Source organism: Antechinus flavipes, chromosome 2 (assembly GCF_016432865.1).
Source record: "Antechinus flavipes isolate AdamAnt ecotype Samford, QLD, Australia chromosome 2, AdamAnt_v2, whole genome shotgun sequence".
In the NCBI taxonomy this organism is placed as follows: domain Eukaryota; kingdom Metazoa; phylum Chordata; class Mammalia; order Dasyuromorphia; family Dasyuridae; genus Antechinus; species Antechinus flavipes.
In genome coordinates this window covers 427032354-427104442 of record NC_067399.1, presented here as the reverse complement: position 1 = coordinate 427104442, position 72089 = coordinate 427032354, and the positions used below count along the sequence as shown (strand labels likewise).

At 36.3% G+C, this 72089-nt stretch overlaps 1 protein-coding gene across 1 annotated transcript; it reads left to right on the top strand.

The window, feature by feature from the left end:
* The first annotated feature begins 19569 nt into the window (after window positions 1–19569).
* Window positions 19570–39899, top strand: BOD1 (biorientation of chromosomes in cell division 1). The gene is made up of 4 exons (XM_051978919.1): window positions 19570–19818; window positions 27959–28083; window positions 37795–37994; window positions 39481–39899. The coding sequence occupies exons 1-3, from the start codon at window positions 19570–19572 to the stop codon at window positions 37991–37993; spliced, it is 573 nt and encodes a 190-aa protein (XP_051834879.1). The 3' UTR covers window position 37994; window positions 39481–39899.
* The last annotated feature ends 32190 nt before the right edge of the window (window positions 39900–72089 follow it).

Here is a 72089-nt window from a genome sequence, read left to right as displayed (position 1 = left end):
TAACATTGCTTTTCCACCTAAATTTCTGTTGTATTCAATCTATAAATAATCAATTATATCCTATTGTATATCAACTCTTTTGACTTTTCTGAGATCGTGATGGCCATGATTTGGGGCCAACTTTCATTGCCAGGAAAAAAAAATAATTGGAAAAGTCAAATCTTGCAATTTCATTAATGGATTCAGCTTCTGATATGGAAACTTCCAGAATGGAATGGCAACTCTTCTGTGTGATTTTTAAAAATTGCCTGGGATCACTGACAAGTCAACGCCAGGAGGCTCTGAAAACAAATTCTTGTCTTCCTGACTCCAAAGCTGGTTATCTATCCACTACTCCATGTATCACCAAAAAAAAAAAAAAAAAAGAGCTTGTGATATAGGAAGCAGATTATGATCATAAAATGAGCTGGGTGATTTCCCAAGTGCAATCTACCCCCATTATCCTTTTTTACAATTGCCAGTAACTCCAATGAGTAATGACAAGATACATGGTGGAATATAGGAGGATTACAGCATATTATCAGTGATAAATAACATCAGAGATACCATCAAAGACATGAAGGATAAGAAAAAGGAAGCTGACCAATCATGGCAATAATAGCTAACATTTATATATAATTTTAAGGTTTGCAAAACACTTTAAATTTTATTTAATTTTCCCCCATAATAATCTTGTAAGATAGAGATTATTATTGTTGCTATTCTACCAATAAATAAAATGAAGCTGTAAAAGGGCAGCTAGGTGGTACAGTGGTTAGAATGCAGATACTGGAATCAGGAAGACCTGAATTCAAATCCAGATTTAGACACCTCTCGCAAGTCACTTAATTCTATTTACCTCAGTTTCCTCATTGGTAAAAATGAGCTGAGAAAGGAAATGGCAAAGCACTCTAGCATCCTTGCCAGGAAAATATTAATGGGGTCACAAAGAGTTAGGCATGATTTTAAAAATGACTGAATGACAAAACTGAGTCTGAGAGATAAATGATCAATTAAGGGTTACTAATAAATAACTGAGGTAACATTTAAAGTCAGGTCTTCCTAATTCCAGTTGAGGATTCAAATCACTCTGCTCCCAGTTATGCAGCAAGAGTAGGAGATTGCAAATTGGACAGCACCCTTCATGTTGCTACAGTACCCATGAAATTTTGAAAGACTGTAATCAAGCACTCAGAACAATGGCTTTTCCAGGGACAATTTATGGAAAACACATGGACAAGCACTGCACAGGATGGACTGGCATGGATGGGCTGCAATTTTCACCATTAGAGGGAGTGCTTACATTGATAAGATCATGGATTCATGAGAGTACAAATATTCATATTTGTTAACTTAATGCTTGTTAGCAGTAAATGCTTGTAACGTAAAAATATGCTTTGCAAGACTATGTATATAATCAATAACATATTTTTTGCTTTCTCAAATAGTGAGAGAGGAATTTCAACTTCAAAATTTCAAAAAATGAGCATTAATTTTTAAAGCAAGTGGTAAATATTTAATGAAATAAATAAAAATACATTTTAAATGGCTATTATATGCCAATTACTAGAAATACAGGGCTAAAATTAAAATTGCCAACTCTCAAAGAATTTACATTTTCCTGAGGAAAAATAACACATACCTAGATAAGCACATACCAAAAAACATTAAAATTCCCAACTGATATTAGAGTTGAGAAGGGAAGGGGAAAGCATTAACCCTTAGGGTTTCAGAGAAGATATCCTTGAGGAGAACCTTGAAAGGAATTGGGGATTTTCTGAATTAGAAATGAGAATGAAGAAGACTCTAGGGATGGAGAATAGTTTGGTTAGAGACATAAAAATGAGAGATGAAATGATGTATACCAAGAAGAGTGAGTGCATATGAAATTAACCTAAAACAGATTGGAGTCAGATTCTATTATTTGCTTTCTGTTTTTCCTATCTCCCCTAAATTCTTTGAAAGTAAAAACTCTGTCCTTATGCCTTTGTATCCCCCAAACCACCTAGGAGGCACTTGTGCTTTGATTTTTGCTACTCAACTCTGCCTTCAAGAATATGAAGCGAGTTCAAGAAAGAAGAGTGGCCAGTTTTCCCTCTTCAGTGAGAATAGCATAAAAGCTATCAGGCAGAATCTAATGCAAAGAATTGCTAATATATGATCCTTGGCAAATTGTCTCCTCCATTAGACCCCTTGAGGAACTTTAGAAATTATGTAATCTAGTTATTCATTTTACAAAGAGGGAAACGTGGGCCCAAAATGGTTCTCTGAAGGCTTAACAGCCTCCCTCTAAAGTATTTCAGATAAACATTGGCTTAACCTTTTTGTAAGGGGTGCCAGGGCAAGGATTCTTGACTATGATTATTGACCTCTGTTCTACTAGACCCTCCCTTTGTAGAACTTATATGTAGTTTAAGTACTTGATTTAAGATTTAGAATCAGAAAGGATTTTATATATCATCTCACAAAACTCTATCATTTTGTAAATAAGGAAGGCCAGAGTGGTCAACTAGACTACCTGAATTCACGCTGATATGTGTGTTGTGCTGATAGCCATGTGAGTAGAGAAAAAAGACCATGTTCAAAAGATGTGGATGTAGAATCCACAACTTGCTTGATATGTGGGGTGACCAAGAGCACATAGGAGTTGTTAGGGAGTTGTGGGACATAGTGCTGAGATGAAAGAGACATTAAAGGTCATCTAGTCCAACTCCTTTTGCTTTATAGATGAAGTGAAGTGAATTGCCTGAGGTTGCCCAAGTAGAACTGCAAGTGGCAAGGTCAGGATTCAGGTTTTTTTGTTTTTGTTTTTGTTTTTGTTTGCCAAAACAGACATTCATTTAGAAGAAGTTGCAGACAAAATGAAGAAGTAAAAAAAGGCACCAGAAGTGGCAGATGTGAAATAGATTTGGGAGAGCAATAAATAGAATTACCAAGGAAAGGAGTTTAGAGGAATCCATTTAAGGAATATGCCATTGCCTAGCAGGTTAAATCCATAGAGGAGTTTAGGAAACTAAGCAAAGTTAGCTATAGTAAGGAGGAAGATGCAGTTAAAAGCAAAGATGCTATGGGGAGGGAGAGAGCACCTCAGGCAGGGTTATCCTAAAAAGGATTTAGCCCAATCTTAATCCCTGTAACTCCAAACTCCCTACTCCTACTTAGTGCTATGCTAAATCTTCCAGCTGAGTAGCATTTTCCAGACCTTAGGCTCCCCTGGCATAGTCAATAAGAGTCTTTTTCATGGCAATGAAGCAATGGAGGAAGGTTTTCAAGCTCTTTCCACAATAACCCAGTTATTATAAATTTTATTATCCTACTTTTACATGCTGAGGGGTACTAACGAGAGCCATGAATAAGAAGCATGGCCTGGAGTGAGGATGGTTCCTGTTTCTTAATTCATATCTGGCCTCAAATATTTACTAGCTAGGTGACCTGGGCAAGTCACTTCACTTTATTGCCTCAGTTTCCTCATCTGTGAAATAAGCTGGAAAAGGAAATAGCAAAGTGCTCTCTTCATTATCTTTGCTAAGAAAACCCCAAATAGGGACATGAAGAATCTGACAGGACTAAAATGACTAAATAACAAAAATTTGACAAATAATGAGACAAACCTTATTCCTAAACTAGTATTATGCCTCATGCTATCTTCCTACTCAAATCCATAACTAATTCTCACCCAGTTCTTTAGTTGAAGGAGCTGTCAGAGCATCTTTATACCACTGAGTTACTGAGAGACCCACACTTCATAGGCCTTACGTGCTACAGAGTGTGTGAGTTATTCTTTCTCTAGCCTCTCCTATAATGCAGAATCCTCCAAGAGCTTTGTAAACAGCTCACGGAAATGATTTCCCTTACCCCTGCAAAAGCTGGCTGATGTTTTACAGTTACAGCCTCACTGAGGAATAGCTTAAGTCCAAGGGATTGTGCACAGCAGAAACCACTAGGGAAATATTGGAGATGCAGACCATAATGATCTACATCAGGACCCCTAGTGTCCTCCCCATCTCTCCTGGAAAGCACTGCCAGCATCTTTAATGCCCATCAGCCTTCAAAGTCACTGTCCTGTCTCTCTGGAAAGATAGGCCCTTCTCTCCAGCCCTGGGACTCCCTCAGGAAATAAGGCTCTCTGCTTGCGTCTGTCTGGCTGACTGACAGAAGGAGGTGGAATAACATGTCACTGGAGGCCTCCTGGGATCACAATCCATTTCAGCAGCAAAGAGAGGAGGGGAGGGAGGAAGCAAGCCATGGGAAAGCCAAAGACTTTCCTTCATAAAGAACAAAGGCTCCAGGGGAGGGGGGCCAAGCACTGTGGAGATGTCTCACATCAATGCTTTGCACAGCATCAGGCCAGCCCCCTGCCTGCTCACACTTGCCCAGGGCACAGAGAAGTGATACCTTCAATGATAAGGAGGCTCATCCTTCCTTGGTCTCCTCAGCTGCTGATCCCCTCCCTTCTCAGTTCATCTTCAGCTTTCCTACATATCTTTTCTGTGAACCTAGTTATTGCTATGGTGTCTCATTTGAATGTGAGCTTCTTGAAGACAGGGAAATCTAGTTTGTCTTCATTTTTCTTGCATATCTCTTCTACATAGCTAGTTATTAGTATGGTGTCTCATTAGAATGTGAGCTTCTTGAAGGCAGGGAAATATATAAATATAGATACACACACATGTATGAATGCGCATGTATATTTTATGATTGTTGCATCGTTTCAGTTATGAAGATTTTTTGCAATGCCTTTTGGAGTTCATGACAAAGATACCTGCAGTGGTAGGACATTTTCTTCTCCAGTTCCCTTTATAGATGAGGAAACTGAGGAAAATAGGGCTAAGTGACTTGGCCAGCTAGTAAGTGTCTGAGGCTGGATTTGAACTCAGGAAGATGAGTCTTCCTGACTTCAGCCCTGGCATTACTCTATCCACTGTGCCACCTAGCAGTCTCTCTCTGTCTCTGTATGAATGTATCTATCTATCTATCTATCTATCTATCTATACATATGTATATATATGCATATGTATATGTATGTTTGTATATGTATATGCATGTATATACAGGAAAATAAATTCACAAATATATATGTGCATATATGTGTGCATTGTGTATATGTTTAAATATGTGTGTGTGTGTGTGTGTGTGTGTGTGTGTGTGTGTATTTTGCCTTTCTATGCCCCATACCTAGCACAGTGCCTGGCATATAGGAAGTCCTTAATAAAGGCTTGTGGATTGATTGATTATCCAAACCTTCATCCTCTTGGTCAGGAGGAAAGATTAATTAAATGTTGATCTATAACCAGTCCTGCAGTAGCCCTTATCTTCTTCACTTTAGAAAAAAAATAAAAATAGTTTGCATTTTTAGTACTTTAAGGTCTACAAAATACTTTCCTCCCTAACTGTAATATACACATTGAGAGTATTATTTTCCCCTTTTTGCAGATAGGGAAACTGAGACTTAGAGATAATGAGTAAATTCTCCCTTTGTCACATGGCTAGTAAGGATCTGAATCCTATCACCTGATTCCAAATCTTCTGCTTTTCCTCATTGCCCCAAAGATAAGAATAGCACTGTGTTATTTTTAGTAGTGTGGTGTGGTATGGCATGTTATGTGGTAAAAGATTTTATCATATGATGGGAGAGAAAAGGACTGGAATGAGAGTCAGCAGACCCATGTCAACTCTTTGGGCAATCACTTTATCTATTAGGGTTTGATTTCCCCAAGTGTTAAGTGGGGATAATAATTCCTGCTTACTTTAAAAGAATCAAGTGAGATGATGTACTTTCAAAAATTTACTGAAAAATAGGAGATAGTTTCCTATCCCTTCTTGCACAGATAAAGAGCTATAAGTGTAGAATATTGTATACCCATAGAAAAATATTGCAAATGCATTGAGATATCGCATTGATTATTATCTGATTGTTATCCATTTTCTCATATGTAAAGTGGGGATAATAAGTAGGATAGGAAAAAAAGTGCTGAGTTTGCAGGCTGTTTCACTTAACGGATATGTAACCTTGGACAAGTCATAGAACTATAAATTTTGAGAGTTAGAGTGGGCCCCAATGGCCATATAGTCTAGTTTATACATACGAGGAATTGCTTCTACAACATAGGTATATGGGGTGTTAGGGAGGAGGAATAGCTCCAATGTGAGGGCATGTCAAAGCCTTTTCAGGGCTACTCACCCACCTTTGGTGTTCAACTGATTCATCCAATTCTTATCTTTAGCTCTAAGAAGATACACCCCCAGTAATGAACCTTGGTAAATAAGGGGGGGAGGTGTCTACTTGAACCATGTGAAGATGTCCTCCAGCAGAATGGATACATGAAAACAATTTATTCCAATGGCTATGAAGGCAGCTAATACAGGTATTGTGGAGTAAGAGTGTGGTCAGGTCATCCACTGCATTCTGGACCATCAGCAGTCATCTTGACTTGACTTGTCACTGAATTTCAGTGATTCAGGAAGAGAGACTGAGATTGATGACTTTGTGTAACTCTTCCTCACTTAAATCCAGTCCATACATAAATCAAGACATCAATGTCATTGGTCCTCTTCGAAAACAAAGAATAAAAGACAGCAATTAGAGTATATCTTACAAGTTATTATCTGACCTCTGCCTAAGGGCTCCAAAGAAGAGAAACCCGTCACCTCTGGAGACAGCATCTTCAGCTGGAAGATAGCTCAAATTATCAGGGACTTTTTCCTGACAAACTGAGATTTACTTCTTTGCAGTTTCTTTCCAATTTTGCTCTCTGGAGACAAGCCTCATCCTTCCTCTATGTTATTGTTGCCATTTTAATTGTGCCTGACTCTTGATGACCCCATTTTGTGTTTTCTTGGCAGAAATGCTGGGCTGGTCATTTTACAGATGAAGAAAGTGATGGAAAACAGGGTTGTGACTTGTCTAAGATCAGACAGCAAGTGTCTAAGGTTAGATTTGAATTCAGGTCCTTCCTGACTCCAAGACAGGTCCTCTATTCACTGCATCACTGAGGTTTTCTTGGCAGAAATACTGGGATGATTATTTTACAAATGAAGAAACTGATGAAAAACAGAATTAAGTGACTTGTCTAGTATCACACAGATTGTAAGTATCTAAGGTTAGATTTGAATTCATTTTCTTCCTGACTCCAGAACTGGTCCACTATCCACTGAATCATTTATAATATCTATCATGTTCCCCTTAAGTCTTTTTACAATTCCAATTCCTTCAACCAATACTTTTACGTTATGAACTCAAAGCCTTTTAGCAATCTGGTTGGCCTTCTTGGGACAATCCTTTGCTTTTCAATGTCCTTCAGTGCTTTTCAATGGCCTCCAGAATTGAATAGAATTTTTCAGATATGGAGTTTAAGTCACTTAGTATCTCTCCACTCTCCTTGAGATAGATCTCTCCACTTGGCAATGAGGCAATATACGATGACTTTCAGTTTTTCCTGTGAATCAGTTAATATTATTATTATCAGTCTCCTCCTATGTAAAGAGGATAATAACAGCATCTTCTCTACAGGGTTATTGTGAGGATCCACTGAAATAATAGATGTAAAGTGATTTACAAATCTTAAAAATATATATAAATGTTACCAGTCTATTATATTGTCAGATACAGTTGATATGTTAATTTTGCTAAAAAAAATGCTTTCTTTTTTTATTCTTTAATGAATAACTTTCTGTGTAGGAGGTAAAGGAGAGATAAATTCTGTCTCTCTGTGTCCCTGTGTCTCTTTAAATCTTTTTGTCTGTCTCTTTCTTTCTGTCCCTTTGTCTCTCTGACTCTATTTCTGTCTGTTTCTCTTTCTCCCCCTCTGTCCTCTGTCTCTTTCTGTTTCTCTCTGTCCCTCTGTTTCTCCATCTCTTTTTCTGTCTCTCTATCTCTATCTTTCTGTCTCTGTCTGTTTCTTTCTATCTCTCTGGCTCTCTGTTGCTTTCTCTCTCTCTCTCTCTCTCTCTCTCTCTCTCTCTCTCTCTCTCTCTCTCTCTCTCTCTCTCTCTCTCTCAACTTGTCTACTAGTGACCAGCAATACACATAGACAAGGTGGCTGGTATAAAAAAGGAACATCTTCTATAGGCACAGAACAGCACAAAACTATCTAAGTCATCTAGGGATCCAAGGAAACAAAAGATGAGGTCTCTGCTCTACAAAAGCCATGATGACAACCTATGTCCTGAGCTAGATAGAGCAGCACTCTTCCAGAAACATGACAAGAGAGCATATTCATCCTGGATGTTCCATGCATTAGAAGCAAAATAAATGGAGGATGAGGCTAGGAGTCAGGACTACTTCAGACACAACTTGGTTCAATGACAAAAGAACTGGATTACCAATTACTGGATTACCTGGATTTAAATTCCATTTCTGCTATTTGTTTGGCCTTAAGCAAATGACAATCTCTCCCAGCCTTAGTTTCCTCATCTTTAAAATGAGAGAAACTGGACTAAATAGCCCCTAAGGTGTCTTCCAGGCCTAAATCTATGACCATAAGTCTTATCTCTGGTACTTACTAGCTGTATGATGATGGAGAAGTGATTCGGTTTTTACATGCATCCAGTGAGTTTGATCTGCATCCATGGAAGGAGTTTCTATGCTGGAAGTTCCTTATACAAGCAAATCACAGGTTTGGCTGGACTCCTCCCCCAAGTCAAATATAAATTCCATTCAAGCTCCCACTGGCTTTTTTACAGAACTCTGTCCCAACAGCCACTCTTTTCCCTCTAAAGCCCACTTTCATATTCATTTGGCCACAAAAATCCTAAATTGCCATCTAAAGCCCACATAGACAGTTGAATAGAGTGGTAAAGGCACCATATTTGGAGTTAAAAGGTCCAGGGTCAAGTTGTGGCTTTGCCAACCATAACCATTACTTACTTTCTGTGGCCCTCATCTGTAGAAGGAGGAGAAAAAGATAGGAAGAATAGAATCAGCCAGATAATTTCTACAGGCCCTCCCAACCCTAATAATCTTTAACTCTAAAATACAAAAAGGAGGCTAGAAAATGGGGGGTAGAGTGAGGGTAGGGAGCAGAGAGGGGTGATTCAGCTCTGGGCCCATCAGGGCAATTTACCTTATTTGTTCTAGGAGCAAAGAGGGTAAGATGGTAGGTATTCTCAGCCATGTAGGCTGGTTTCCAGAAAGCGTGTTCAGGAAGGTAGCTCCTTTGACCTCATTCTTCCCTAAGACCTCTCATTAACTTCAATTCAACCACCCTTGTTGACACCTCTTCATGCACCATAAGAGAGAACAGTGTGACTCTGCTGGCACAGAGAGGAGCTGAGTCAAGGATGGGATCAGGTCTAAAGATGGAAATAGATTTCTCATCCAGCCTTGCAGACCATGGCAATGACACTTGTCCTTTTTCTTAATAAGGACAAGTTCTCTCTGTCCCACTGAGCTGTCTCTGACCCAGGTTCTGAGCTTCTGGAAATAGAGATGATTTATTTAATCAATCAATTTCAAAGAGTCTTACCTTTTCCTGGGTCATGGACCCCAATAGTAGTTTGATAGATTCATACTATGGACACCTTTTCAGAATAATGGATTTAAAAAAATAAACAATTGATATTTTGTTTTTACTCTACAAACATTTCCAGATTACCTCTATCCTAGGAGAGCTGTCCTATAATAAAGTAAAAACGTATAACAAAGCAATTCAACAAAATGAATATTACAGTGTCCTTATCTGAAAGTACATATAATATAAGCATCTGGGGCCACTTATAGTCATCCTATTCTATATATGGCCACTGGACCCAGAAGGTTCTGGAGGGGAAAGTGAGGCAGGTGACCTTGGGCAGCTCTCCCTCACTTAAATCCAATTCATTTGCATGTCATGGCATCACCTCCCTAATATTACGGTTCTGTTCCAGAACAAAAGATAAACAACAACAATAATAATATTTACACCTGTGGATTCACTTCCCAATCTTTATAATGTTTTTAAATGTGTAAAATGTACAGTGCCTGGAACATAGTAGGTGCTTAATAAACATTTACTAGTACAAATTATTATAAAGGAAACCAATTATATTGAAATATAGTTATCAAAACATTTTTTAAACAAGTTACTCCAGGTTAAAAGCCTCTACTTATATTTTTAGGGTCACTAAGTGGCACAATGGACAGAGTGCCAGACCTGGAGTCAGAGAAACTCATCTTCCTAAGATCAAATCATTCTGAGCTCAGACACCTATAGCCTTGTGACCTTGGGCCAGTCACTTAACTCTGTCTCCATTTCCTCAACCATAAAATAAGCTGGAGCAGGAAATGGCAAACCACTCTAGTATCTTTACCCAATAGTGTCATGTGGAGTCAGACATGATTAAAATTATTAAACAAAAACAATCTACATTATTGAAAAATGATCAGATTATCTCAATGATATAATGGTGTAATATTAGTTTGTATATTTGGTCTCTCTTTTCTCCTGGAAGGGGGATTGGAGTGGGATAGCAACAAGGGAGAGAAGGGATAAACACATGTAAAAAGAAAAAAAAAAAACAAAAAACTAGCCTAAGCCATCCACTTTGTCATACATATTTACCACACTTGATATGACGACATTTGCCCCAGGGGAATGACTGGTTGGTCTGGGAGTCTGGAACACCAAATCAGGGTAATAAAATAGACCACAGCCAGACAAAATGATCCAGGTCAAAGGGCAAATGATTTAAAGGGTGTGTCTCTCTAGCAAGTCCTGCCAAACTGAATTAGCTGCCCTGACTTATGTCACTATTTATATACAGAGCAAACTGCAAAGAAGCTCAGAGCCCCCCTAATCCAATCTGTACGGAAGCATGGGGGGTATTGTGGCAAAGGGAAAAAGTACTGGTCTGAAATTAGAATCAGGGTTCAAATGATTCAAATCCTGGCCTCGCCCCTCATTTTCTGGATAATATTGGAAAGTTCACTTAATTTCCATTGTCTCCCTTTCCTCTAAGTCTCCTTTTCCTCAATTGTGAAATCAGGCTAGGAATTCGACTCAATGGCTTCTAAGACACCTTCTTGTTCTAAATATATAACTATAAGACCATCTCCTTCAAGTGATCACCCATTTTTTTTTTTTTTTTGAAGATCCACAATGATGGAGAATTCACTGTCACTCCAAACAGCACATGTCACTTTTGAATTGATCTGCTGCTCAGAAAAATGCAGCTAGGTGATGCCAGAGTGCACAGAACCCTAGGCCTGGACTCAGAAAGACTCATCTTCTGAGTTCAAATATGACCTTGGATTTACTAGCTGTGTGACCCTGGACAAGTCCCTTAACCCAGTTTGCCTCAGTTTCCTCATCTGTAAAATGAACTGGAGAGGAAATGGTGAACAGTGTCTTTGCCAAAAAAAAAAAAAAAAAAAGAGGTTGGATTAATTTGGACAAAATTGAAACAAATACCAAGACAAGATGCTTTGAAAATTTTGGACAAAGTTAGACAGTTAAGTGGTAAAATGAATAGAACACTGAGTCTGGTGTCAGGAAAACCTGAGTTAAAAATCAGCCTCTTCAGATACTTACTAGCTGTGTGTGTGTGTGTGTGTGTGTATGTGTGTGTGTGTGTGTGTTATTGGCTTATATTTTCTCAATCATAAAATGTGAAAAATAAGTGTTGTATTGTATTATTGCTATTATATGTTGTTTATTGTGTTATATTTGTATTGATTTGAGCAAGAGTGTCTCTGTGCAACTTGCCCCCCACTCTCCATCTACAGCCTAGCAGAAGTCTCTCCATATAATTATAAACAGTAATCATATCCTCCCCTGTGAGTCCTCTCATGTTCAAGCCAAGCAACCCAGGTTTTCTCAATTAATCCTCACTGAATATGTTTTCCCATACTCTCCATAAGTTGGTTCCATTCTTTGGGATTTGCTCTGTTCTTGTTCAAAAGGTGGTGGCCAGAATGGAACACAATACTGAAGATGGGGTCGGACCAGGACAGAAAACAGCAGGACGCTTTTTCTGGACAAATACTTCTATTCATCAAACTAGTCTTGCATTAACTTCTCTGGATGCCATCTCACATGACTGACTGATTTGGTTGGGCTTACAGTCCACCACCCCCACCTTTAAAAAAAAAAAAAAATTCTGCTCTTCAGATACCTCTTCCATTCTGTATTTGTAAATTTGATTTTTTTTTAAATACAAGTTCAGCATCATATATTTGTCCCTATTAAAATCTTGTCTTGTATCCATTATATTTAGAGATGAAGTGACCAGAGCTGAGGAAAAGATTAAAATGTTTTAATTCATACCAAAGGATCTAAATTTAAATCCCAATTTAATCAAGTGGATCAAGTCATTTCTAAATCTCAGTTGACGGCATAATGAATATTAAATTTAGATTCAGAGTAACTGGGTTTGAATTCAGCTCTATTGCTGACTATTTGTGTGACTACATTATTGAACATCTATCAGTTCCTTATCTGCAAAAGATGGAGGGGAAGGGATTGGATTCAATGACTTCTCCAGACCTTTCTAGATCTAAATTTAAAATAGGCAGATATGTGGTAGAGGACATCAAGTGCTGGGCCTGGAAGAAGGAAAACCTGAGTTTAAATCTAGCCTCAGGAACTTATTAGATATATAATCCTGAGCAAGTCACTTAACATCTATCTACTAGTTTCCTCTACTGTTAAATGGGGATAATAATAAAATCTACTTTCTAGGATTATTGTGAATCTCAAAAATGAGATATTTATAAAAAGTGCTTAGCACAACTTGGGCACATAGTAGGCACTTAATTAATATTTGTTGGTTAATAATCCTATGTATTCACTAGAATAGATACTATAAGTATTTATTATCTTCTTTCCAGGCTGTTATGAATTTCATAAATGAGACATTTGTAAAAAAAGAGTTTGGCATAACACCTGGCATATAGTAGACACTTAATAAATATTTGCTGGTTAATAATTCTATGTACTTTTCTGAAGTGGGTACTGTAAGTATTTTTTACCTCCATTTTACAGATGCAAAAATGGAAGCAGAGACAAGTTAAATGACGTGCAAAGTCACAGTGAAAATGTATCAACTCTGAGATTTGAACCTCAGTCTCCTGGCTCCAAGTCTACCCCCAATCCCACTTTAAATTCCTGCCAAATGTGAGATCACATGTGCAATTTGCTTCAAATGGAGAGTTAATGCTCTCAAATTTGTCTGTGTCATAGCAAACTATTATTAGAAACTTGACCATGTGAGTTATGCCCAGTGATTCACTACCACAGAAAGGGGAACCAGGAAGTAGGACCATAGTAATTAATTGGTAGCTTCTATTCAACTCCTTAATATTGGTTATAAACATCTAACAGTATTCATTTGAAGAAATGGGAAAGTTCAACCTGAAGTAGAAAAAAATGCGGGGTTAGAAGGCATAACAGCTTGCACAATGAATATAGTGCTGGGCTCAAAGTCAGGAAAGCCTGAGTTCAAATCCAACCATAGACACTTATTTGCCATGTGATCCTGGGTCAGTCACTTGATATCTATCTGCCTTAGTTTCCGCAATTGCAAAATGGGAATAAGCACCTTCCTCTCAGTTTTTGTAAGGATTAAATGAGATAATATTTGTAAAATATCTGGTACACAGTATATGCTATATAAATGCTAGTTTCTTTTTCTTTCAAATATCTAAAGGGTTGTACTATGAAAGAAGGATTAGACTTGTTCTGCTTGTTCTCAAGAGACAAAAAAAAAAAAAAAAAGTGAAGTTTCAAAGGAACAAGTTTAGATTTAGGTAAAAAAAAAAAAAAACCTTTCAGATTTATGTGTATATACCCATTATATTTAGAGGTGATGGAGAGGTTAAGATATTAGATTTATTCCAGGAGACCTAAATTTGGCTTCTAGCTCTGCTATGGTATGCATGCCCATTACACCTATATTTATTTTGATCCAGATCTCTGATCTCATTGGTATAGGGGCTCCAAATTAGCAAGGGATTCTCCTCTCTCACTGCAGAGCAGAAATTGTTCTGGACCTAGAGTCCTACAAAGTTCACTGAAGCACTGCAAGGTTGGTGATCTATTCAGAGTTAATAGAGTCATTATATAATATCAGAAGTATGGCTTAGGGGGAGAAAGTCTGAGAAAAGGAGGGGGGAAAGAGGGAAAAGAAATTTACATGATAAGTTTATTATATTTTTAAAAGCAATAGCAAGTTGTGCTTAATAGATTTGCAATTTCTTGTGCAATCATATTTTTATTATACTATGCTATAGAAATGCTTTATTTTATAAATTACAAATAAAACTATTTTTTTAAAAAGAAATAGGATTTGACTCATGGTCTTTCAGATTTTGAGGATCACAATCTGCAGCCATGGGAGATAGTTCGTTGGAAATCTTCAAGCAAAGGTTAGATAACCACTTATTTGGCATGTCAGAAAAAAAAAAGATTTTTATACATAATATGTAAATTACATGCTTATATGGTAGGGAAGTATATATGACTGTCCTATGTATAAGGATGTCTTGTAGCATAAATATTATGTAATAAGTTTTTTGCGGAAAAAATTTAATACTGAGATAGTATACAAATTAAAATTTGTTAACCAATTGAAAAAAAATTTTTTTTTGATGAAGCGCAGGAAGTAGTTTAAGGAGAATATCAGCTTTGGGTATTGATGGTAGGGTGTGGGACTAAATGGCAATGAAATGAACTTGACTAAGGGAGCTTCAGTCTTTTGATTGAGGTTGTCCTTCGTTTGGTTTCTGGGGCATGTTCCATTTCATCATAAAGGAGTGATAACAATTTTATTATTATGTTCCCTACCTATGATTTCATGAATGAATGAATAAGTGAGTAAAAAAAAACAAACAAAAAAATTGTAACATGCTTACTTTTCACCAAGCATCATGCTAAGTGCTAGGGAGTAAAAAGAAAAATGAACACAGTCTCTGCTCTTAAAAGTCACAAGATTTAATTTAGAGAAAATGCATCAAAGTTCAGCTGCTAGAGGGAAGGAAAAGCCTAAGGATTCATCAGAAAGCTTGAATGACAAGGTCAGGGGTCAGATGACAATGCCAGAGGTCTGGAAGGCCTAGAGGCAAGACAAGAGATAAGACCTGAGGGACCTTGGGATGCAATGCCATTGTAATCCATTTCACCTTAAGGCCCCATGTCTGACTCATACCCAGTCCAAGCTGCTGAGCAGTCTCACAGAGCAGATAGATTATGGATAGCCTGGGAAAGCATGGGAAAAAGGCAAAAGTATTCAAATTTCCTTGAAAGATATAAGCCTGTTTAACAAGCCTCATATCATAAATATCAGATGAGGTGTAAATTGAGAGCTGAATGCTCTCCAAAGGCATTTGCCCACGTTGCAGAGATGTCAGTGAGAAGTCCAAGAAGAAAAGGTATTTATGCACTGGAAGGGGTGAAATCCCCCAAGATGCTATAAGTAGGTCTTGGCTATAAGTGGGGTCTGGTCGCTGCTCTGCTTCCTATATGAGGTCTCCACTTGGCCAAAACTGGCATTTCTATCCACAGGAGGGAATCCATATGGATGGGATCTCTGCCCTTTTCTCTGAGCAGTTTCTGGTTTTAAGTGTTAATTAAACCTGTTTGCTTTACCTACTTCAGCCCCCATGATTGGTACTTTTTTAGAAGCATCTCACCAGAATTCCTCCAGGTACACCTGACTTCTGGTACTAAATCAGGCATTTCTCCTCCCTTCCGATCTCATAAACAGAGCTGGGCAGGGTAGCCAGGTTACTAGGAGGTAAAGGAATTTAACCATATTTGTCACAGGGAGAACTTGAACTCAAGCCTTCTGGTCTTCAAGATCATTCTATTCCACAGGCCAATCCATCATGATAACTTGAAAATCAACTCTGTAGATAGAGATTTCCAATCCAGCTATTGATTGTAAGAATATGAACCTAAAGCTTAAATATGCTAAGATCTTGAGTTAAGTTCAGGTGAATTTCAGCCATATCTTGAGTTGATTTTTTTTAAGAAAAGAAAAGGAAAAAAAAAATCACAAAAAGTTTTGTGTAAGAGGTACTCCAGCATGACTACATAGAAGGACAGCATGATTTCTTAAACAAGAGCTTGGGCTGGAAATTAGAAGGTCTGTAGTTCAAGGCCCAGCTCTGGTTTTTATTAGTCTTTATATAGTTCTAGAGTAGCCCAGGAGAGGAGTAGGTAAAGTTGAAATACAAACACTTACTATGTGACCTCAGAGGGAAGTCACTTAAACTCCATATGCCTCAGTTTCCTCATCTATAAAATGGGAATAATAATTGTCTCCGAGGGTTTTTGTGAGGATAAAATGTAATATATTTTGAAAGCAGTTTGCAAACCTTAAAGGGCTATATAAATAGTATGTATTATTATCAGCTGTATAATTTGGGGCAAATCTTAAGCTTTGTATACTTCAATGTTTTAGTCGGTAACCACATCCTGGCAGTGTATCATCTTCATGGGTAATCTGGAGTCATGAAAAGCCAGGTTCATTTTGTGTCCCTAACAAACCCTAGCTTCGAACCCAGGGCTGGGCGCTCAATAATGAGCTGCTAATCTTCATTTCTACAGGCAAATTAAGTCATTCGATAAGTATTTACTAAATACGCATTCTATGCTTGACACTGTGCTAAGCACCTGAAGCTCTCTATACCTGTGAAATCATGGTCTGGTAAACCACAAAAACCAGGGTTTTGTTTTGTTTTTAATTCTCTGTGTTGACTTCAGAGGAAAACTAACCAGGAGACAGCCTGTATTTTTAATACAACACTACCGTCTAGTGGCTGCCTTTCTGCATGACACTTCACCATGTTAATTCAGTTTTTGTGGGCTTCTACTTTACCAGGTCCTGAGTTATGTGCTACCTAAGTAATCTGGATCAAACTCCATTTCCATTCCTGTCAATACCAAGGAGGTTGGATTTTGTATGTGAAACACGCTTATTCTCACAGTTTCACCAGCCTAGCACTAGGAAATTATAATGGATTTGGAGTGAGAAGACTTGAGTTTGATGCTTTTTATTAGCTATATAAACTTGGGTGTATTCCTTCAACTCGGATGTTCCACAAAAACAGAAACACTTGAGGTCACTGAGTTCAATTCATTCATTTTATATGAGGAAATTGGGTCTGAGAGAGGTAAAGTCTTTTACTAAAGGTCACACAGGTAGAGCTAACTTGGATCCTAGATGCTTTCTGGAAATCAATTTACTCACCTATATTTAAAAAAAAGAAGAAGGAGGAAGAGGAGGAGGAAGAAGAGGAGAAAGAGGAAGAGGAAGAGGAAGAGAAGAAGAAGAGAAGAAGAAGAAGAAGAAGAAGAAGAAGAAGAAGAAGAAGAAGAAGAAGAAGAAGAAGAAGAAGAAGAAGAAGAAGGAGAAGAAGAAGAAGAAGAAGAAGAAGGAAGAAGAAGAAGAAGAAGAAGAAGAAGAAGAAGGAAGAAGAAGAAGAAGAAGAAGAAGAAGAAGAAGAAGAAGAAGAAGAAGAAGAAAAAGAAGAAACTTGGATATTAGACGCTCTCTGGAAATCAGTTTACTTAGCTATTGGAAAAAAATGAGGGGATCTCTCAGGTCCTACGATCCAATGTTCACTAAAGTATCAGGAAATATTTAATGAAATTGACAGCAAACCCTCTGCTCGCTATTGCTATGTGCAGTATCACTTGGATTCATATAATTGCTATGTCCTGAAGGCTAAATGTTCCTTTTTTTCCTCAGGGCTGACTTAGATACTCATGAAATATCCATTATTTTACATGTATTGACATGCATTATCTTCAGTGATGAAGAATTTAATCCTTCCCTATTTTGCTGTAAAATTCGTCCTCCATACAATTCATTCTCTTTCTGCATTTAGCTAGGCTGGTTTTTAGCTGACAGGCCATTTGTTCCTAGGCCAAAGCCTTTCTGAGTTGTTGGCCCTGTTAGAATTTATAGTTGGTTAACATAACCTTGGAGAGAGAACCTTGGGTTTCCTCTATAGGGAAGAATTTAGTGGAAATGACTAGAATGACTTTTTTTTCTTTTCCCTTCACTTGGAGCCATACAACTGGAGTCAGCGATGGAGAGAAAATCCCTATCTTCCTATGTGTGGATATTTATTATATATAATATTTATAGATACGTACACATCTAGTACATGCATATATATATGTACATAAACACATGTTGAACCTATTATAATGTGACATATTATATTTACATACATTGAATTTATAGTTGGCTAGCATAACCTTGGGGAACCTTGGGTTTCCTCTATAGGGAAGAATTTAGTGGAAATGACTAGAATTACTTTTTTTCTTTTCCCTTCACTTGGGACCACACAGCTGGAGATCTGATTGAGAGTTGGGGATGGAGAGAATATCCCCATCTCCATAGGTGTATATTTATATGTATATATGCATATACATGCATGGACATATATACATGTATATAAGCACATATTGAACCTACTGTGCTATATGCATGCATTGTATTGTATGTATATATGTGCATTTACATGTATATAATATTACACATAGGTGTTCATAGGATTATGAGGTTGAAGATTGATTTTGTTGTTGTTCAGTTAGGTCTGATTCTTCACGATCCCATCCGGGATTTTCTTGGCACAGAGACCAGAGTCGTTTGCCATTTCCTTCTCAACCTTACCTTACACAAAGAAATTGAGCCAACAGAGTTAAGTGACTTGCCCAGAGTCACACAGCTAGAAGTCACTTTTGAACTCAATCCTCCTGCCTTAAAGTCTGGCGCTCTAACCACTCCGCTACCTATCCGCCCCAACTCACGGCAAACCTCCTCATTTACCGCGGGAAACCAAGACCCGAAGAAGCAAAGTCCCTTTAGGCAAAGAACTGGGCCCCGGGACTTCTGATTGCAAGGCCAGCTACACCAGGCTCCCGTCGCTGCAACTTAAGAAATGGAAAGGAAAATAGACAGAGGTCATCTACCTCCTCTTCCACCTGGGAATTGTCTGTATATAAGACACAGCTGGGATCTCTCACAGATGGGAGGGAATTCTTATCTCTCAAAGTAACACACGCCATTGTTAAAGTGATTAAGAAGAAAAGTTCTTATACAACTCTGTGATTTGAAGCTGGGAGTTCAGCTGTCATCTCAGAGTCCATCCCTCATTTTACAGATGAGGAAACTAAAGAGAAGTCGAATGACTTATCCAAGGTTGCACAGAGCTCAGAATTTATTCATTCGTTATTTGGCATCACCATTTGCTAACCGGGAATAGTGTCCTCAAACACAAACGAAGAAAAGTCTCAGAACTACAATTCCCGGAAAGACCAGGCAAAACGTGATTTACGTGAGCCTTCCCTAGTGCTCCCCCCTTTTTTTATGGGAGTTGTAGTTTAATATGGATGAGGCGTTTTCTATTTCAAGGCGAGTCCTCCCCACCCAAGGACTCCCAGCCCCAGGATGCATAGCGACTTCGACGTAATCAGCGGGAGACGTGGAACACGTGGTTCACTTTCGTCGCGACAGCAGCGGTCGACGCTCCAAAGGGATCTGCTGCCGTGTTTCAGGTTGCCCCAGCTCGCCTGGCCGAGGCCCAGGCCCCGGCGGGGAGTGGCCGCCCCCTCAGGCCCCGGGCGAAAACCGCCGGCGTGGCTCCGGGCCGAGGGTAGGGCCATGGCGGACAGCGGCGGAGGAAGCGGTGGGGCTAGCGCGGGCGGCGGTGGCGGAGGTGGTGGCGGTGGCTCAGGCCAGGCCTCGGCGGCCTCGGCCTCGGGCTCAGCGGGCGCCGGTGCCGGCGTTACCAATCCGGCGTCTCTACCGCCCGGGGACTCGCAGCTCATCGCGCTCATAGTGGAGCAGCTCAAGAGCCGCGGCCTGTTCGACGGCTTCCGCAGGGACTGCCTCGCCGACGTGGACACCAAGGTAGCGGCGGCCCCGAGGCCCGAAAGACGGGCGCTGGGCCTGGAGCCGAGAAGCCCAGCATTCAAAACCCTGTCCCCTGTGCCATTTCACCTCCCCGGGCCTCACTTTGCTCATCAGTAGAATGGGGATGATAATGCCTGTAGGACCTCCCGGGTTACTATGTTGTCGTATGAAAGTCGGCCTACAAATGTCAGGTATTACTGCTCCCTGCATATCCCCTCGGGGCTTCAGGTTCCTGACGTGTGTTGATGAAGGGGTTGGACTAGGGCTCGCGCTCTCCAACTGAAATCCTTGGGGAAACTTCATTCAAAAAATATACATGTAATCTTGATAACTTTCAATATGGTTTGTTTCCTTTGTAACCGTCTCCTTCTCGTCGTCTATTCAAAAACATTCCAAGAAAGGGCTCATAAGCTTTACCACGTGTATAAAGGGTCCATGACGAAAAAAAATTTACTTTTATTTTTAAAGGAGAGAAGCCTTGGAATAGAACACTTATAAATATCCCTTCCAGTCCTAAGCCCACCGACTTATGTGATGACTCCAACCTGAAACTACCTCTTCTAACTCTAAATCTTATGTGACTCATCTTAACTCTTATAACCCTAAACTCTTTTTGACTAATCTAATTTCTTACAGCTCTAAGCCTTGTGTGTCTCCCTAGCAGCACAGTCTCCTGGTTTGGAGGGTCATTTCTATCAACTCTGTTTTGAGTGCAGTGCCCCTACTCAGAGGATCATGTTTAAGCAGAAAGATATTTTTCATTACTAAAGCTGAGGAGGGAGGATGTCTGTGATTCTTAATTTGTTAATTTCCATTTCAGTAATTAATTAAAGGAGCACTTATTAACACCTATATGTATGTCAGGGGGAGTGTTTGTGTCAGAATAAAACTTGATTCAAAGTTTGTATCGACTAAAAATCTCATAAATTCAACCTTCAAAATGTATACAGAAAAATTAAGTGTTAGTTACATAAATAATTTAGGAATCACCAACATGTGAGGATAACCGGATAGGCATTATGTGGCATTTGAACTTTGAAGAAAATGGAGGTGATGGAATATGTTCCAAATATTGAGGACAACCTGTGTAAAATTGTGAAGTTGGAAGATTGAATGCATAAAAACAACTGCAAATTGGCCAGTTTGGCTACAAAGTAGTGTGTGTAAAAGAGTAATCATCACTTGCATTTCTCTTATTTCTATTTATAGAGCCACAATGCTAGTTTGTACTTTCAATATACCTCTATCTCAGACTATTTAAAGTCTTTTGGTTTTCCTATTTTCAATCTCTCCTCACTTCAGTTTATCTTCCACACAGAGGCCAGAGAGATATTCTTATACAATAAAATGGCCATGTTACTCTATATCTAAAAATAAAATAAAGTGAAGTAAATTCCAGCAGCTCCTAAATATTAATTCCTTCATCTGACATGCAAAGCCTTTTACTGTTTTTTTTTTTTTTTTTTCCCATTGTTTGTTTTGTTTTTTCCCTGCTTATATATTGGAGATGTAAAATTGGCAAAGGTTGGCCATTGATTGGGATGATAATGGAGGAATTTTGAGTGACAGAGATTTCAAACCTGAGTACCTGGAAGAATGGTAGTAAACTCTTGAGACATAAAACTCAAAAGAAATGAGAGTTGTGAGGAGAAGATAGGTTTTCTTTTGGCCAAATTGAATTTAAGATGCCTATAAAACATCTTCTTGGGGATGCCCTATCATTTGATGATATAGAACTGGAGCTCAAGGGAAAGATTGAAGCTAATCTGAGAGTCATGAACCTTTTTCTAGCCTTTGAACACCATTGATACCCCTTTAAATTTTCTCTTCTCTTCAGGTTTTTGGGCACTGCTCTCTTCTGATTCTCCCATATATATGTTCCTCTTTCTCCTTTACTAGGTCCTCATTGAAGCTGTACCTGCTAACCTCCAAGGCTCTGTTCTAAGCCCTTTTTTCCTTCTGTGCTGTTTAACTTGATGATTTCATCATCTCCCAAACTTTATTATCTCTGTGTGCCTGGCACATAGTAGGTGCTTAATAAATGCTTGTTACCTGACTGACTTCCATTTTGAGAAAAGCCCCAGATCACTCATTCCTCATTCTCTGGTTTTCACCACTACCTTATTCCTTTGTTCCTGCAGATTCCTCCTTCCCTTGGTGACTTTTTTCCTGCAACCTCCATTTTGGGTTCAAAACAGATGTCCCTCATTATCCAGACTGCCATCATGCCCTTTACCCCCTCCTGCTTTTCAGCTTCCTTTTTTTGTGTGCTTTCTCCTTCCCTCATCTCTATTAAAATGTTACTTCCCTGAGGACAGGGACTATCAATCTTTTTATTTGTATTTGTAGCCTCTGCAATTATTAAGCACTAAATTGTTGACTGACTGCAAAAAAAAGATAGAAAAGAAATGGCCAGGCGGGTGAGAGGAAACTGGAAGAAAGAGCATTATTTAAGGAGGGGGTAGTCAGCAGTGTCAGCTTATGCTTACAAGTCTAAAAGGACAGAGAAAAGGATTGGGCAATTAAAAAAACCAGTGATACCATGAAGTGAGTAGGTTCACTTCAGTGCTGAAGTCTGAAGCTAAATTGCCATGGGTTAATTTAGTAGGAATTAAGAAAATTAAATAGACTATGACTCTGAAAGGGCTGAGCTTGAAAGTGGAGAAATGATATGGGAATTTGCGAAATAAATAAGGAAGTTGGCATTGACCAGGAGAAAAATCCTCTCATCCTTTGAATGTGTAGCAAAGGAGGGGGAGAGTAAGGAGCCAATATTGAGGTGATCTGAAATGTAGAATTGGGAGGAAGTAGGAACTTGGTACAAACTGCCTCAGTGAGTCAAGGTCTTCTTTCTGAGGGGCTGGTATAAATCCCTTGAAGAGAAAAGAGAAAGTTTGTGTAAAAAAAAAAAAAAACAAAAACTGGAGGGTGGAATAGAAAATCATCAGGGGAAAGTAGAAGGATTATTGTGAAACAGTGGGGGCACAATTGAGATTACATAACTTTTGTTGTCATTACTAGTATCTGTTGAGCAGCTGAAAAGTGCATGGTGAAAGATTTAGAATAGAAATGAATGTCAGTAAGAAAATAGGATAAGGGATTTAAGAGAGAGAATAATGTAAATTTGTATCTGTTAAATTATAGGATGAATTAATTCCACTATCCTCTGCTCTAGTCCCTCTTGTCTCCTTATCTGTATCACTTGTCATGCCTTGAGGCCGTCCCACCAGAAACTGCCTTCTTTGTTACTAAATGGAGCTGAGGAGAAAAATCATGAAACTATATTGATTGGGTCCACTAAAAGTTAAGGTAACCTTGGCTCAGTTCCCATTCTACAAGGCAATCCTTACACCTCACCAGTCATTTGGCTAGCCCATTCACTACTGCAGCTTGTCCAAAATGGTGATTTGCAGAGTTCCTTCTTCCTTTTTCTCTAATATTGACTCAAATATCTTCCCAACTATCTTCTCTACTCCTGTCTCTGATGAAAATATTGCCCTTTTCTTTGCCAAGACAAACCTTCATATGCTTGTCCTTGAGCTTTCATCTCCTCTCTTCTCCAGTTTTACTGTTACTATTAATCTTGTTTTCTCACAAATCTTTCACCATCATCATCATGATCATTGATATTTTTATTATTATGTGTCAGGCACTGTGATAAGGCCTTTGCAAATTTTATCTCTTCTGATCTTCATCACAGTCATGGGAGGCAGGTCCTATAATTGTCTCCATTTGCCTGTTGAGGGAACTGAGACAACTACAGATTAAGTGACTGGCCCAAAGTCACAAAGCTAGGAATATTTTGAGGCTGCATTTGAACTCTTGATTCTAGACCTTGACTCTATTCACTGAGCTACCCAGCTGCCTCCTCTTTACTGGTTCCTTCTCTACTGCCTACAAATATGACCATTTTTCTCTTCTCTTATCCAAGAAAGATAGAGACCTTTACTTGATATACCATTCCAGCTGTCTTTCCTCCTCAGCTAAACTGAATGGGAAAACAACCTTAAAATCAAATCAGGGCTATACTCCCTCAGCCCTGTCTACATTCTACTTTTTGGTCTCTTCAAGGAAGTGAGACTGCTCAGAGTTATCAAAGTTTTCTCTTTAATTAGAAAAATCTAATGACTTTTTCACAATCTGCAACCTTTCTTATTCTATAGCATTTGATATTGTTCCCGTATGTTCTCTCCTTGTCTCCTTATACTTCATCATACTCCTTCTTAGTCTCCTTTGCAGAATGTCATCCATGTTATGCCTTTTATCCTTGAGTATTTCCCCAAGACTCTGACTCAAACCTTATTTTCTTATATACCTTTTTGTCATTGGTCTACTTTGGCAGTGTGGTAAAACCTTATAAGGCCTTTCTCAGAGTACTGATTTTAAATGCCTAAACAATGTAAAATTTTAAAGTAGTGTATATTCTTAAAAACAAATTCACAAACTTCTTGAATTTCAAGTTAACCATTAATCTGTCCTTTCTTGCTTGATCTTATCAGTTCCCTTGGGTTCAGTGATCATTGCTATGGAGATGTTTTCTCAGATCGCCATTTCTTGAACCATAGTCCTGAATCCTAAGTCGTCTTCTGAATATCTCTTGATGGATGTCTCATGTTTCATAGGCATTTCAAGCATTATGTATTTGAAATGACCCATCATCTCCCCCATTCTCCATCTTTCCCTTTTTTCTAACTTTCATATAATTGTGGAGCATATTGCCATCCTCCTAATCATATGGGTATCATTCTCAACTCCTATCTCTCCTTACATATCTAGTCTCTTCTCGAATCTTGTCATTTATAACATCTGTTGTATATGTCACTTTGTCTCCATCACAGACTCCCTCTTAGAACCACAGGTCTCTATCACTCTTGCCTGGACTACAGCAATATTCTTTTAATTGGTCTCTAAACCTTTCCCTACTCCATTTCATTCTCTGTTGACCCTATTTTCTTAAATTTTTGATCTAACCAAATCACTCCTTCAGTCGGTAAACTCCACTGGATCCCTGTTAGCTCTTGATTAAAATATAAATTCCTTTGTTTGACATTTAAAGCCCTTCTCAATCTGGCCCCGTGTTACTTTTCCTGTCTTCTTATACTTGACTGCCTTACATAAACTCTGCAATTCAATTAATCAAGTCCTATTTGGTGATCCTCAAATATGACCCATTTGTTTTGACTTTGTTTTTTTGTACTTGCTGTCCCTTCTGCTTAGAATATCCTTGCCTCACCTCCTAGTTTTCTTATCTTCCTTAAAGACTCAGCTGAAATAGTACTTTTTTTTTCAAGAGGTCTTTCCTGTCTCCGTCCCTCTCTACCTGCAAATCCCATTGCCTCTCCTCTCTAAGATTACCTTCCATCTATTCTATATATCTTGTACATAGTTATTTATATGTTGCCTCATTAAAATATGAGCTGCTTAAAGACATGGGTAGAGTTTTTGTCTGTCTTTGTATTTTGCATAGTAAATGATAAAGTTGAAATTTAAAGGGGAGGAAATAAAATCTAAAGCAGGAATTATGACCTAGAAAAGCAGAGTGCAGTGAAATGAGTGAAAGGTGTAATGAGGAAAGAGAATAGATTTAGAGATGGTAAGAAGCACTGGGAGAGATGGAGTAATAAATTGTGATAAGATCAAAAGAATTTGCAGATTGTAGAAGACAAATAATGGTGACGGGAAAGAAAAATCCTGTGTGATGGGCCTGGAGTAAAAATGCCTGTCATGGCAGTAGAGGGCAGACCTGTGATGTCAGGCTGTCTGTAGGAATGTCATTGTGAATATTGTAGACCCCAAATATTAGCTGGAGAGAAATATTATGGTTTAGCTGAGGAAGGAGGGAGAATGACTTACCTAGTTAGAGGTCAGTTACAAGAATTTGGTTAGGGTGATCTGTGTGAATGTATATTGCAATCCTATTATAGAACAGTCTTCATATGTTCATAAACTTAAGAGTTAGATAGAAATTTAATTAAAAGTTATCTTAGATCTTACAAATTTTACTTGCATGAAATAAAACAAATAGGAAGTGACAGAGGCAAGATTCATTTCCAGGTATTCTGATCCTGTTGCCAAAAAATTCATCATTTGCTGATGACCTTACATTTTGGCTGGTTCTTACACAACAGTTTGTTGTTATACAACAGTTCATATTTAAAATTTTCTAGCTTGCCAGTAGCTAAACATTAGAATAAGACTTTTTAAAGCTTTTGAAGCTTTAGATTAAAACAACAGTAATCTAAGATCACTTTCCCACCAGACAAAGCTCTGGAAAGAGACTTTAATGAACATTTCTCATATATATGAAAAACATTGTTTCGAGGAATTGTTATCCATTCTTTCTTCCTCGTCACATCTTTTTTTTTTAGTACAATGGAGTTCCATTTCAGAAAGCCCTCTTAGCATATGATAAATCTGTACTAACACCTGAATGTTTTTTCCAACCCTATGATCAGGATTGTTCTAGTTGGAAACAGGCATTCCTTCTGAGACCTTGATATTGCTGTAAAACTGACTATCCCTATGATCTATGTTCCAAAACTAATCAGCTGTTGTCTGAGGGAAATGATCTGTTATGCTTTTGCTGTTAGAACCCATCTCAAATTTTTTCAACTAATAAGTAAAGCAAAATGTTAAACATGAAGCAAACACATAGTATCCTGGCAGAATTTAATGGAAGTTCAGAATTTTTAAAATAAATATTACTTTTAAAATTGCATAGAAGAAAACAGAAGGAAAATTATTAGAAAATGGAAACAAACAGGATAACTTTGAAAATAATGTGTTGAATTTATGATATAATTGTAGAGAAAAGACAGCTAGTTGTCATGCTGATTGTGGCTTCAGTATACTATTCTTTTTTGCATATGGAAAATTTCAAATAAGAAATTTTTAATAGAATTTAGTGGTTGTACTTTTACATAACATTTACATTTTAAAGTAATTCCTCTATAGGTGTCTTTTTGTGTATGTGTTTGTTTTTTTTGTTTTGTTTTGTTTTTTGAAATAACATATTTGCCCTTCCCATAGATTCATAGAATGTTAGAATGGGAAAGGAATCTTAACAGATTCTCTAGTCCAACCTCTTCATCTGACAAATCAGAAATCTGAAACCACTGGAGGCTAGATTTACCCCTTAATTACAAAAGTCAGATTTATTTTTTGAACTATCTGGTTTGCCCACTTAGATTATTTGAATAATTTGTGTTGCTCACATTTAAAGGGAAAGGTAAAATTTAGGATTAAACTGACTGACTCTCCTTAGAAAGTGATCTTGCATCAGCAAGAAAACTCTTATCTTCTCACATTTCTTGGGTTAGTTTGAGCAGTACAAGAACCTAATATATATTTCATTGTGGAATCAAAGAACGTAAAATCTTTTTCCCTTTACCTGTTACTACATGGAGAAAAAGGAAATTCCTTTTAAAGAGGTTTTTTAGCTTTTGAATCTTGAGCCCTTTGCCAATTTGCTGAAACCTATGAACTCTTCTCAAAATAATGTTTTTAAGTGCATACAATAAATAACATTATAAAAGAAACACATCAAAATAATAATGCTAATATTTAAAAGAAAACGATTTCACAAACCCCAGGTTAAGAATCCTTACTTAAAACCTTTCCCTTAGTGGGAGGAATGCCATAAAGTTCTTGCAATTGCTGCCTGGGCTCTTTAGGAATCCAGAGAAGTTGGAAGAGTATCATCCTAGGTTAATTATGGGGGTCAAGTTCAGCTTCTTCTGTGTGGTTAGAAGTCTTTACTGGAGCAGATAATAAGGCTTGAATTCTATGAATATGTATCTATTGTACAATAGGCTACTTTTTAATTCTAATTTTTCAAATTTGCTGGTCTTAGGTAAAATATTTCAACCAAGAAATTCTTCAGTTAGTTATTTAAACATTCATTTTGAAAAGAAACTGAATTCATTTGGATATTTTTGGCTACTCCACAGCAGTTAGAAAATGTCTGGTTGGACACCATGACTTAAAGTTGTCTGAATTTTTAAGTAAAATGTTAATTTACATGGGCACATAGAGGTATATTTTGACCTAGGGATAGTGGAAAATATTATGCAGGACTCAGTCCTATTAGAAATTTTGGAAAGTGGCTTTTCTGATTTTTTCCCCCTCCCTCTTTCAGCCAGCTTACCAAAATCTAAGACAGAAAGTAGACAACTTTGTGTCAACTCATCTGGACAAGCAGGAGTGGAACCCAGCAATGAACAAAAACCAGTTGAGAAATGGGCTGAGACAGAGTGTGGTTCAGTAAGTAAACAGAATTGAGTAAATAGACAGCAGTCATGAATATAAGTATTTAGACTCCATTTATTTAGTCAAGATTATGTTATTACGCAGTAAAATACAAGTTTTAGAAGAAGCAATAGAATTACTAGAATATGGACTGACAAGTAAAACTGTCAGTCTTTGATACCTCTAAAGCTTTTTAGTATAGAAAAGTCTTTTGTATACACATTTTTGTTTCTTGGATAAGAAACAGTAACTTCTTTCATTACGTTCAAGTATAATTATTTTATGGTTTAAATTGAAGTCTCGTTTTGTGTATTATTGTCATCACTAGCTTGGGTAGAAGATAACGTTCTTAGAACAAATTTACCCTTGTTTGTATAGTAGTGAAATTGCAATTTTCAAAAAAGTTCGGGGTTTTATGATTTGCCCTTCAAGTTTGTAGCCTTGTTGTGACTTTAATAAATTTGTTAATGTTTGTTCATGCATGAATTTGAATTTTTTTTTTTTCTGTGTGGAAGGTTAGCCTCAAAATATTACACTGTCCAAACTACTATTATTAGCAATGGAGAAATGATAACTTTTTGTTCTGAAATGGAGCATAAGGTTTTTGTTTTTATTTATCACAAAAAAATGAGAATCTTTTTTTCTATCATAGCAAAGTCAGCACTCCAATTTGATGCAGGCTTCTAAAGCTTTTGACAAGAAAAGCTAAAATTTCAGAAAACGTTTGTGATAGCTTTTTTTGAATGGTAGATGAGAGACTAATGTTGCAGAAGATGTAAACTACTTTATTTAAAATCATAATTTCTTGCTTTTTTCTCTAGGGAACAGATTATGGCATATTAAAAGAAAAGGTATAGATAGATATTAGACAATGGATTAGTTTCCTTTGGATTACTACGTGTTTCATCAGTATGTCGTGAGACTTTTGTAACATGGGAAAAATACTTTTGAAAACTTTCATAGATCCTAAAGTAATCCAAGGTATTGTTATTATTGTGAATTTTTGTAAAGATTGTAAATACCTTGCCCTACATTATATATAGACTGGAAAAAAACTGTCCCATAAATATCAGTGTTCCTTCAAACATTCTAACCTCTTAATTCCTCATCTCTTCAATTCCTTCACCTCAACTTCACACAAAATTGATAAGACCCTTCATCTCTCTTTGTGATAAAGAATTCTGAAATTTCCCTTTTATTCATTGCATTTCTTATGTCCCCCTCCTTTTAACCCTATTATTCATCCTCAACATTCAGTTCATTTCCTCTATACTTTTGTACTTTTCCAGTCTATCAGCCTTACCCTGGCTTTACTGCTTGTCCAGTTTGACTTTGTAGTTAACCAGATTTCATCATTACATTGTCTTCTGCTCTCAGTTATATTATGCCCTGGGCAAATCTTTAGCTTGTGTTAGTACTACAATCTGCTCCTGTTGCAAGTGCTGCTTAATTATGTTACTACTCTTCAATCACTGCACTGTCCTACCCAGAGTAACGTTTTATTTTGTAGCTTCCTATACTTCCCCATACCATTGTTCTTTCAGGAAAAGACCTTCTATCATGTTATGATGAGAAAATAAATACTCATTAATCATGATTTCCCTCTTTTTCCCCCACTAACATCTTCCAAATCATTGACATCATTCCCTATTCTCCCTTCTTTTACTCTAGTTTCTGATGAAAAGGTGATCTTTCTTACTGAGGCCCTTTATTTGTATTCTTGATTCCTTTCTTTCAAATTCCTTTTATTCAAGTCCCTCCCCTCCATATTAAATTAATCTTTTTTTATTTGTTGGCTTATTCCCTGCTGCCCACTAACATCCTCACATCGCTCTAATATTTAAACCCTTTACTTCATCCATTCCCCCTCAAAAAACAAACAAAAAATCCCATTTGATCCCATTCCATAATCCATTATCTCTCTTCAGCCAAACTCATGGAAAAAATTCATTCAATAAAAAACTATTATAATATTTACTTTTATATCTTTTCAGTTCTTTGCAAATCTGATTTCCAGTCTCAGTCAGTTTTAACTTCTCTCTCCAAATTATCAAGGCCTCCTAATTGTCAAATCTTATGACCTTTTCTTAGTTTTCAAGTTTCTTAATCTTTTTGTGATATTTGAAATTGGACACTCTTTTTAGTTATTCTCCTTCCTAGTTTTTCCTGACACCATTTTTTTTAATTAAAGCTTTTTATTTTCAAAATATATACATGAATAATTTTCGATATTCATCCCGACAAAACCCTGTGTTCTAATTTTTTCTGTCCCTTTTCCCAAGTCAGCAAATGATCCAATTGATAATGTTGGACGTATGCAATCCATCTATACAATATTTCCACAAATATGCTGCATCAGAAAAATCAGATCAAAAGGGGGAAAGAATGAAAAAGCAAATAAAATGCAAGCAAACAACAACAGAAAGAGTGGGAAAATACTATGCTGTGGTCCACATTTAGTTCCCACTGGCCTCTTTCTGGGTGCAGATGGCTTTCTTTATTACAAGACCATTGTAAGTGGTTTGAATCGCCTCCTTATTGAAGAGAGCCACGTCCATAAGAGTTGATCATAAAATCTTGTTGTTGCCATGTACGATAATCTCCTAATTCTGCTCATTTCTCTTAGCATCAGTTCCTGTAAGTCTCTCCAGGCCTTTATGAAATCATCTTGTTGATTATTTCTTACAGAACAATAATATTTCATAACATTCACATACCATAACTTGTTCAGCTCCAAATGATGGGCATCTACCCTGTTTCCAGTTTCTTGCCACTACAAAAAGGGCTGCCACAAATATTTTTGCACATGTAGATCCCTTTCCCACCTTTAAGATCTCTTTCAGATACAAGCCCAGTAAAAATACTGCTGGATCAAATGATATGTATAGTTTAATAGCCCTTTGGGCATAGTTCCATATTGCTCTCCAGAATGGTTGGATCACTTCACAATGCCACCAACAATGTATTAGTGTCCCATTTTTCCCACATCCCTTCCAACATTCATCATTATCTTTTCCTGTCATTTTAGCCAATCTGAGAGGTGTGTAGTGGTATCTCAGAGTTGTCTTAATTTGCATTTCTCTGATCAATAATGATTTAGAGCACCTTTTCACATGACTAGAAATGGTTTTAATTTCTTCATCTGAAAATTGCCTATTCATATCATTTGACCATTTATCAGTTGGAAAATGGCTTGAATTCTTATAGATTTGAGTTAATTCTCTGTTTATTTTAGAAATGAGGTCTTTGTTAGAATCCTTCAGTGCAAATTTTTTTTCCCAGTTTTCTTCCTTTGTAATTTTGTCTGCATTAGTTTTGTTTGTACAAAAACTTTTTAACTTAATATAATCAAAATTATCCATTTTGCATTCAGTGATGTACTTAAGTTCTTCTTTGGCCACCTTTTTCACAGATCTGAGAGGGGAAACTATCCTTTATTCTGATTTGCTTAAAATATCACTCTTTATGTCTAAATCATAAACCCATTTCAACCTTATCTTGGTATATGGTGTTAGGTATGGGTCAATGCCTACTTTCTGCCATACTAATTTCCTTTATTTTTTTCCTAGCAGTTTTTGTCAAATACTGAGCTCTTATTCCAAAAGCCGTGGGTCATTGAGCTTATCAAACACTAGATTACTATAGTCATTGACTATTTCATCCTATTCCACTGATCCATTATTCTTTTTCCTAGCCAGTACCAAATGGTTTTGATGACTGCTGCTTTGTAATATAGTTTTGGGTCTGGCACAGGTAAGCCACCTTCATTAGCATTTTGTTTCATTAATTCCCTTGAAATTCTTGACCTTTCGTTCTTCCAAATGAATTTTGTTACTATTTTTCTAGCTTTGTGAAGTAATTTCTTGGGAGTTTGATAGGTATGGAAAGGAATAAGTTGTCGTTTTTATTGTATTAGCTCAGCCTACCCATGAGCTCTTGATATTTTTTCAAGAGATTAAATCTGACTTTGTTTATGTGGAAAGCCTGACACATAATGGTTAATGGTTCCTTTTCACTTTCCTTTTTGGTATCCTCTTTCATTTCATATCCTCATCTTTCTGAGCTCTTATCCTGTTCTTTGTTCTCACTGTAACCTCCATTTTCTTTACCCCTTAATTCTTTTCTAGGGTATCATCATTACACTGTTACACTCCTCCTTTCTCATCTTTTCTCTTTAATGAACCAACTCTACACTATCTTCTCTCAAATCCTTTGACCTCTTATCCTGTTGGAGATCTTGCTCTCCTAAACACCATCTTTGGATTACTACTTCTGCTTTCACTCTTATTCCCATATGACTGAACAAAGCTTAGAAGAAATCCTGAAACTGCTAAGTCATTGCATTACAAATTTGTTACATAATCTCAAGTGGGCCCTCACTAAAGCAAGGCAACCCTTTTTATACCTCCTAATTGACTATTCCACTCAACATAGCAGATTTTTCCAAATTTTTTTTAATCCTTCCTCAAACTTTTCATAGCTTTCCCTCCATTCACCCTTTTAGCAGGAAATCTTGCTCTGTATTTCATTGGGGGAAAAAAAAATAAGCTATTCACAGAGAATTCCTTCTCTCCTTATATCCTATCACTCATGTGCTGTTCTGGGCTAAGCCTGACACATAGGTACTTTTACATTAGATTCAACATTGGAACAAAATGAGACCTCTCATGTGTCATTCATCAGTTAGCCAAAGGAGATTTGATTTCATTGAGATGAGTAGTGATGCCAGTCCCAATTTCTGAGAGCCCTGCCAGTTCTTCCTGGCTATTCTGTACATAGGCAATGAAGATATGATGTCAACAATATGAGTTCTTAATGTCCTGAGCCAACTTCTTCTTTTTTTTTTTTTAATTTAATTTTTATTTAATAATTACTTTATATTGACACTCGTTTCTGTTCCGATTTTTTTTTTTTCCCTCCCTCCGCCCCCTCCCCTAGATGGCAAGCAGTCCTTTATATGTTGGATATGTTGCAGTATATCCTAGATACAATATATGTTTGCAGAACTGAACAGTTCTCTTGTTGCATAGGGAGAATTGGATTCAGAAGGTATAAATAACCCGGGAAGAAAAACAAAAATGCAGATAGTTCACATTCGTTTCCCAGTGTTCCTTCTTTGGGTGTAGCTGCTTTTGTCTGTCATTTATCAATTGAAACTCAGGTCTCTTTGTCAAAGAAATCCACTTCCATCAAAATATGTCCTCATACAATATCGTTGTCGAAGTGTATAATGATCTCCTGGTTCTGCTCATTTCACTTAGCATCAGTTCATGTAAGTCTCGCCAGTCCTCTCTGTATTCATCCTGCTGGTCATTTCTTACAGAACAATAATATTCCATAACATTCATATACCACAATTTACCCAGCCATTCTCCAATTGATGGGCATCCATTCATTTTCCAGTTTCTAGCCACTACAAACAGGGCTGCTACAAACATTTTGGCACATACAGGTCCCTTTCCCTTCTTTAGTATTTCTTTGGGATATAAGCCCAATAGAAACACTGCTGGATCAAAGGGTATGTACAATTTGATAATTTTTTGGGCATAATTCCAGATTGCTCTCCAGAATGGTTGGATTCGTTCACAACTCCACCAACAATGCATTAGTGTCCCAGTTTTCCCGCATCCCCTCCAACATTCATCATTATTTTTTCCTGTCATCTTAGCCAATCTGACAGATGTGTAGTGGTATCTGAGCCAACTTCTTAAGAAATGTCTCGGTACCGTTTAAGAAAACACTACCCCTAACTTCCCATGGAGGGAACTGTTAGGTACTGCTTAGTCCCTTTTAGAAAATGCTTTTTCTCCACTATCTCTTTCTTTACCTATCTAATATGAAGATATAAGTCTTACCAAGAAAAAGCTCTATACATACATAAGTGATTCCATTTCATTCTACAGAAAATATCTTTCATCCATTTTGTTGAATTGTTTCAGTTATGTTCAACTTTTGTGAACCCATTTGGAGTTTTATTGACAAATACACAGAAGCAATTTGCCATTTCCTCTTCAGCTCATTTTACAGATGAGGAAAGTGAAACAAACAGGATTAAGTGACTTGCCCAGCTAGCTCGTGTCAGAGACCAGATTTGAACTCGGGAAGGTGAGTCTTCCTAAGTCCAGGCTTAGAGCTCTGTGCACTTCACCACCTAGCTGGCATCTTTCATTCTTGCTGTCTTCTTATCTTCAGTCTCTTCCTGTCTGCTGCTTCCCTGCTGCCTATAAACATGCTTATATCTCCCTCAAAAAATCCACCCTTAATATGTCCCCCCCTAGTTATTGTTCTTTCTCCTTGAAACTCCTTGAGAAAGTTTGTCATAACAAGTAGATAATAGTACAGTAAAAAGCGTCCACTTCCTTTCCTCTTACTCGCTTCTCAACTTTCTATAGTTGGACATTCTTAACTAAAACTGCTCTCTAAAGGAGGGCTTCTTAAACTTTTATTACTCACAACCCCTTTTCTCCTTAGAAGTTTTTATGTGGTCCTAGGTATATAGATATATAAAATAGATATACAGATTAAACATTTACCGATAATGAATCCTAATTTGTGGGAGCTCTCCCCTCATTCACTTGCGTGACCTCATCTGGGTTCATAACCTGTAGTTTAAAGCTGGACTCCAAAGTGGTACTAATCTCCCCTGGCTCTCTTTCTACTTCTCTGACTGCTCTTTCTCAGTCTGCTTTTCTGCATCTCATCTAGGTCATGCCTGCTAACCATGACTGATGTTTTTCCCTGATCTGTTTTCACCTCTCTGCCTATTGGATAGAACCAGCTAGACCTCTTAAAACTTAGTATGTTGAGAGCTGAACTTACTATCATCACCTTTTTAACTCCCCTAATACTGTCAGAGGCACCACCCTTGTACTAGTTTCCCCAGCTAATAACCTCACAACTGTTCTCTGCTCTTCATCCCTTCACCCCAAAGCCAGTCCGTTCCAAGTTCTATCAGTTGTACCCTCAGAGGATCTCCTATGTATATATTTATGTATATGTTGTCCTCATTAGACCATGAGCTTCTTGAAAGAATAAGATGGTTTTTTGCCTTTTTTTGTAATTTCTTCACTTGATTATGTACTCTCTTGGCTTTCATTTGTCAGTTATCTCTATGGAGATGACTCATAGATCTGCATCTCCAACTCTTTTATTTCTCCTGAATTCCAGTCCTCCAATCTCCAAATGCCAATCTCTGAAACTCTGTATGTCCAAAATAACTCATTTTCTTTTCCCTCCCTCCCAAAAAAAAAACAAAATAAAACTTGTCTACCAGATTTTAGTATTTCTGTTAATGATACCACCATTCTTCCAAATTCCCAACCTCAGTCATCCTCAATTCCTCATTCTCCTTCACCCTGCATATCCATTCATTTGCTAAGTGTTGCTGTTTTGTTTCTACCTCTGTGCTATATCCCTATCTTTTCTATCTTTATACAGCTACCACCTTAGCTGTGGGCCCTATTATAATGGCTGTGACAGTGTGTGATAGGCATCAGATTACAATATAATTGGGAAATATTTAACAACATAAATAAAAATTATATATACATATATATATAGTTAATTTGTGATTTTCTAAATCAGTATGTGGCCAACAGGGAGTTTCTATTGTATAGACAGTTCAGCTCTAATCAGTTTCCATAGTTATTTAGTATAAATTTGAACATATTTCCCTACTCCTCTACTCAGCCACCTTCAGCTTCCTACTACCCCATGGTCAAATACAAACTTCTCTGTTATTTAAAGTGCTTCACAACCCAGTTTCAATAAAACTTTTTCAGTTTTATTATATATTACTTTTAGGTATTTTTCTGTCCAACCAAATTAGCCTTCTTTCTATTCCTCAAACTTGACAGGAAAGAAAGAGGAAGGGAAAAGGATAAATATTTATATAGAATGTACTATGTGCCAGGCACTGTGGTAAACTCCTTACATATATTATCTCAGTTGGTGATCCTTATTGTCACTCCAAGGCAGACTGTAATTATCCCTTTTTCACAGTTGAGGAAATTGAGGTAAAGGTTAAGTGACTTAATCAGGATCACACCTAGTATTGAACTAAATAGACTTCCTGATTTCAGGTAGGCACTGCCTAGGTGACACATTCATGTCCTTCCTCCTGTACCTTTACACAGGCTGGTTTCAATTCCTGGAATGCACTTCATCCTCATCTTCTGCCATCCTTCTGAGCTCAACTCAAATATCTACCTTCTTTGAGAGGTCTGTTCTGATTCTTGCTCCTCTCCAACCCCCAGCTGTTCATGCCTTTCCTTTAGATTACTTTTATAAATTTGTTTTTGATTATGATCTTAAAATATAAACATGTTGTTTTCTTTCTCCCTTAGAATCTCCTTTGTATCAGGAACTGTTGTTTTTTGTTTTTTTGTGTCCTTTGCCACAGCATGTTGTTTTTTGCTTATTTTTGTCCTCTATTTACTGTATAAATTTTGGAATTTGTGACCCTAGTGTGATTTGTTTTCATCTTAATAGATTTACCTTAATGTAGCAAAATGATACCGATTAAGATATATGGTTCTGAATTTCTCTTAGAGTATTTGGCCACTATAAGTACTTGTTACTGGATGTACAGATGTAGTCATCAGTATTTTACCTTCTGTTATATACAGAGATTAATAATTAGCTAGATTATTAAACCAGCAAGGTATTATAAAGATAAAAAGTGACATAATTATAAGAAATTAACTGCCAAAGACAGTTGTTTGTTTAGTTACACATATTATACACAAGTTCTGTCAAAACTCTTGACATAAGATTGTAATGACTGCTTCAGAAGAAAACCCCTTTTCAGGTGGTTCATCATGGTAAGTCCATCATCTTGGACTAAACAAAACCAATGCCAGGGTAGTCTTTCACTCCCATTTCGGCATCTACCAGCCTTACAACCCATCTTCTTTCCCCACTACTCACAAAATGGAGGAATATTCCAAGTGTAAATTTTTCTCTTTTGGGCTATTCTGATTATGTTCTGTTTTGAGTAAGTGTGTGAGATGAGGTTGGAAAGGTAGATGTTACTGGTTTGCTGAGGACCTTTTTTATACCCAGCTAAATTCAGGCTTTTGGGCCATTGAGAGCCATTGAAATCTATTAACCTAAGGATATAAACATCTATTCATAAGGAAATTATTCTCTCAGAATTGTGTGGGGGTGGAAAGGGAAAGGATTGCTATGTAGGAAGACTAGATGAAGATAGTGAGATCTGCTGAGAGGCCTTTGCTGTAGTCTGGATGGATAAAAGAAAAATTTGTATTGTGGTAGTGATAAAAAGTACTCGAGGATAGCTATAGGCTTGAGAGACTTTCTGGATAAGCTATGTAGTGCTTGAAAAATGTTTGAACTTAAAAGTTGAAGGAAAAGGAAACATCTAATATATAAGAAGAACCATTTTAAACTTTAGAGACTGGATTAGTATTGGTCCTGTTGACACAGAAAGAAAGCCCTAAATTTTCACAAGGTTGTGTACAGATAAAAGTTATGTTAAATAGTCTGTGCTAATGCTTGGGTCTTTGGGGAAAGAATTTTAAAAGAAAGACATGTTAGATTATATGTGGCAAATGGACTGTTGTATGAAGAAATTACTGAAGGACTTTGATACTCATCATGTTGACATTTGTGTGGACATAAGGTTTCTCAAATTACTATGATTAGGATAAAGGTGATGGTTCTTAAAGGAATTGAGTAACAATGATTTATTTGTGTTTATGCAAGGTCAGGAATGCTGGAAGCTGGAGTGGACAGAATTATTTCACAGGTGGTGGATCCAAAACTAAACCACATCTTTAGGCCACAAATAGAGCGTGCAATTCATGAGTTTCTGGCTGCACAGAAGAAAGAAGACACTATACCAGCTCCTCCTCCAGAGCCTGAAAATCAGGATCCACCTGCTCCTTCTCAGGATTCCTCTTAAGGTATTATGATCATGTCACCATATTTAAATTTTCCAATAGTGATTTACTTTACCTGGCACTGTCCTGTGTGATTATTTATTTTGTATACTACATTAGCCAGTCATTTGAGGTGACACTGAGATGGCACCTAAGTCATTATGATAAATTATCACCATTGAATCACACAAGGTATTTCAAGAGTCATATTTCCCACAGGAGTCCATCAATTTGTTTTTGCATTGGATATTCTGTATAAAACTTCTGTATCAGTGAATATTTGAGAGTTTGTTTGACACCAGAATCAAAAATTAAAGCTATGAATAGTCTGTTCATTTTAAAAAAACATCTGAAATGATCAATCTGTACAGCAAATAAAATTCCAAGGAAAACTTTTTCTTTTTGAAGGAATGTGTGTCCTAGAAATGAGTTAGAATTTTATTTTATGTTAAATCAATTTTAGAAAGCTTTCAGTAATGTCTTTGATGGAGTTCAACCAATCTCCCAGTATCTACTGGGGGTATCATTCATTAGTATGATATTTAAAGTTTGACCATTCAGGTATCAAACAATCCTACAATTTTATATTTTAATTTTTAATTAAGTGCTGAACCAAATTGTTGAGAAGCAGATTGTAACAGATTGACTAGTGTTTGTGAGATTGGATTTAATAGTAATAATTGATGATAATAGCACTTAAGGGTTATAATCATTGCTTTTGATCCTTAAAATAGCCTTGTTTGAGATATATAATGTAGACTTTTTGAACAGATGAGAAACTAAGACTGAGAAAAGATAAAGGGCTTATTGGTAGTTTTACAATGAGGAGGATTTGTATTGTCATTCCTTATTCCCAAATGCAGCACTCTGTATCATGCCATGTTGGATTTCTGATTTAATTTACATTTGTCATTCAACTAAGAAAATTAAATACATTTCAAAAGATATATATAGTACTGGCATTTCAGGTGAAAGTTAATTACATTTCAAGCTGTACAAATAGAAAGGATTATATATATATTTAGAGCAACCCACATTCAAATTCTGTTTCTGCCACTTGATCAGCTAGATGATCTTTGGAAGTGACCTGCCCTTTTGGAGCTTTAATTTTCATATATGTAAAATGAGAGGATTGAACTATACCACCTTTTCAGCTCTAGATCATATGATCCCATTCCCATTCATATTAGGGTTTTCTTAGTAAGATTTCCCTTTATCTGAAATGAATTGAACAAAAACTGAGGTAAGTCATTTTATCTAGTACCCCAGGTATACATGAGTTTTTCAAATAGGAAGGAGAAAAGATAGTTTCTCACCATAATTTTAGATCATGTTGGAGTATTTTTTAAAAACAAAGACTAAACACTAAGTTCTGGGATATCCTACTTTCCCTTTATTTTTCTGGCTTAACTGTGAATTTTTTGGGTACCAAGAATTTTAAGGGAATAGGGTATTTTTCCAAAAAGTGGTATTTGGATCTAATCGTACCTTTTCTTTTTTTTTTAAACAGCCTTTTTTTCTTATGCCTTTGATGACAGCTGCTAAAAATTCCATGTAATTGAGTGTGAATAAGCTTATTCAACTTGACAAGACTACAGCCTCATGAAGATCTTCAAGATTGTAGAGCCTTCAGATTTCATTCCTTAGTGAGAGCAGTGTAATAGTTTGAAGGGGACAATGCAGTTTGCCAGTAGAGAAATTGACATGGGACCTTCATAATCCTTAAGAAAGCTATTGAATTGATAGGTGTAAGGATTAAATCCTTACAGGCACTCAGGAAGTTGCTTAGAACTTCTGCCTTTTGTGTAAGTTTTGGGGAGAGGGGTGGGTAGTACATGTTGTAGGGGTTTTGTTACTTTGACATGGGAGGGATTTGAATTGACTTATTAAATGTTCTTTTCACTTTTTTAATAAAATTTTTTAAACATACCTGCTTTTGAGTCCTAAATATAAATCATATTCAGCTTTAGATTCTCTGCCCTAAAGTTTCCTTCCAGCTCTAGAAGTCATTCTTAAGTGTTTTTATTGCTGAGTTTTAGTGATATGAAAATTCAGTCATAACTTCTGGGTTTGAGTCCCTGTTATAACCTTGGCCAAGCTACCTCAGGGCACATCCTTATCTTATAAAAGCTGGGGCTTGAACAAGATTATTTTAAGATGTCTTTTAACCCTGATTCTTTACTTCACTATTAACCTAATTTTCTATTGGTAAGAAAAAAAAAGTTTGATTTTTTTTTTTTTTCTATCACCTTAATATATAAATATAAAGGCTTGATATTTTAAACTCTTGAGTGTTGTTAAAGTACAGCTCCTAGATCTTGCTCTGGGTTCTCTTTGCACTAAAGAAATTAAAGCCTTGACTGTTCTTCCCACCCATATTTCTTTGATATAAAAATATACATTAAAGATTTGCTGTGTTGGAAGATAAGAAAGTCTTTGCCCTGGTAGTCTACTATTTAGTAATGGAGTAAAATATATGTGGCTTAATTAGGAAGGATACAGGAAGGATACAGGAAGACCCAAGTGCCTTAAATGCCAGCTATATGACCCTGATCACTGAATCAAATAGCCCTTAAAGTACATTTTACCTTGACTGATGTTTAAAAAGTTTGAGAAATAATGTTTAGATAACTATTAATAATGCTAGCATGCTATTAATAAAAGAGATTGTCATTTGACCCTTTCTCTTGGACCAAAGACTAATGGCTATGAACTTGTAGTTTATATGTCCCTTGGAAGAATGGGTATTCTTGAAGTTGGCAGTCAATACCTATAGATTAATGAGGTGGGCTTATTTTAATGAGTTTTGGGGTATATGCCACTCAAAAATCAGTCTTAGTCAAAGAAATACCAATTTCTATATCAATTGTCTGACAAAAGGGAGGATCCACATTTTCCCACACCTGTCTGAGTACACACAATAAGCAGCAATCCACAATTCACCTAAATTTAGAATTTTATTACTATCTGATTAGATCTTTGCCTTTCTGACTGGTTAAGGCTTGCCTAAGATTTCCTATAGTGGTTAGTTTCTGGATGAAGAAGTGGAACCTTCTGTCCTAATTCAATAATTGGCTATTAATATGTGAAAAAATAATTTCAGATTTGTAATTTTATCAGTAATATGTAAGACAAATGTCACTAATGCATATTGGCTCTTTCTACTTCATTTTAGTTGCCTAGGACATTAAAGATAACTTCAACTTACATAGCTAGTATATATTAGAGGAAAGATTCTAGAACTGGAAGGGACATCAATGCCTTCAAATGAAGGCCTTCATTTTACAAATGAGAAAGCCAATCAAGAAATTTGAGCTCAAATTTTCCTGACTCCTTAGACTAATCTTATCTTTCTAATTGTGCCAGTCATATTTTCCATATGGCATAAAAGGGTGGGGCATGAAATTTCCTTTTCTAAAGAAAATTTAAAATGCTTCCTTTGAGGCAAAACAACTTTTGACCCTTGCTGTTCTAAGTCTTCAGTATCTTTAATTAAAATACTCAAAAGATCTTCAGCTACTTCATACTACAGGCTCTGAATTGTACTCTTTATACATTGGCAGTGGAAAAGATTTAGGACAGCTAGATAAAAAACACCAATGTGTAAACACTCTAAAACTAGTTAGATAAATTATTTATCTTCTAAATTAAATTAAGCTGTCATGATGTTGCATTTTATTTTTTTAGCTTTCCCTCATTTTAAAATTGAGAAATAGTTCATGTGGAAAGGAAAGGGATGGAGCATATTGTTTTGAAGGCTCACTATTCTGTGGGCTTTTCAGATATCACAACTAGTGATCATGCTGAGCGTGTTGCATAGTTGCACTTGGATACAATAGAATGTGAACTGAATATATATCTCATCACATAATGTAGATCCGATTTCATTTCTTGGTTTTCCTCTTGACATCCTTGGTTATCAGTGATTTCATTTTAATAGAATCTCAGAGTAAGGAACCTCAGAAGCCATCTACCTAATTTAGCTTGTCTGAAAAAGGAAAGTCTTTCACAGTGTCCCTAGCCTCTGCTTAAGGACCTTCAACAAGAAGACACTACCTCACTAAATTTTCCCATCCTCAGCAAGCTAAGTAAATTATCTTTTAGAGCTACCTGAGGTACTGAGATTGTGGTTTGCCCTAGAGCTTCACAGCTACTGTGGGTAACAGGCAGTACTTGAACCCAGATTTTCCTGAAGTTGAATCTGTAATATGGTTCTTTTCATTAGTGTCCTCGTGTTTTGATGTCTAGAAATGAAGGCAGCATTCAAGCTTCTATCTTATCAGAATAGATTCTGAATCCTTTTCATTTCCGTGAAAGCCTTAAATTTTTTTCTCCTCAGATAAAAAATAGATATCCTTATATCAGGCTTACCTGTGATAAATTCTTAGGTAGTATAGTCACTTTCTCATAAGATTCCCATCATTTCTCCCTCAGCAGCTGTTCTCACCCTTTGAGTGAAAATCGGATCTTGTATATAAAGTTCTCTTGGGCTATTCTACCTTTTAGAAAACACAAATGTCATTAAGACAAGTCAGGAAATTATTAGCTGCTCAATTTTTATCATAAAGCTCCAACAGGCGTAATGAAGTTCCCATCACTTCTGTAGCACACCTCCATGGGATTTGTTTCCCACATCTCATCAGTTTCTTTTTTTTGGTCTGGGTGGATCTATAGAAAGACTCCAATAACAACATTGTTTCTCATTTTGCCACCATTGTTATCTACCCAAATGTTTTCCATCATGGTTCCAGTCACTTGGTTCTTGGATTTTTTCATATAAATGTCATTTTCAGTTACAATGTTGCTCTTCCACTACCACTTCCTACTTTATCTCCTGTTCCTAAATAAAATATAACCTTCAAAAATTATATGCTTGGTATAGGTCATATCCCACCAAGATTCAGTGATGAGGCAAAATTTACTTTGCATTAGTTTGTCATCCAAACATCTGATATGATAGGTTTTGTTTTCGGGCTCTTCTGTAAATTTATGGATAGTATTTCCTACAACATAGCATCTCTTTCATATGTAGCATGGAGATACAGAAACAATTTTCTCTCATTTTCAATTTAAAATACTTTGGATAAGATTTGCAATACTTTAGGCAAATATAGGTCCCCATACCTTTCCTCCCATGAAAATAGTCTTTCATTCCTATATTTTACTCTGTGGTCCAGGAATATAAATCCTTTTTCCAGACATCATCTTAGAAAATTGTTTTAATTGATAACTTTCTTTTTATATCTAAAATTCTCCCAATATATCCTCTCTATCCTATCGAGCCATTCCATATAAGATTTTTTTTTTTTTTTTTTTTAAGAAAAAGAATTAGGGTGAAAATCAAAACTAATCACTATATTGAAAAAGTCTGAAAATATGTTTCACACTCGTAGACTTCCCACTGCTGCCAAAAGTAGGAAGAGGTGTTGAATATCATCTTTTGCAGCTGTTCACTTCCCACATTGGCCTTTATTTTGTCTTTGTCCATGATTGGCTGGTGAAAGCACCACCTACCCCCCTAAGGTATTCTTGCCTAAGACTATCACATTTGACAACTTTCCCACATTTGTTCTGGTGCTATCATTTGTGTCAACATGAAATACTAGAAGTGAGTAGTAATCTGACCAGTCTTTGGAGGCTCTCTATGTTCCCCTACTGGCTTACAAGGTCCAGGAAGCCAGTAGATAACCTCTACTGTTGTTATTTGGTTGCTATTCACCAACACCAGCATTTGTTTTTACCCAGCAGCATCTATAAACCCACATCATCATTCCTTATAGAAATGATTGCTTTCTCCATACAAGGTCTAGTTCATTACTTTTTAGGTAAAGCCCAATATCTGTTACTTAATTCCAAGTGTACAAAGCTCCCTCCCTTTCTCCATTACATGTATTTACTTGACAGTTTTCAGGATTTTTCTTTGCTTCCTACTATTCCTTTCTATGTTTTCAAATGGAAATGTGTAGTAGTTCAGACCTATCTCAGGCTGTACACTTCTCAGATTGGCTAAGATGACAGGAAAAGATGTAATGAACATTGGAGGGCATGTAGGAAAACAGACACTAATGCATTGTTGGTGGAGTTGTGACCTGATCTAACTCTTTTGGAGAGCAATTTGGAACTAAGTCCAAAGGGTTATTTAAATGCATACTCTGATCTAGCAATGCCACTACTGGGTCTGTATCCCAAAGAAATCATAAAAGAGGGAAAAGGACACATATGCAGAAATGTTTTTAGCAGCTCTTTTTGTGGTGGCAAGGAATTGGAAAATGAGTAGATGTCCATCAATTGAGGGATGGCTGAAAAAAATATGAAAGTAATGGAATATTATTGTTCTACAAAAATGATAAACAGGATGATTTTAGAAAGGCCTGGAACAATTTACATGAACTGATGCTGAGTAAAGCCCCTGGAACCAGGAATATAGTGTACATATCAATAGTAGGATTATGTAATGATCATCTGTAATGGACTTGGTTCTTAGTGATTCAGTGATCCAAGGCAATCTCAAGAAACTTTGGATGGAAAACGCCATCCACATCCAGAGAGAACTATGGAGACTGAATGTAGATCAATATATAGTATTTTTACTGGTTCTTTTTTTTCCTCATGGTTTTTCCCTTTTGTTCTGACTTTCCCAATATGATACATATGGAAATATATTAAAAATGAATGTACATGTATAACCAAAAAAATGTTTTTACAGATAACTGGAGAAAATAAAAATAATTTTTTTTAAAAAATAGTATTGCTAGCATTAGAACCCAGGTCTCAACTTCCCAAACTTATCTCTTTCCAGTACAATATATTGTCTCTATACTATCTCTTGATACCATGAGTGCGGAATAAAGATTAACAGATTACATTGTACTTTAATCTACTATCTCTAGATTTTGTTTTCAATTCCAAAATATCTCCTTCCACTCATCTCATACTCATTGAGAAGGCAAGAAATATAATATACATTATACATATTAAGTCATGTAAAACATTAGTGAGATTGTAGGAAAAATAAAGAAAAAAAGAAACAAAAATACGCTTCATTCTACACTGAGTCCTTAAGTTCTCTAATTGGAGGTAGGTAGCATATTTCATCATGAGTCCTTTGAAATTGTCAGAGATTATTGTATTGATCAGTGTTGCTAAAGATCTTTCACAGTTGATTATCATTACAATATTGTTGTTGATGCTTACACCAGAGGAAAATTCTCTAAATGGTCTGTGAATGGTAGAAGACAAGTAACATTTAAGACTGTATATTAGACATTCAGGGTTCATACAGTTGTATTTCTCAACAGACAGAAAAGAAAATAACTTCAAGCAATCAATATTGAGGTGAATTGAATTATTCTCCCACCTCTCAAATGGGAAGAAATAAATCATGTAACTTAAAAGATAGAAGAGGGATCACAAAGGAAGACAATATAGGCAATTTAGAGTCAGAAAATCTGAGTTTTGATATTGGCTTTGTCCTTTATTACAAGACATTGGGAAAAACAGGGAACATCTCTGTTAGTTTTTTTCATCTTTAAAGTGGGGATATTAATTTACTATATATCTTGCAAGGTTGCTGTAAGGGAGGCATTTTATGAATATTAGAGGGCTTTATCAGTGAGTTATTAAGGCCTGTCAGTCAATAGGCATTTAGTAAGCCTTTATTATGTGCCAGATATTGTGCTAAGCATTGGGGATCCAAAGGAAGGCAAGAACCATTTCCTTCCTTCAAGGAACACATTCTTTTTTTTTTTTTTTTTTTTTTTTTTTTTTTAATTTTTTTGCTGAGGCATTTGGGGTTAAGTGATTTGTGGAGGGTCACACAACTAATAAGTATCTGAGGTCACATTTGAACTCAGGTCCTCCTGATTTCAAGGCCAGTGCTCTATCCCCTATGCCATATAGTTACCCCAAGGGACTTACATTCTAATGATTGGAAACCCCAGACAATTAATCTTTCTGGACCTCTGTTTCCATCTCTGTAAAAAAAAAAAAAAAGATAAGAGTAGGTGAACTCTAAGGTACCTTACAGATCTCACATATTATACAGTCACTTGAAAGATGGTGGATACCAAAAAAATATTGACCATTTTTCTCAAGGGAAAACCTATGTTTATTTTCTGTCAGTGTGGATGAATAAGTATGTATGTATAGATACTGCAACTGTATGGCAAGGGCAGTGACTATGAGTGCATGCAGGTTTCTGAGGTCTGGATTTAAAAATTGTGTCTGGATTGTGGCTGGCAGGGGGTAAGGTGCTGTCTAGCCTGGCAGCTCTTAATAATGCCAGGGACAGAGAGGGAAACAGGAAAGCTGGAGCGTCTGAGCTTTCATTGGCAGGTCACACTAGATGCTGTCTATCATTTTTATTCGTGGAGAATCTGGGCAGTCAACTATTTATGGCTTTGTCATTGGGGATGGATTAGAACCAAAACTGCTTACAAATAATTGCTTCCTCCTCAAAATTTATACCTCCTCCATTCCTTCTGTCACTAGTCTAGAGTCAATCTCACATTGCTTCACAGATGGATTATAGTAAGAGCAGGGTTAGTATGTGTGGTATAACAAAGATCATTGAGCTGGGATCAAGTGATAGTTCTTTCACATAATATCTGTATGATCTTGAACAAGTTATTTCATCTCTCTGAATCTCAATTTCCCTATCTTTTCATTAGGGTAGGGTTCTTAGACCATAGTATTAGTGACCCTTTGGGCACACTGATGAAGCCTCAACTCCTTCTCTGAATCACATTTTTAAATATATAAAATAAATTACATCAGATTACAAAGAAAATCAAATCTGTTAAAATACTATTGTTTAAATGCTTTATCCATCTAAATTCACAGGACTTCTGAAATCTATCCATGGACCCTTTAAGAGTATGTGAATCCCAGGTTAAGAATTTCTGGATTAGATGATCTCAAAGATTTCTCAACTCTAACAAGATGTGTTCTAAAATCTCTTCCAAATCGGACATTCTGTATTCTAAAGTGCCCTCCGTCCAGCTCTGACACTATGTTTTTATGATTCCAACCCCTCTAGATCTGGAGCTTTCCTCTAGTTTGTTCTACATGCCTTCATTTTTAAAGGAATTCAGGGAAATTCTCTTATGTAACAGAAATGACGGGCACCTGATATCAAAAGGGATGGCTTAGCTTAGTGTTTCCTTTTCAGAGTACATGATCAAAAACCCAGCCACCATTATCTTTGCTATCTTCATCACACAGAAGAGCAATCCATGCATCTGAACCATTAAGGCATGAGTTTCTCCTGAGCCAAAGCAAAACTAGTGACCACAAATGTGCAGCATAGTATAGGGAAAGGAGCACTGAATGAAAGGATCTAAGTTCAAATTCTGACTGCTACTGAATCACTGTGCAACCTTAGGTTAATCATTTTGCCTCCTTTCTCCCCACCTATCACTCATCACAAAGAGCAGAGTCTTAGTTTCCTTCTCTGAAAATAAGAGGTTAATGACCCTGAAATTTCTTTTAGTTTTAGATCTATGTTCTTGTGATATATACAACAATACCTCCTAATTCTAAGTCCTATTATCCTTTAAAGATTCCAATCTGCTGGCCTATAAGAGCCCATCAGATTTCCAACCTTCTCTTCCTGTTTCTGTCACTTGAAAGACTAAGGTAGTGACTAAAGAAATCACTTGTACCTTTCCTCAAGACAACCAAGTAGTTTCTTCTGCTTTTTAGGCTGTTCTCTTATCTACCTTTCCCCAAACTCATTTGTTTTACCTGCTAAGGGTTTCAGAGAACTTGGCCCCTACCCAACACTTACATGCATTGAGCTAGCTCTCCTGTGCTCTTACCTAAAAGAACTTGAGGGCTTTGAAAATGTCAAAGATAATTACACTGATTATAGTAAAGGACAAATATTGCTGTCCAGCAGAGAAAAATAATGAGCAAGAAAATGAAATAACAATAAGAATAATAGTTCCCATTTCTGTAGTTTTCAAAGACTTATGAAGCACTTTCCCCACAACAACTCTGTGAAGTAGGTAAAGCAGGTATCACTCCTCCTTTTACAGATGAGGAAATTGACTTAGAAAAGTGCAGTGTCTTGTTTTAGGTCCCACAGCTAATATGCTCAGAGTTAGGATATAAACTCTAGTCTCCTTACTGAAGTCTAGTTCTTTTCTTACTTGCCTCTCCCACACATTTTCCAAGTATAAGTTTTTGGTTTGTTAAGCTTAATCAATTCAACTTGAATGTACTCATAGCTAGTATTAAAGATGTAATAATTCAACTAAATAAACCCAAATAATTCAGATTTATACTATATTTTAAAGTTTACAAATATTTGCCATATAATAGCTCTGCAGGGTAAGTAATATAAAGAACGGTTGCTCCTTGTTTCCTAAATAAGAGAAAGTTAACTTGGCCTGATATCTTACTAGCTAGCAAGTAGTAGAGTAGAGGATTTGAACAGGTCTTCTAGCAACAAATCAATTTTCACACTGACTCATTGGCACAGATAATAAGTTCTGCCTTTGTCAACCATTAGGGAAAGTTAATTAAACCTAATTTATCTATAAATTTAGATTACTGATATGTGCACTTCCTTTTGGATCAAGATAAAGTACAAAACAAAATCAATTTCTAGTGGTACAGCGAAATTTTAGGGACAAAGAATATGACAATAAGCAAATAAGTCTTTAGTGGCTGCCTTCAGATCTTTTATTCCTCCCTTCTTTCCTCCCACTTCTCTTCTCCCACTATTCTCTCCCTTAACTTTCCTTATTTTTTCTTCCTTCTGTTCATTCTTTCTTCCTTCTATTACTCCCTTCTTCCTTTTCTCATTTCTCCTTCCTTTTCTTTCTCCTTTCATCCTTCTCTTTTCTTCCTTCTTTTTTCCTTCCTTATTTCATTTCCTTAATATGCATTGATTGAATGTTGCAGACAACAATAGAGGAATATCAGGATATTAAGAGTCCAAAACCTTAATTTTTTTTTTACAAATTTAATTTCAATCTACAAATATTTATTAAGCCCCTGCTATATTCCAAGCATCATGTTAAGCATGATAGAGGGGCAGAAACAAAGATAAAAGTGTTCTCCTGGAATTTGCCTTCTACAAATGAGATCTCCAAAGTACAAATGAGTTGCTCAGGGTCACACAGATATTAAATATCAGAGGCAAGTTTCAAATCAGATTTTCTTCTTCCAAAACTAGTACTCTTTCTAGACTGCCTTTATTACCTAATTGCACTTGTGCCTGTAAGAAGAAATCTATTTACTAGTGTTAACAGCCCCACTGTGATTCTGTAATAAGAATCTGATATACACTTATAAAGGGAACAGTGATCCCAGTGAGCCAACATGGCCTTGGTAAGAACAAGTTAAGCCAAATTTCTTTAAAAAAAAAAAAAAAAAACAGGGTTATTACACTAGAGGATTAGGTCATAGTATAGACAAAGTAGATTTGGATGTCAGTCAGATATTTAGTAAAGTCCCTCAAGATCTCCCTAGGGACAAGGTAAGTTGGATGATGACATAGTTGGATAGACTTAATAATACTTATGACTGGCTACAAAGAGTATCCAGGATTAATAAATCACTGTCAATAGGCAGAATTCTGGAATACTTCAGAATATGTCTTTGACTTTGTGCTCTTCAACATCTTTATAAAAAATAGATTAAGATATCTAGCATCCAATTCTATACACATAACATGAAGTGAGTACAAGAGAAAGCTAACATTTAATGGCATGGTATGAGTCTAAAAAGATCTTTGGAGACTCATATGAATGGATGTAATTCAATGACAAGAGCTGATGATGTTATTCTAAGAGGATCCTCCTTTCACATTTTGACAATTTTGCTAATTGAGGAGCATAGAAAAGGACAAATGTGAGACTTGTACAACAGAAACAAAGGGAGCAGCCTACAGAGACAAGACATTTATTCAGGATAAAGACAGCTACAATTCCCTGATTCCCAACACTTAATTTGTATATAACATATGACTCACAGGAGAACTTTGTAACTGGTCTCTGAAATACTCTGGACCCCAGGACTGTTTTGGGTACAACTAACAGTACTTACTGGCAGAAATAAAGACTTGATCAATCATTATTTCCCTTATGATTTTTTAATATATTAAATGTAAATTTCTCAATGAAAAAGTCCTTTATAACTTAGTTTCTTTTTTCTATCCAGGCATATTGGCCTCCTCTTGGCTTTTCCACAAACGTAGGCAAAATTTTTCTTGACTATCCTCCATGTCTGGAATGACCATGGTTGGATCATGCTGATATGCCAATATCATAATTATAGAATAAGATGATACTATTAAAATTTATAAATTTTTGTGCTTTATTGCTTAAATTACTGATACTTTATAGAATTAGGTAAAACAATAACAACTTCATTTGGTGAAACAATTCTATAATCTTAAAGGAAATAATGAAAAAAGTAGAGATGAAGAAGGCAAAACATCACCAGACTTTAAGCTATTTTAAGAAGTAGTACTCATCAAAATGATTGGCTAAAAAACAAGTAGATCAGTAAAACTGATTAAATTAGCAAAAACCAGAAGCAATTAAAACAATGTCTCATTTAATAATTCCAAGCACATTAATTTTATAGAGCTAAACTCTGTATTGGACAAGAGCTTCAAGAGAACAGTAAGTTGGCAGAAATTAAGTTTTGACCAGTGCTTGCACCATATACCACAATGAGCTCAAATATACTTAATTTGCATATAAATATTAACAAACTGGCATATGAATGAAATGGAGTAATATAACTGTGTGAGCAAAGTGTTTATATACATAGTCTGACACTGTCACTGCGTTGAGTGTTTTTGCTTAACTATTTTTCTTTTCTGTGAAGGAAGATTCATTTTAGAGGGAGAAGTATTTTCAGAGATTATCCTAATTGACCCTCAAAAAACAAAGTACTAATAAGATGGATGGATGGAAGGAAGGAAGGAAGGAGGGAAATAAGAAAGGAAGGAAGAAAGGAAGAGGGGAAAGAAGAAAGGAAGGAAGGAAGGAGGAAAGGAAGGAAGAAAGGAGGAAGGGAAGATAAGGAAGGAGGGAAGGAGGGAAGGGACAGGAAGAAGGGAGTTACTTTTCTCCTCTGATTTTCCTATTCTTTTGCCTGGGTATCTACTTTGCCCTTATATTCCTCTCCTTGGTGGTTGTATAATTGTGTGATTGTCTTTGTTCCATTCCTATTAGATTGTAAGCTTCTTGGGAGCAGGACCTATGTCATATTTATCTTTGTATAATTGAAGACAGAGTTTGTTAAGTATTTACATTTATTGATAAGTGTGTGTCAAATTAAATTAAACTGAATTAAATTGAACTGAATTGAATTTGTGAGACTAAGCGAAATGTATCAGAGAAACAGAAGAACCAACTGACCTTGAGAAACCTTTGTGCCAAACCCTGTCTCCTGGGCTGTGAAGACCCAGACCTGGGTTCTGCATGCCATGGACCTCTCGTCATTCACTTCAACCTCTTGAGCTCATATTACTTGAAAAGACATGGCAGCCTCCTTAGGGTGGAAAGGTTCAGTCAAGTCTTCTCTTAATGCTTCCTTTGTGGAGAAACCTTCCACCAGCACAGGTCAGAGAGAGCTTGTCTCATCAGGCCCACTGTAAACAGTACTGAGACATTCTAAATAAATACACCTACTCATTCCTCTATGAGGGAATGACCTGGTCTCTCAGGGAGGCAGCTAGAGTTTATGGAAATAACAACAGGGCAATTTGGAGGGCTATGAAGGACAACCTGGTTTGCTTGCCTGAAATGACCATTATGTAGAGGCAAGAAGAAACGGGCAAGTGGTGGTTGAAGGCTATAGCCATGACGTTTTAGCTCATTTCCTTTCCTCTCACAGCCTAGTGATAGGTGATAGAATATATAGGTGATAGAATCTTTGGGCCTCTAATCCTTCTTGGAAACTTAATGATGATATAGTCTAAACTTTCTAATTTTACAGATGGGAAAACTGAGAGTCCAGAAAGGTCATCTAGCCCATCTTTCCAAGCAAGAAAAGCTCTTAAAGACCATTTCTTCCCATTCTGTCATTAATGGGTGAGGAAACAGAAGCACAGAGGTCAAGTGACAGCGACTCATTGAGTATAAGAAGGGGAAGGGGGTACTGGCCCATAGGGATTTCTGGGAAGTAGAGATAATAAATTAGAAGAGAAGGTGGAGCTGAGGGAGAGATCTGAAGAATGAATCTGAATCTTCTTGTACTCAGTGAGTTAGACAACAGTGATAATAATACAGATTTTTTCCAAGTATGGTCATATATAACTTAGCAATAGGAGCATCCCATTCATCCTCACAATGACTCTAGGTGCTAGAAAAGGTTATAGGAAGGAGGCAACTTGTGAATTGTTGGTAGTACCAGAATGCAATCCAGATTTCTGTACTCAGTCTTGTTCTCAAGTTACTAGAACAATAGTAGAAGATCTAAATAAAACAGATAGAAATCATTCCCCTAACCTTTTTTTGCCCAAGAAGGCAATAAAGTCATTCTGGTATGATGTCATGCTTACTCTGAAGTTAACACTTCTTTTATTGGATGTCCACTAATCATTTCTCTACTAATGTAAGTTCTGTCATTTAACGTTTCAGTTATTCTTTCCAACTTTGCATGCTCAACAGAAATTTTAGTAGGCTGCTCTTTATGTCTTCATTCAGATAACTGAATAAAATGTCAATAAATGTCATTCCACTCCCTTACTTGGCCATCTCTCCAACTTCCAGTCATTCATGCAGTTCCTGGGTTAACTCAACAGGGAAATTCTGTTACTAAGAATCATCGATTGAGATAAAATTTGGGATCCAAAAAAATGCTTTTTTCCATTTATACTCTTAAATCATACCATCAACTCTGACTGTCTTCCAAACTTGGGTTAAGCACTGAGTTATTTTGTTTTGATTTTGATTTCCCATCTCAACCAGCCTAGAAACACAGGGACTACTCATAGGTACCATCCTACTCTTGTTCTATTTGACCTATTCCATTACTAATCTGAGCCAGTCCATCCTTTATCACTTTTTTATTTTTTTAAACAATTTTAATTTTTTTTAATTTCAACAAATTTATTGGTACCAATATTTAGAAAGAAAAGATTTACAAAATGGAAGTCACAGTGAGGAAATACATATAAAAATTTCAGACTATTTAAAATATGTATTATAAAAAGGCTAAAGCCTTTTTGATCATACATAAAATTTGGCTCAATCTTCTCACGGCCAACTATGCAACTGTAAAGTGGCTAATTAAGGATGGAGGTTGAGTCTACTCAACTTGGCATATGGACACATGTCAGCTATCTTGATAGATAGCCTTTTCTTCAACACCCCTACCTACCAATGTGCCTAGTGATTTATTTAACATTCTAGTTCATGCTAATGAAGCTGTTCCTCACTTGATCCTTCTTTAGACAACCTATGGCTCCTGGGCACCCACCATCTTGATGCCAAATTTAATTAACTTTTTGTTCATTTATTTGTCCATTTAATTTTTTATGCCAAATTTAGTGCAGACATTTATTTAACATAACCCATTTCAGCTCAGAACTTCTGAGATCATGAGATTTGCCAGCCTCGGCCTCTCTGGGAGCTGGGGTTACAGGTGCACACCATTAGACCCTGTAAGTGCTGGATTTGTGAGCTAAATGTACCTAAATGCAAAGCTGCCCATTTGTCACTGACTCTTCTGGCTGTCTTAAAAATCCTATCTTTAGATTTGGAAAGGCCTTTAAGGGTCGTCTAATCTAAGCTCCTCATTTATGAACCTGGGGCATGTTAAGGTGAAGCAATTTGCTCATAGGTAGCAGGTAGCTGAGTTAGGATTTGAATCCAAGCCTCCAACTCCAAATCCAGTATTCTTTCTGCCACATCCTCTCTTTGCAAAACAGTTTGGGAAAGTTAAATGGTTATAAGTCTAGAGCCATAGAGGACCTCAGAAGCCTTTTTTCAGCCCTCTTACCTTACAGGGGAGAAAACAGACCCAGAGGGGTTAGGGTTACCTCACGAATTTATTGTGAAGAAAGTGTGAAGCACTGTGTGAGTTACTATTATTAATATTACTCTTGTCCAAGGTTACACAGTCAGTTAGTGTCAGATCTGGGATTCAAACCCATGTCATCGGATTCCAAATAGAAAGCTCTTTCCACAATGACGCCTCTCATACTGGTGCTCTGCTTCTCATTATGATCTGGGCTTCCTTCCTTTGGGTGAGCTGCCACTGCTGCTCCCAGCTCCCTCCCGACAATGGCATCTTTTGAAGTTCTCACTAGGCAGAACCATTTCCATTTCTGTAATCACCTCAGGGCCTCTGAAAAGCTGGGATCTGTGCTTTTCTCCAGCAATGATGAACACACAGGGTTTTGACATTTTAGATAAAAAACCCCAATTCTGCTGATTCCTCTTTTTTCTCCTTGAGTATATACATGCATATATGTATATGCTAAAAAAGAAAAATGTAGAAATATATTAAGATATATAAACATTTATATTTGTATATGCATATATGTATTATATGTGTGTGCATGTATACATACACATGTGTATGTATATACATGTATATACTTAAAAGGAAAATGTAGAAATATATTACAATATATAAATATTGTATATACATATGTATATGCATGTATATGTGTATTATATATGTGTATATATGTGTGTTATTTAACATTTTTATTAATAATCTTTTTTATATATCACCTTAATTAGCAAATGTTTATTTCCTTCTCCCCTAATTGGAAAACCATATGCTGTTATGTTATAATAAATCATATCTCAAGAAAGATAGATTGGAGATGGATATATACAGTCCAGGAACAGGTAAGTATAAGTGAGCAGAGAAGAGGCGATTTCTTCCATAGTAAGATATTTGAGTGACCTGTCTCAATGCAGTTAGTGATGGCATGAATAAAGTGTCAGGAAGACCTGAATTCAAATGCAACCTCAGATAGTCACAAGATGCCTGAAGCTGAGCAAGTCACTTAATTTCTGATTCCCTCAATTTCCTCAGCTGCAAGATGACGATAATAAAACTTACCTCTTAGGATTAGGTTGTGAGAATCAAATAAGATAAAAATATTAACAAAACACTTAGCACAGCAAGTACATAGTAGGTTCTTTATAAAATGCATGTTTTTTCCTTCCATTCTTTATGATATAGAATACAAAATAAAGAGAAATAAAAACTTACTAGCAGAATCATCCTGCTTGGCAGCTGAACAAGTCTGACAACATACTGTGTTCCACGTCTAAAATTTCCCATCTCTGCAGTGAAAAGAGAGAAGTGTGATTTTTTAATCTCTTCTCATGTGTCAAGGTTGGTCATTATAAATTTGTTGTTTGTTCTTCGTTCTCAAAGAAGATCCTGACATGCAAATGAATTGGATTTAAGTGAGGGTGTGCTATTCAAAGTCATCATAACTAAACAACATTTAGTTGTTTGGGGTTTTTTTTTGTTTGTTTTTTTGGAGTGGTTTTAACATTTATATTGTGGTCATTGTGTATTTTGTTTTCTAAGTTCCTCCATTTTCTTCATTCTACATAAGTTTATCTGTCTTCTCACACATTTTTCAATTCTCTCTCTTTATGTTTCTTACAGCAACTAGGTAGTGAACTAGATAGAGTATTGGAGTCAGGAAGACTCATCTTCCTGAGTTCATATCTGGCCTCAGACACTTAATTAGCTATGTCATCCTGGACAAGTCACTTAACCCCATTTGCCTGAGTTTCCTCATCTGTAAAATGGGATGGAGCAGGAAATGGCAAACTACTCTAGTATCTTTATAAGAAAACTCCAAATAGGGTCACAAGAATTGGACATGACTGAAAAGATTGAAATAAAAATTTTTCATCCTACAATTTATAATATGTGAAAAAATAAAATTTAATAATTACAAACAGATATTATGCTTTGGGGGTCAGCTAGGTAGCACAGTAAGTAGATTGTTAAACCTGGAGAGGCCAGATTTGAACTCCTGACTTCAGGACTGGTGCTCTATCCACTACCAACTAGCTGCCCCTAATTATTTCTAAAGAATATTTTTAGTTAGGAAAAATTATAGTAAATTATAATAAAATCATCAAAATTATTTTTAAATATTTCATGTAAACTAACATAATTCCTGGTCCTTCTAGTGTTAAAAATTATACCAAAATTAGAAGAGAATCAGAGCATTCACTTTTTACAACTATGGCTAAAAGATATATATTTTCTTAATCAAACAAAATATAGAAAAATTAAAAAAGATAAAATGCATAATTTTGATTACATAAAATTGTAAAGCTTCCGAACAAATCCAATTAACATATCTAAGATGATAATAACTACAGCAGACATTTATACAATGCTTACTTTGTGCCAAACATTGTATTAGTAAATATTATCTCATTTGATTCTCATAATAGCCCTGCTATCATTATACCCATTTTAAAGATGAGGAAACTAAGGGAAATAGTAGTGAGGAGACTTGCCCAGAATCACATAGCTGGTAAATGTTTCAAGGTACATTTGGATTCAAGTCTTCCTTGATTCCACCTAAAACTCTATCACTCACCACCTAGCTGCCAAAAGAAATGATTAAATAGAAAAAAAAAAATCTGTGTGTCAAATAACTCAGATGAGAGTTTGATAGCCAAACTGACACATACTTAACTATACATATGTAGATAATTTATATGGTATTCAAAACAAATTTACAGTTCTCAAAAGAATTAAGAACCATTGTTATCTATGAAAAAAATGTTACAAATCACTAATAAGATCAATGCCAGTCACAACAATCATAAAATTTTATATTTTATATCCAGCAAATTGGTAAAAATGACAAAAAATAGAAATGCTGTAGTCAATGTTGAAGGACATGTCACGGGAAAATTGGCATCATTGGTAGAGCTATGAATTGGTACAGCAATTAAAAAAAAAGACAATTTTCAAAATGATTAAAATCTCCAAACTCTGATACAAAGATTCTATTACTAAGATCATTAATAAAAAAATAGTCCCCATATGGACCAAAATATTTATGACATCTCTTTTGTGTATCATAACAAAAAAACAGAAGCAAAGTGCCCATCAATTGGGGAATAGCTAAATAAATAATGGTACATGAATGTAATGAAATATTATTGTGTTGTAATATGTAACATAAATAATAAATTCATATAAACATGTAAAAACTTAAATGAATTGATATAATGAATATGACACACATATAAGTGGAGAAAAAACAACCATCACAAAACAATTGAAAGTGAATGATGCAAAATTATAAAGTACAAACTTGACCTCAGAAAAGATATGAGAAAATATCTCCCCCTACTATTTTTCAGAAGTAGGATGTCCTTGAGTATGAAACATTGAATTTATTTTTCTTTTGGGATGAAATGATTAGTTTTATTATTCTTCTTTTTAAAAACATATTCTATTATGTTGATTTTCTGAGATGATTTTCTGAGAAAGAGGGAGGAGAGGATGCAGGAGAAAATGTAGATATTTTTAATTGAAAGTAAACAAACAAAAAATCCCCCAAAATTGAACTAATAAATAAAAGTAAGAGTTAGTTCTCTGAAAAAAAAAAAACAAAATAGACAAACCATTGGTTAATTAAAAAAAAAAAAAAGAGACCCAAATTAATAATATCAAAAATTAAAAGGGAGAATGCACTACTAATGAAGATGAAATTGAACAAATTATTAGGAATTATTTTGACCAATTATATGCCATTAAAAGTGACAATTAAAGTGAAATAGATGAATATTTATAAAAATGTAAATTTCTCAGATTAACAGAAGAGGGAAAAGCATACTTAACCTTATCTCAGAAAAAAAAGAAACTGAAAAAGCCATAAATGAGCTCTCTACTAAAATCTCTAGGACCAAATAGATTTAGAAGTGAATTCTACATTTAAAAGACATTTAAACAAACATTTAAAAGACAATTGATTGCAATTCTATATAAATTTTTTGAAAAAATAGATTAGAAGATATCCTACAAATTCCTTTTATGATACAAATATGATTTTGTTACCTACATCAAAGAAATTAAAGACAGAGAAAGAAACTATTGACCAATTTCCTGAATGAATATTGATGCAAAAAGTTTAAAAATAAAACACTAGCAAAGAGACTACAGCAATATATCACAAAGATCTTATGTTATGACCAGGTGGGATTTATACAAGGAATTCAGGGGTGGTTCAATTTTAGGAAAACCATCAACATAATTGACCATATCAATAACAGCAAAAAACCCATCTGATTACATCAACTAGATGCAAAAAAAAGTCTTTGTCAAAATACAACACTACCAGGAAATATGAGAATAAATAGGACAATTCTTAAAATATTAATAGGATTTGTTTAAAACAGAGCAAATATTATTTTTTACAGAAATAAATCTGGTCTTCCCAATAAGATAAGGAGCAAGACAAAGATATTCATTATCACCACTGCTATTCAATATTGTACTAGAAATATTAAGTAAGGCCATGAGAAGAAAAAAGAAATCAAAAGAATAAAATAGGCCATCAGGAAACAAATTATAACTCTTTGCAAATGATATTGCAGTTTACTTAGAGAAACTTAGATAATCAACTAAAAATCTAGTCAAAATACTTAACAACTTCAACAATTAACAACTTGCAGAATATAAAATACACTCATATAAATCATCATCATTTTTATATGCTACCAACAAAACCCAGCAGCAAGACAGTGAATGAGAATTCCATTTAGAATAGCTACAAACATAAAATACTTTGTAGGATTTTTACCCAAGAGAAACTCAGGGATTATATAAACATAATTACATGATCTCTTTTCACAGAAATGAAAGTAGATCTAAACAATTGAGAAAATATTATTTGTTCTTTGGTAGGCCAAGCCAATATAATAAAAATGACAATGCTAATTTACTTATTCAGTGCCATACTAATGAAACTACAAAGAATTGTTTTATGGAGCTCTAAAAATAATAACAAAATTCATTTGGAAGAATGAAGGGTCAGGAACATCAAGGGAATCAGGTTGTTTTTTGTTTTTTGTTTTTTTTTAATGTGAGGGAGGGTAGACTAGCAATTCCAGATATCAAACAGTATGCAAAAAAGTAATCATGAAAACAATCTTTTACTGATTAAGAAATGGAGCAGTGTATCAGTGGAATAGATTGAGTATATAGTGCACAGCAGGGAATGACCATACTAATCTAGTGTTTTATACCAAAGATACAAGCTTTTAGGACAAGAATTCATCATCTGATAAAAATTGTAGGAAAAGTAGAAAGCAATTTAGCAGAAACTAAGTATAGATTGATATCTCATACTGTGTACTACTATAAGATCAAAATGGATAAGTAATTTAGACATAAAGGATGATATCATAAGTAAATTAGGGGAGCATGGGAAAAATTTTTCTGTCAGATTTATGGGTAAGTGAAAAGTTTATTACTAAGCAAGAGGATTGTGGGAAATAAAATAGATAATTTTGGTTACCTGAAATTAAAAGGCTTTTGCACAAACAAAACTAATGCAATCAAATTCAAAGGAAAACAAGAAACAGGAAGAAAAAATTATAGCATATTTCTCTGATAAAGGCTTCATTTATCAAATATATGGGAAATTAAGTTAAATTTATATTTTAAAAAGAGCCATTATTCAATTGATAAATTATCAATGAACAGGAAGTTTTCAGAAGCTCTCATATAAAGAAATATACCAAATCATTATTGATTAGAGAAATCCAAATTAAAACAATTCTGAAATATCACTTACCTATAGATTAGCTAATAATATCACATTATCAAGATAACAGAAAAGGAAAATGACAAATGCTCAAAGAAATGTGAAAAAATTGAGACAATAATATACTCTTGGTGGACTTGTGAACTAGTCTAATCATTCTGGAGCACAATTTGGAATTATACCAAAAGAACTATAAATTCTTCTTAAGATATTTATAGTATTTATTTTAAAAAGAGCAAACATTATCTTACAGAAATAAATATGAAGTCTTCCCAATAAGACAAGGGGTGAGGCAAGGCACATACTCTGACCCAGCAATACTACTACTAATTCCATAATCCAAAAAAATCAAAGAAAAGGAGAAATGTCCTATTTGTACAAAAATATTTATAGCAATTCTTTTTGTGATGACAAAGAACTGGAAATTATAGAGATGCCTATCAATTGGAAACTGGCTAAACAAACTGTGGCATATGGTATATAAGAAATGATAAATAAGATGTTTCAGAAAAACCTGAGGAGACATATATGAACTTGGACAAGGTGAAATGTGCAGACTCAGGAGAGCACTATTTCTAATAATAGCGGTATTTTAAGTCTGATCAAATGTGAAAGCTGCTCTGTTCAAGATAGCAATCCAAGGAAATCTCAAAAGACCCATGATGAAAAATGCTATGCAACTTCAGAGAGAGAATCAATGAACTCTACCTATTAAACCATACTTTAAAAAATTTATTTCTCATGTTTATTATTTTTTTCTGTATGTGTATTTGCAAAGTAGCTAATGTGGGAATATGTTTTATATGGTTTCACAGATATAATCAATATCAAATTGCTTATCTTCTCCAGGAAAGCATAGGGATGAGAGGGAAGAAGAGAATTTGGAACTCAAAAATTTTTTTAAATGATTGTAAAAAAATATTTACATGCAATTGGGAAATATTTAATGAAATAAATAAAATTATTTTTAAAAATTAAAAAAATTCAAATGAGATAATATTTATAAAGTGCTTAGCACAATGCCTGCATATATTAGGTACTATATAAATGTTTATCCCTTACTCCTTCTCTTCTTTTAAAAAAATTCTTTATTATAAGAGATGGCTCTCAGGGAGGAGGAAAAGGGAAAGATATATATTAGAATCTAGACAATGTAAAAATAAAAGATATTAATACAAATATATTTTTAGTTGAGAGATTTAAACTATAGTTAATAACTTCCAAAGCCCTTCTATTTCTAAGCCCTGTGATTCTCCAAATGTTTTGAATTTATAAATGACAATGTCTTTTTCAACACTCCCTGTATGTCCTTATCAAATCATAGCATCATAAATTTAAAGACAAGAGATCTCAGAGGCTATTTAGTTAAAATTCCATTTTACAGATGAGGAAACTGAAGCTCAAAGAGTTTATGTGACTAAATGATAGAAGCAAGATTTGAAACCAGAACCTCTAATTCCAAAGCTATTGTATTATATTGCTTCAGAGACAATATCGAACTGACTGTACCCTGGGTGTCAGCCTGAGTGATATTTCTAACATTTCTAAGCTCTTAGCAACTTACATGAAGGCTGGTCATTGTAAGAGATCTGGTTCTCACCTTTGATTAGGAACGAGAACAGAAAGCTTCTCTAGTCTCAGGCTCCAGGACAAACAATGTGCCCTCATCATGGATGTTCTCCAGTCAGCCAGAGCCAGATCAAACAAATAGGGCTTAGAAGAACTTTCTGAAAAGTATAAAGGACTACGCAGGCATAAGTTATTATTATCATTGAAAATGCTGGCCCAAGTGTCTCCCACATGAGAGGTCTACCTGCTCTCAAGAAATTACTGAACTCTATTGCAATCATGCAAACAAGATAACTTTGAAAATCATTCTTTTTCTCACTGAAATATCATCAAAGTCATTTGCAATTATGGTCACTCCTAATGAATTCCATCCTAAAATAATTTTTAAAAACAGATTCTTTTTCATAGCCCACCATTTCTCACAGATTAGAAAAATTGTAATTCCAACAAGATTACATATAAATTATCTATGTAATATTTATTTATATATATATATTTTATGTACAATTTATATATAATTATTTAAGCTAATTATAAAATTATAACTATATAATATAATGATATATAAATATATTAAATAATTTTTATATAATAATTATTTACACTAATAATAACCATGCCAAATCAAGTTATTTTTTAAAAGTTTGATTAAGGATTTGATTTGCAAAGGATGTTATTTAGGAAACAAATTATTAAAAAAACAGATAGGCATTCCAATTATTCCTTACAATATTACAATATCAGGAAGAATCAAAGGGAGGTCCCTATCAGTTTTGTCAAATTCAAATAGAAATGGAGCATCAGCACACCATATGGAAGAATTCTTTAGAGCTAAAGATTGATTTAGAAAATCACATGCTAGCATTATTTTTGTTTTCTTTTATTTTTACCTCTAATTTACAGGATATTGAATGAATATCCTATCATAAGGGAACACAGATAAGAGTCTCACAGTATGAATAGGTATGGATAGATTATCATCTACATTGATAGAAAGATTACTCAAATTAATAAACTGACAGATCCATTTAAAAATTTAGCAATAACTACATGTTTCCATGAGAATTTAAGCTTTATTGACAATCCTCTAAGCTATGTAGTTCGTACAGATAGTATTATACCTGTTTCACAGAGGAAAACACTGAGGGAGAGGTAAAACAACTTATCCATCATCAATAGATATTAAGTGTTGGAGGCAGGATTCTAACTCAAGTTGCTGTTTCTAAGTTCATTACTTTTTAGAATCATAGAATAACAAAATTATAAGTTTAACATGAAACTAATCAAGAATCCCTTCAATCACATTCCCCAACACAATTATCCAGCCTATACTTGAAGATTTGCAGGGAGACCTGTTCCATTTTGGATTATTCAGTTATTTCAGTTGTGTCCAACTCTTCATGACTCCTTTTGGGAGTTTTCTTGGTAAAGATAATGGAGTGGTTTGCCATTTCCTTCTCCAGCTCATTTTACAGATAAGGAAACTGAGGCAAACAAGATAAAGTGATTTGCCCAGTATCACAAAATTTGTAAGTATCTGAGGTCACATTTGAACTCAGATTTTCCTGACTCTAGATTTGGTGCTCTATCCTCTCTATATAAGAAATAATTCATTTGGCCGCTACTCTATTTCTTTTTTTTTTAATTTTTTTTTATTATAGCTTTTTATTTACAAGTTATATGCATGGGTAATTTTACAGCAGTGACAATTGCCAAACCTTTTGTTCCAATTTTTCCCCTCCTTCCTCCCACCTCCTCCCCCCGATGGCAGGTTGACCAAAATACATGTTAACTATATTAAAGTATAAATTAAATATAAGTATACATGTCCTAACAGTTATTTTGCTGTACAAAAAGAATCGGATTTTGAAATAGTTACAATTAGCCTGTGAAGGAAATCAAAAATGCAGGCAGACAAAAATATAGGGATTGGGAATTTTATGTAATGGTTCATAGTCATTTCCCTGAGTTCTTTCACTGGGTGTAGCTGGTTCAATTCATTCCTGCTCTATTGGAACTGATTTGGTTCATTTCATTGTTGAAGTGGGCCATGTCCATCAGAATTGATCATCATATAGTATTGTTGTTGAAGTATGTAATGATCTCCTGGTCCTGCTCATTTCACTCAGCATCAGCTCGTGTAAGTCTCTCCAGGCCTTTCTGAAATCATCCTGCTGGTCATTTCTTACCGAACAATAATATTCCATAATATTCATATGCCACAATTTATTCAGTCATTCTCCAATTGATGGGCTTCCACTCAGTTTCCAGTTTCTGGTCACTACAAAGAGACCTGCCACAAACATTCTTGCACATACAGGTCCCTTTCCCTTCTTTAAGATTTCTGTGGGATATAAGCCCAGCCCCTACTCTATTTCAATCAGTATTAATCAATTTGATAGAATCAGATCAAAGTTTTGTATACAAGGCTTCAGGGCTGTAAGTTGAAGAATTTAAGTTTACTTGCTTACCTATAGGAAGTTAATTAAAGGCCCTCCACTACATAGAAAGTCTTCCAAAATATTTTAGTACTTCCAAACCAATCCCTTATCCAGGAGGAGGAGATGACCATCATAAGATAAGCAAGCACTGACTGTGATTGCTTGTACAACTGCTAAGCGTCTAACCTAAGGAGAAGCTTATCCATCATATATAGAGATATTCCTTGCTTTGACCAACTTACGACCCTGCCGACATTTTGCTTATTTTAGTTTATGTGTTACATGTCAATCAATGAAATTATCCTGCATTTATACAGCTGTTTCAGAATGAATGGACATCTAGCCCTATCAAAATAGGGCCCTGGAAGGAGGAGGCATCTTAGATCATGAGGGAGATCTGAAATCCACTTCATTAGAGAAGACTTGGACCTTTTAATAAAGTGTCATTGGCCCAGACCTCTGCCTTAGTTTCTTATTGTAGGTGAGATAATTAATCCCCACAACTGGGCCACGTTACTGCCCCACATTGAAGAGTACTAATAGCTAAGTTAATGTTGATAGAGTCAGAAAATGGATTCTTAGCACTTTCTACCTTATTTTTGGTCACTTCATAATGTAAGAAGGCAGCTAGTGCCCATTTTGTAGTTTCCTTTTTTCTTTTCTTTGCTTGCATTTTGTTTTCTTTCTCATTTTTCCCTTTTTGATCTAATTTTTCTTGTGCAGCAAGATTATTATATAAATATATATATATATATTGAATTTAACATATTTTATCATGTTTAACATATTTTGGATTACTTGCCATCTAGGGGAGGGGGTGGAGGGAAGGAGGGGAAAATTTGGAACACAAGGTTTTGTAAGAGTCATTGTTGAAAAATTATCCATGTATATGTTTTGAAAATAAAAAGCTTTAATAAAAAAATTAAATAATGGCTTTTTATGATAATAAATAATTTGGGATCCCTGAAAGTGCAGTTCAGTTTCCCAAATATGGTCCTGATTACACTTTCTCTAAGCCCATTTCACTGTCCAATGGCAGTGTCTTTAAAAAGGGATTATTTAATTACAAATTTTGAATTTGAATAGCAATAAGTGAATAAAGTTGGATTTCACTGGGGATTTCATTCTTTCTTACTTTAAAGTGAGAGGTTTATATATTATATCCAGTATCCAGTAATCATCTACATTGAAGACACTGTGTCAAGTGCTGGAGATTAAATTAATACAAAAGAAAGACAATCTCTAACTTCAAGGAAATCACAATATAGAGGAGGGAGACTACACAAAAAAAGAGACCTGAAAATGGAGGCAGAGCAGGAGGACACAAGAAGATATTGTTCTGTTGAGTTGCAGCAGATGTAAAATGGAAGGAACTGAGTGTCCAGTTTCTGCCCTCTCTAAAGGAAGGCATTTGCAGGAGATCAGTCTTGTACCTTCCAACTTTCAATCAAAGAAGAAAGGAAGCTGAGGCAAGTGGTATCAATCAAAGCTTACACTGACATTCCCCAGCTTCTGCTGCACCTTCCATTCTCCCACATTGCCTCATTCTTTGCTAACAATCAATGCTTATAGTCCAAGATCCCTCAGGGTTTCTTGGATGAGTTGTTCCCATCCCACCTAAGGCTCCTTGCAGGGTTCTTTTCCATAGGGCACTGAAGCTCTGAGATGATTCTGATCTGTGGCTACCAGAGGAAGGACCTGGTAAGAAACGTTCTGTTGTTTTCAGTCCCCTCTGCAATGGCCTTTGTTCCAGGTTATACAACCTCACCCTTGAAAACTGGCAGCGCCTGACCTCCCAGCTGGCAGGAGAAGGGAGGGCTGAGTGAGACATGGAAACAGGCCTCTCCTGGGGCCTATGTTTGAGTGTGAGTCAAGGCCTAAAGGACAGGGGTGGGGGCCTTAGAGGCTGGCCCTGATCTGATAACAAACAGAAGACCTCAGTCCCCTAGGAGACAGGTCCCAGGCCCCAGGCAAAACTGAATTCCCCTCACTGGAACCAAGTAACTTTGGTAATGTTGACATTTGCCTCCTTTAAACATTAACAGCAATTTATCTTAATAATCAAAGGACAGACACCTTAAGTGGCCAAAAAGTTCCCCCGGGGCCTGGCAATTTTAGAATTTTATTAGATGGCAGCCCTCCGACAGCAAAAATAGGCATGGTGTTTCACCACTAGATTTTGTTTTTTCCACCCTTCTTTTGGCTTTCAAACGATTAAACAGCCCCGGCCTAGAATAGCCTTCTCTTCCACATCAGGGAAATGGAAAAAATGTCAGTGGCATTTTCCCAGAATGGCAAGGACTGGGGTACAATTCTGGAAGGCCTTTATTTTCTTTGCCCAGATGATAAAGAAAATGAGTTCCTCATCATTATCTTCCTTTAATACCCACAATGTCTAAAGTGGCTCCCCACAAAAAAACGACATGGAATTATGAAAAAAAAAAATCAAAGGACTAGAATCCAAATCTCAATTTTGCCAATTACTACCTCTGTGACCTTGGAAAAGTCAATTTCTCTAAGTATTTCCATTTCCTAATCCTTTTGTGACAGATTAGGGAATAGCATCAAAAATGCTCTATAGAGTTCCTCTGGACTAAATGACTTTTTAGAATCCTGCTTCCAATTCTATGATGTTAGGAGGAGTGGGAAATCAAATTAAGGAGCATTAATAGGTATTTACTATGTGCCAAGCACTATGCTAAGGATTAAAGATATAAAGAGAGGTAAAATCAGTTCTTCCCTTAAGGAACTTGCAATCTACTGGGGGCAACGATATGCCAACAACATGTACAGCATGAGATATACAAGAAATACAATATATACACAATATAGATGATATATGCAGGATAATTTGTAGGAAATCTCACAAGGAAGGCACTGGTCTCAAGGGGCCCAGAAAAGGCTCCTTTTAGGTAGGATCTTAACTGAGCCTTAAAGGAAGCCAGAGAAGCAGGAGGGAGAGATGAGAAAATTCCATGCATGGGAGAGTTCCACGAAAAAAAATGCAGAGTTGGTCATTGATAAGAGTATCTTGACAGAGGAAAAACTGGGAGTCCAATGTCACCAGAAAAAATGAAACTTGTTGAGGGCATGGTGACCTACCTCAGAGGAAGAATCCTCCTAGTGAGGATGATGAGTCTGAATTGAAAATTTTTCCACTCCATACATTTGCTCAATATTAAAATGAAAGAAAGAAATGACTTTTTTCCCCCTTAAGATGAAAACTCAGATTCTTCATGAGTGTCTATCAAAACTGCCTGAATCAGCTTTAATCTAAAATTAGATTAGTTTTCCCACACTCACTTTTAAATTTTATTTTTCTAATTTCTAATTTATGTTCACAGAGTGCTAAGCTTGGAACCAGGAAGACCTAAATTCAGTCTGACCTCAGATATTATCTGTCTGACCTTGGGCAAGTCATTTAAACAGTGTTCACTGGAATTCACTGGAAAAGGAAATGGCAAAGCACCACAGTATCTTTGCAAAGAAACTGCATGAACAGTACTGTCATGCTGTGGTCTATGCTATTTCAGAATTGGATGCAATTGAACAATTATAGGTGTATGTATACATATATATCACTATATACACATACATATATACACAAACACTTATATGTATACACATATAATGATATACCAACACTTTGTTTCAAAATTCATAAAATTTAATATTTGATGCATTTCAGTGAGAAAAAAATTTCCAGCACTTGACATTTTGTAGGCACTGTCATTGCACTTGGTTGTTGTCTTGGTTGAGCAGTAAGGATGTGAGGTTGGCCAGGAGTATTGCCCAGTTCCCCCACCCTCCATCCCACTGCTGCTACTGCCCTCTGCAAGATAGACAGCTCCTTCCCAAGTGATTTAGGGGTGGGACCCATAATGCTGAGGTTGTGCATATTGGTGGGCAGATTGCAGGGCAATTCCTGCAGGATGATGTGGCTGCAGCATATAGTCTTCCTGTTCCCCAAAAAGTAATACTATAAGGGCAACAGAGCAGCTGGTGTGGTCAGCCTGAGCAGGAGCAGCAGCAGCAATGGGAACCCAGGAGCTGCTGCAGCAATGGGAACCCAGGTGCTGGCTGTAGCAGCGGGAGCCCAGGAGCTGCTGCAGCAATGGGAACCCAGGAGCTGCTGCAGCAGTGGGAGCCCAGGTGCTGGCTGCAGCTGTGGACCCAGGACTCCTAGGGGCACAAACTCCAGGTAGCTGGCAGAGCTCTGGGTGGTAAAAGGTAGGGACTATAGCTTCCACTTTCACATCCAGTTCCCCCTTCCCAAGGAAACTTGGAGAGTGTGAGGGAAAGAGTCTAAAGATTGTGGTTGTGAGAAAGTGAGTTCAATAAAGAAGCTGAGCTGGCTTGTTTCTTTGAAGCTGGAAGCCTCATTTGCCTCTTTGGTGAATTGGGTGAGAAGGGATGGCTAGGCTGCGGACTGGAGATATAATCCTTATGAGAAAAATTCATTAGTTCATCCTGCCATTTTCACCATATGTTGTGCCTTCTGGAACCAATTAACAAATACAGAAGTACTACTGATTTGAACAATGATATAGATAGTATAGATACATACACATACATATATACATATATGTAAATACACATGTATTTGCATATACAACATATATACACACTTACAGGTGTGTGTATGTATGGATCTATTGTGTGTTATATGTATATATATGCATACACAACACACACACACACACAGAGAGAAATCCCACCTCTGGCCTCATAAGAGCTATATACATGCATGTACATAAAGTATAAAGCTGGGGTGGGGGCATGAGGAAGAAGCACAGAATCATAAAATGGAAAATCTAGAAGAGATCTTAGAACAGAACAAACCAGAGTTTGTTGACCAGGAGTCCTGGAACTAAAAGCAAGAATGTTTAAGACAGAAGAGAACTCAGGATGTCAGTTCAGAGAGGGACCACAGGATCTAGCACCCTAGTCTTATAGGTGAAAAAACTGAGGCTACAAGAGAAAAAAAGAGTCTGCTCAAATGTAAGTAAATGACAGAGGGCCATACTGCTCTGGAGGCACCAGAGCCCACCTGAGGAGCAGGCAGACCTAAGTTACAGACTGGATCCTGCCTGACTCATTTCCTGTGGGAGAGGAGCAGAGGTGTGCTGGAGTAAACTCCTGCTGGCTCTCAAAAGCCAATCATTAAATTTTTAGGGTAAGCATTTATACCTTGGAGATTGGCAGACACCATACACCAGGACTCAATTTATTGTTTTGTTGAGTTTCTAGATTTAGAAAAGTGATGGAGAAAATGTTAACAGCACAGATTTTAAAATTGTGTTGAACATACATTTTTTAAGAGAGCTGATTATTAAGTATTTACCAGCATACCCATGGATATGACTCATGGTAGAGATTGGGTTAGAGAAATTTTGGTCTCCTCAAGACTGGGGCTTTGTATCTCAAACCTCTATCTCCCTATAGCCTTGATGTGGCTGAGGGGCCAGAGAGAATATGTAGCAGATCCAGAAGGGAAATTTATTGGAAATTAGTTGGTAGGGAAAATGTGATTGGACACATGGAATCTGGCTTCACATCTAACTTAGTTTGAAAACAGCTATTCCATATGGCAATGGACAACTCTATCAACAAATACCGGATGGATTCCACCATAGCAGCAGCAGTAACTAAAAGAAAAGGATAATTCACATTCAGCTATCAGTGCCTGTCTTCAAGTCCAACTTCATCTTGCTCCCCTTCCTTTTGAAGTCCTTCTTCCCAATCCCATTTTCCCTCTTTATCCCTTGTTTTTATGTAGAGGCTGATTTTCCAATTTTATTTTACTTTGTTGCTCTCTAGTTGCTTGAGGTTTCTAAATTTCAGTTTCCTCATCTGTAAAATGAGCTTAATAATATCCCTGGTACTTATTTCACAGGATTATTCTGGGACTAAATAAATTAATATATGTAAAATACATTGTAAAGTTTAAAGTATCATATAATTGCAATTATTATAATCATCTTTCTCTTTTCCTTTCTTCTCCCTCTATTCCTCCATTTACCCTTTTCCTTCTCTTTCACCATTCTTCCTTATAACCCTCTTCCTTTCCTTCCCTCCTTCTGCTCCTTCATTTTGCCTTGTTCTTTCCCTCCTTCTGTTCCTCATTTTCCCTCTTTCCTCCTTACCCCATTCCTTCTCTTCTTCTTCAATTCCTTCCTGGCCTGCAAAACAGATGTGGTCAAAGCTCAGCTCTTAGGAACATCTGTGGAAGGCACTGAAAACTGCCCTTTAGGGACACAGTACCCCAGTGTGTCTGGGGAGACTTTTTTCTGCCAACTATTGGATTTCATACTGAGGACATCAGCACCATGACCCAGAATATTTGGTCTCATGTCAGGCTTAGCCTCTGGCTAATAAGATATTTTGAGACTTCTGCTGGATCGCCTTCTGCTAGTGGAATCTGATCCCTGGCAGCAGGAAATCATGAGAATATTCAGCTGTCCCATTCTTGTGTAAAAGATGGGAAAGGCTTGATTTTTGTCTTCTTCCATCCAACTGGCAAAAGTAGACCTACAAAATCCCACCTGCTAGCCCTCTGTTTTGATCCTTAGGGCCTCTGGCTCACCAGAAACTAGCAGAAATAGGAAGGAATGTGAGGGTCACACTCTCTCTCCTCATGATACCCAAAAATCTTGTACACAGTGTCAGCCACTTATCAGAGGATCTTAATCCGATCTAATACCATCCCTTCATCATTCAGGGATTGGAGAAACTGGGGCTTAGAAGGAAGTGACTTGCCCAAGATCATTCACAGTCTGTTAAGTAATGGTACCAGGATCTAAACTCAAGTTTTATTTTGTTTTGTTTTTTACTTTTTAAAAACATGAAACTAGTATTTTTTTCAATCATACTAGACTGCCTTTTCGCAGTCAGGATTGGTGCTATATACTATCTGCCTGATAAGATTTAAGGGACCTCTTTTCTCCAAGATAGCCCCATTCTCTGTCAAGATGTCTTAAAATATCACCATTAGAGAAATATTCCTTTAAATCTTGAATGCTTTTTGAGTATACTGCAAGTGTAAATATTTTAAAGATAAATAGCAACTTAAGATATTAAGTTCAACTCAAGGAATGTTTAGTGGCTTCTGCTTCACAATGGGGATATACAAAAATGGAAAATGACTTAATTCTTGCCTTTAAGGGACTTACAGTCTCCTGAGATATGAAGTATAGTAGAAGGAATAATAAAGTAGCCATTCAGAAGACCTGGGTTTTTAGAGTGGTCACTTCAGATACATACATACCTACACACCTTGGGCCATAATTTCCTCACCAAAAGGAGACTGCTAAATTCCCTTCTGTAATATTCTATTCTGTAGTTCCATGTGTTCACAAAAAGATGAGAAAAAAAAGAGAAAGTGATAAATAAAGGCATAGGAAAGAGCAAACAAAGAGAAGAGAGAGGCAGGCAAAGGTAGTACCATTTCTGGGTAAGGAGAAATACAAGCTCTGGGAAGTAAAGGAATCAGAGGACCTAGATTTATATCCCAGCTTTTCTGTGGGACTTTGGAAAAGTCACTTCCCTTACAAAGCCTCAGTTTCTTGTTAATTGAGTGGATTATGGACTGGTCTCTAAAGTACCTTCCAGCTCTGACATTCTACAATTCCAGGAAAGAAGAGAAAGAATTCACCAAGTAGATTGTGGAAAAAGTTTCTTGGAAGAGACTTCCAGTCATGGAGAACAGCCTTCTTAATAAATGGTCATTTATTTGTAGGCTCTAAAACAGCTTTGCTGTAGCAGCTAAGTTCTTTTTGGCTGACAGCCCTTATGACTTTATCTTGAATTCAATGAAAATTCATCTTGGAAAATATTTGCCTGTTGAAAACAGGATTTTTTGGCTAAAAACATTCCATTACATACCTCAGATATTTTTATGTGATAATCTTTCATTAACTGATGTAGTCTTCGCTATGGACTGTGGGTCTTGCTTAGCATGATGTCACTGGGATGGCAGAGAGAGAAAGAGACAGACAAAAACAAAGATAGAAACAGACAGAAGAAAAAGGGAGGGGGGAGAGAGAGATGGACAGACAAACAGACATAGAAAGACAGAGAGAGACAGAGACAGAGAGAGAGACACACAGAAGAACAAGAAAGAAGGAAGGGAAAAGAGAGAAGGAAAAGGAAGAAAAGGAAAAGGAAGAGGAGGAGAAATCATGAGAAGGAGCCAAAGAAGAGGAGAACTATGAAAATTATATGGTTCTAGATATCTAGATTTAAATTTAGGTTTTGCTATTAACTAACTTTGAATCCTTTGGGCAGTTAGGTGGCTCAGTAGATAGAAAATTAGGCCTTGAATCAGGAAGACTCATCTTCCTGAGTTCAAATCCAGCCTCAGACACT

Bases quoted from the DNA above. Each gene is read 5' to 3' on its own strand.
- BOD1 (XM_051978919.1), top strand. From the start codon at position 19,570: ATGGCGGACAGCGGCGGAGGAAGCGGTGGGGCTAGCGCGGGCGGCGGT. The intron at 19,819-27,958 runs GTAGCGGCGGCC...TCCCTCTTTCAG, and splicing joins TCGCCGACGTGGACACCAAG to CCAGCTTACCAAAATCTAAG. The intron at 28,084-37,794 runs GTAAGTAAACAG...TGTTTATGCAAG, and splicing joins CTGAGACAGAGTGTGGTTCA to GTCAGGAATGCTGGAAGCTG.